The sequence below is a fragment of the Ranitomeya imitator genome, chromosome 7, assembly GCF_032444005.1.
Source record: "Ranitomeya imitator isolate aRanImi1 chromosome 7, aRanImi1.pri, whole genome shotgun sequence".
Taxonomy (NCBI): domain Eukaryota; kingdom Metazoa; phylum Chordata; class Amphibia; order Anura; family Dendrobatidae; genus Ranitomeya; species Ranitomeya imitator.
The window spans coordinates 72,845,628-72,917,716 of NC_091288.1; the positions used below are offsets into that span (position 1 = coordinate 72,845,628).

General features: G+C 46.7%; 1 protein-coding gene across 2 annotated transcripts; it reads left to right on the forward strand.

Annotated features, from left to right (window-relative positions):
- The first annotated feature begins 19,610 nt into the window (after window positions 1–19,610).
- Window positions 19,611–52,767, forward strand: POFUT2 (protein O-fucosyltransferase 2). 2 transcript variants are annotated; one of them, XM_069733509.1, is made up of 9 exons: window positions 19,611–19,936; window positions 28,850–29,100; window positions 33,626–33,770; window positions 34,522–34,632; window positions 34,722–34,788; window positions 46,917–47,042; window positions 47,193–47,373; window positions 49,568–49,691; window positions 51,593–52,767. In XM_069733509.1, the coding sequence occupies exons 1-9, from the start codon at window positions 19,785–19,787 to the stop codon at window positions 51,744–51,746; spliced, it is 1,311 nt and encodes a 436-aa protein (XP_069589610.1). In that variant the 5' UTR covers window positions 19,611–19,784; the 3' UTR covers window positions 51,747–52,767. The 2 variants fall into 2 exon arrangements, with proteins under 2 accessions (XP_069589610.1, XP_069589611.1); XM_069733510.1 differs by having other exon boundaries at window positions 19,663–19,936; window positions 47,196–47,373.
- The last annotated feature ends 19,322 nt before the right edge of the window (window positions 52,768–72,089 follow it).

Sequence of the window (72,089 nt, forward strand, 5' to 3'; positions counted from 1 at the left end):
CCCCTCATACAGAAATGCTCTGTACAGAAACACCAGCCCCTCATACAGAACTGCTCCTGTACAGAAACACCAGCTCCTCATACAGAACTGCCCCCTGTACAGAATCACCAGCCCCTCATACAGAACTGCTCCGTACAGAAACACCAGCTCCTCATACAGAACTGCTCTGTACAGAAACACCAGCCCCTCATACAGAACTGCCCACTGTACAGAAACACCAGCCCCTCATACAGAACTGCTCCTGTACAGAAACACCAGCCCCTCATACAGAACTGCCCACTGTACAGAAACACCAGCCCCTCATACAGAACTGACCCAAAAACATCAGCCCTTCATACAGAACTGCCCACTGTACAGAAACACCAGCCCCTCATACAGAACTGCTCCGTACAGAAACACCAGCCCCTCATACAGAACTGCTCTGTACAGAAACACCAGCCCCTCATACAGAACTGCTCCGTACAGAAACACCAGCTCCTCATACAGAACTGCTCCCTGTACAGAAACACCAGCCCCTCATACAGAAATGCTCTGTACAGAAACACCAGCCCCTCATACAGAACTGCTCCTGTACAGAAACACCAGCTGCTCATACAGAACTGCCCCCTGTACAGAATCACCAGCCCCTCATACAGAACTGCTCCGTACAGAAACACCAGCTCCTCATACAGAACTGCTCTGTACAGAAACACCAGCCCCTCATACAGAACTGCCCACTGTACAGAAACACCAGCCCCTCATACAGAACTGCTCCTGTACAGAAACACCAGCCCCTCATACAGATCTGCCCACTGTACAGAAACACCAGCCCCTCATACAGAACTGCCCACTGTACAGAAACACCAGCCCCTCATACAGAACTGCTCCGTACAGAAACACCAGCTCCTCATACAGAACTGCTCCCTGTACAGAAACACCAGCCCCTCATACAGAACTGCTCTGTACAGAAACACCAGCCCCTCATACAGAACTGCTCCTGTACAGAAACACCAGCTCCTCATACAGAACTGCTCTGTACAGAAACACCAGCCCCTCATACAGAACTGCCCCCTGTACAGAATCACCAGCCCCTCATACAGAACTGCTCCGTACAGAAACACCAGCTCCTCATACAGAACTGCTCTGTACAGAAACACCAGCCCCTCATACAGAACTGCTCTGTACAGAAACACCAGCCCCTCATACAGAACTGCTCTGTACAGAAACACCAGCCCCTCATACAGAACTGCCCACTGTACAGAAACACCAGCCCCTCGTACAGAACTGCCCCCTGTACAGAAACACCAGCCCCTCATACAGAACTGCCCACTGTACAGAAACACCAGCCCCTCATACAGAACTGCCCACTGTACAGAAACACCAGCCCCTCATACAGAACTGCTCCTGTACAGAAACACCAGCCCCTCATACAGATCTGCCCACTGTACAGAAACACCAGCCCCTCATACAGAACTGCTCCGTATAGAAACACCAGCCCCTCATACAGAACTGCCCACTGTACAGAAACACCAGCCCCTCATACAGAAATGACCCAAAAACATCAGCCCTTCATACAGAACTGCCCACTGTACAGAAACACCAGCCCCTCATACAGAACTGCTCCGTACAGAAACACCAGCCCCTCATACAGAACTGCTCTGTACAGAAACACCAGCCCCTCATACAGAACTGCTCCGTACAGAAACACCAGCTCCTCATACAGAACTGCTCCCTGTACAGAAACACCAGCCCCTCATACAGAATTGCTCTGTACAGAAACACCAGCCCCTCATACAGAACTGCTCCTGTACAGAAACACCAGCTCCTCATACAGAACTGCCCCCTGTACAGAATCACCAGCCCCTCATACAGAACTGCTCCGTACAGAAACACCAGCTCCTCATACAGAACTGCTCCGTACAGAAACACCAGCCCCTCATACAGAACTGCCCACTGTACAGAAACACCAGCCCCTCATACAGAACTGCTCCTGTACAGAAACACCAGCCCCTCATACAGATCTGCCCACTGTACAGAAACACCAGCCCCTCATACAGAACTGCTCCGTATAGAAACACCAGCCCCTCATACAGAACTGCCCACTGTACAGAAACACCAGCCCCTCATACAGAAATGACCCAAAAACATCAGCCCTTCATACAGAACTGCCCACTGTACAGAAACACCAGCCCCTCATACAGAACTGCTCCGTACAGAAACACCAGCCCCTCATACAGAACTGCTCTGTACAGAAACACCAGCCCCTCATACAGAACTGCTCCGTACAGAAACACCAGCTCCTCATACAGAACTGCCCCCTGTACAGAATCACCAGCCCCTCATACAGAACTGCTCCGTACAGAAACACCAGCTCCTCATACAGAACTGCTCTGTACAGAAACACCAGCCCCTCATACAGAACTGCCCACTGTACAGAAACACCAGTCCCTCATACAGAACTGCTCCTGTACAGAAACACCAGCCCCTCATACAGATCTGCCCACTGTACAGAAACACCAGCCCCTCATACAGAACTGCCCACTGTACAGAAACACCAGCCCCTCATACAGAACTGACCCAAAAACATCAGCCCTTCATACAGAACTGCCCACTGTACAGAAACACCAGCCCCTCATACAGAACTGCTCCGTACAGAAACACCAGCCCCTCATACAGAACTGCTCTGTACAGAAACACCAGCCCCTCATACAGAACTGCTCCGTACAGAAACACCAGCTCCTCATACAGAACTGCTCCCTGTACAGAAACACCAGCCCCTCATACAGAACTGCTCTGTACAGAAACACCAGCCCCTCATACAGAACTGCTCCTGTACAGAAACACCAGCTGCTCATACAGAACTGCCCCCTGTACAGAATCAACAGCCCCTCATACAGAACTGCTCCGTACAGAAACACCAGCTCCTCATACAGAACTGCTCTGTACAGAAACACCAGCCCCTCATACAGAACTGCTCTGTACAGAAACACCAGCCCCTCATACAGAACTGCTCTGTACAGAAACACCAGCCCCTCATACAGAACTGCCCACTGTACAGAAACACCAGCCCCTCGTACAGAACTGCCCCCTGTACAGAAACACCAGCCCCTCATACAGAACTGCCCACTGTACAGAAACACCAGCCCCTCATACAGAACTGCCCACTGTACAGAAACACCAGCCCCTCATACAGAACTGCTCCTGTACAGAAACACCAGCCCCTCATACAGATCTGCCCACTGTACAGAAACACCAGCCCCTCATACAGAACTGCTCCGTACAGAAACACCAGCCCCTCATACAGAACTGCCCACTGTACAGAAACACCAGCCCCTCATACAGAACTGACCCAAAAACATCAGCCCTTCATACAGAACTGCCCACTGTACAGAAACACCAGCCCCTCATACAGAACTGCTCCGTACAGAAACACCAGCCCCTCATACAGAACTGCTCTGTACAGAAACACCAGCCCCTCATACAGAACTGCTCCGTACAGAAACACCAGCTCCTCATACAGAACTGCTCCCTGTACAGAAACACCAGCCCCTCATACAGAACTGCTCTGTACAGAAACACCAGCCCCTCATACAGAACTGCTCCTGTACAGAAACACCAGCTCCTCATACAGAACTGCCCCCTGTACAGAATCACCAGCCCCTCATACAGAACTGCTCCGTACAGAAACACCAGCTCCTCATACAGAACTGCTCTGTACAGAAACACCAGCCCCTCATACAGAACTGCCCACTGTACAGAAACACCAGCCCCTCGTACAGAACTGCCCCCTGTACAGAAACACCAGCCCCTCATACAGAACTGCTCCTGTACAGAAACACCAGCCCGTCATACAGAACTGCCCACTGTACAGAAACACCAGCCCCTCATACAGAACTGCCCACTGTACAGAAACACCAGCCCCTCATACAGAACTGCCCCCTGTACAGAAACATGAGCCTCTCATACAGAACTGCTCCGTACAGAAACATCAGCCCCTCATACAGAACTGCCCCCTGTACAGAAACACCAGCCCCTCATACAGAACTGCCCACTGTACAGAAACACCAGCCCCTCATACAGAACTGCCCCCTGTACAGAAACATGAGCCTCTCATACAGAACTGCCCACTGTACAGAATCACCAGCCCTTCATACGGAACTGCCCACTGTACAGAAACACCAGCCCCTCATACAGAACTGACCCAAAAACATCAGCCCTTCATACAGAACTGACCACTGTACAGAAACACCAGCCCCTCATACAGAACTGCTCCGTACAGAAACACCAGCCCCTCATACAGAACTGCTCCGTACAGAAACACCAGCTCCTCATACAGAACTGTCCACTGTACAGAAACACCAGCCCCTCATACAGAACTGACCCAAAAACATCAGCCCTTCATACAGAACTGCCCACTGTACAGAAACACCAGCCCCTCATACAGAACTGCTCCTGTACAGAAACACCAGCCCCTCATACAGATCTGCCCACTGTACAGAAACACCAGCCCCTCATACAGAACTGCCCACTGTACAGAAACACCAGCCCCTCATACAGAACTGACCCAAAAACATCAGCCCTTCATACAGAACTGCCCACTGTACAGGAACACCAGCCCCTCATACAGAACTGCTCCGTACAGAAACACCAGCCCCTCATACAGAACTGCTCTGTACAGAAACACCAGCCCCTCATACAGAACTGCTCCGTACAGAAACACCAGCTCCTCATACAGAACTGCTCCCTGTACAGAAACACCAGCCCCTCATACAGAACTGCTCCTGTACAGAAACACCAGCTCCTCATACAGAACTGCCCCCTGTACAGAATCACCAGCCCCTCATACAGAACTGCTCCGTACAGAAACACCAGCTCCTCATACAGAACTGCTCTGTACAGAAACACCAGCCCCTCATACAGAACTGCTCTGTACAGAAACACCAGCCCCTCATACAGAACTGCTCTGTACAGAAACACCAGCCCCTCATACAGAACTGCCCACTGTACAGAAACACCAGCCCCTCGTACAGAACTGCCCCCTGTACAGAAACACCAGCCCCTCATACAGAACTGCTCCTGTACAGAAACACCAGCCCCTCATACAGAACTGCCCACTGTACAGAAACACCAGCCCCTCATACAGAACTGCCCACTGTACAGAAACACCAGCCCCTCATACAGAACTGCCCCCTGTACAGAAACATGAGCCTCTCATACAGAACTGCTCCGTACAGAAACATCAGCCCCTCATACAGAACTGCCCCCTGTACAGAAACACCAGCCCCTCATACAGAACTGCCCACTGTACAGAAACGCCAGCCCCTCATGCAGAACTGCCCCCTGTACAGAAACATGAGCCTCTCGTACAGAACTGCCCACTGTACAGAATCACCAGCCCCTCATACAGAACTGCCCACTGTACAGAAACACCAGCCCCTCATACAGAACTGACCCAAAAACATCAGCCCTTCATACAGAACTGACCACTGTACAGAAACACCAGCCCCTCATACATTACTGCTCCGTACAGAAACACCAGCCCCTCATACAGAACTGCTCCGTACAGAAACACCAGCTCCTCATACAGAACTGCTCCCTGTACAGAAACACCAGCCCCTCATACAGAATTGCTCTGTACAGAAACACCAGCCCCTCATACAGAACTGCTCCTGTACAGAAACACCAGCCCCTCATACAGAACTGCTCCTGTACAGAAACACCAGCTCCTCATACAGAACTGCCCCCTGTACAGAATCACCAGCCCCTCATACAGAACTGCTCCGTACAGAAACACCAGCTCCTCATACAGAACTGCTCTGTACAGAAACACCAGCCCCTCATACAGAACTGCTCTGTACAGAAACACCAGCCCCTCATACAGAACTGCCCACTGTACAGAAACACCAGCCCCTCGTACAGAACTGCCCCCTGTACAGAAACACCAGCCCCTCATACAGAACTGCCCACTGTACAGAAACACCAGCCCCTCATACAGAACTGCCCACTGTACAGAAACACCAGCCCTTCATACAGAACTGCTCCTGTACAGAAACACCAGCCCCTCATACAGATCTGCCCACTGTACAGAAACACCAGCCCCTCATACAGAACTGCTCCGTACAGAAACACCAGCCCCTCATACAGAACTGCCCACTGTACAGAAACACCAGCCCCTCATACAGAACTGACCCAAAAACATCAGCCCTTCATACAGAACTGCCCACTGTACAGAAACACCAGCCCCTCATACAGAACTGCTCCGTACAGAAACACCAGCCCCTCATACAGAACTGCTCTGTACAGAAACACCAGCCCCTCATACAGAACTGCTCCGTACAGAAACACCAGCTCCTCATACAGAACTGCTCCCTGTACAGAAACACCAGCCCCTCATACAGAACTGCTCTGTACAGAAACACCAGCCCCTCATACAGAACTGCTCCTGTACAGAAACACCAGCTCCTCATACAGAACTGCCCCCTGTACAGAATCACCAGCCCCTCATACAGAACTGCTCCGTACAGAAACACCAGCCCCTCATACAGAACTGCTCTGTACAGAAACACCAGCCCCTCATACAGAACTGCTCCGTACAGAAACACCAGCCCCTCATACAGAACTGCCCACTGTACAGAAACACCAGCCCCTCATACAGAACTGCCCCCTGTACAGAAACATGAGCCCCTCATACAGAACTGCTCCGTACAGAAACACCAGCCCCTCATACAGAACTGCTCCGTACAGAAACACCAGCTCCTCATACAGAACTGCTCCCTGTACAGAAACACCAGCCCCTCATACAGAACTGCTCTGTACAGAAACACCAGCCCCTCATACAGAACTGCTCCTGTACAGAAACACCAGCTCCTCATACAGAACTGCCCCCTGTACAGAATCACCAGCCCCTCATACAGAACTGCTCCGTACAGAAACACCAGCTCCTCATACAGAACTGCTCTGTACAGAAACACCAGCCCCTCATACAGAACTGCTCTGTACAGAAACACCAGCCCCTCATACAGAACTGCTCTGTACAGAAACACCAGCCCCTCATACAGAACTGCCCACTGTACAGAAACACCAGCCCCTCGTACAGAACTGCCCCCTGTACAGAAACACCAGCCCCTCATACAGAACTGCCCACTGTACAGAAACACCAGCCCCTCATACAGAACTGCCCACTGTACAGAAACACCAGCCCCTCATACAGAACTGCTCCTGTACAGAAACACCAGCCCCTCATACAGATCTGCCCACTGTACAGAAACACCAGCCCCTCATACAGAACTGCTCCGTACAGAAACACCAGCCCCTCATACAGAACTGCCCACTGTACAGAAACACCAGCCCCTCATACAGAACTGACCCAAAAACATCAGCCCTTCATACAGAACTGCCCACTGTACAGAAACACCAGCCCCTCATACAGAACTGCTCCGTACAGAAACACCAGCCCCTCATACAGAACTGCTCTGTACAGAAACACCAGCCCCTCATACAGAACTGCTCCGTACAGAAACACCAGCTCCTCATACAGAACTGCTCCCTGTACAGAAACACCAGCCCCTCATACAGAACTGCTCCTGTACAGAAACACCAGCCCCTCATACAGAACTGCCCACTGTACAGAAACACCAGCCCCTCATACAGAACTGCCCACTGTACAGAAACACCAGCCCCTCATACAGAACTGCCCCCTGTACAGAAACATGAGCCTCTCATACAGAACTGCTCCGTACAGAAACATCAGCCCCTCATACAGAACTGCCCCCTGTACAGAAACACCAGCCCCTCATACAGAACTGCCCACTGTACAGAAACACCAGCCCCTCATACAGAACTGCCCCCTGTACAGAAACATGAGCCTCTCATACAGAACTGCCCACTGTACAGAATCACCAGCCCCTCATACAGAACTGCCCACTGTACAGAAACACCAGCCCCTCATACAGTACTGACCCAAAAACATCAGCCCTTCATACAGAACTGACCACTGTACAGAAACACCAGCCCCTCATACAGAACTGCTCCGTACAGAAACACCAGCCCCTCATACAGAACTGCTCCGTACAGAAACACCAGCTCCTCATACAGAACTGCTCCCTGTACAGAAACACCAGCCCCTCATACAGAACTGCTCTGTACAGAAACACCAGCCCCTCATACAGAACTGCTCCTGTACAGAAACACCAGCTCCTCATACAGAACTGCCCCCTGTACAGAATCACCAGCCCCTCATACAGAACTGCTCCGTACAGAAACACCAGCTCCTCATACAGAACTGCTCTGTACAGAAACACCAGCCCCTCATACAGAACTGCCCACTGTACAGAAACACCAGCCCCTCATACTGAACTGCTCTGTACAGAAACACCAGCCCCTCATACAGAACTGCCCACTGTACAGAAACACCAGCCCCTCGTACAGAACTGCCCCCTGTACAGAAACACCAGCCCCTCATACAGAACTGCCCACTGTACAGAAACACCAGCCCCTCATACAGAACTGCCCACTGTACAGAAACACCAGCCCCTCATACAGAACTGCTCCTGTACAGAAACACCAGCCCCTCATACAGATCTGCCCACTGTACAGAAACACCAGCCCCTCATACAGAACTGCTCCGTACAGAAACACCAGCCCCTCATACAGAACTGCCCACTGTACAGAAACACCAGCCCCTCATACAGAACTGCTCCGTACAGAAACACCAGCTCCTCATACAGAACTGCTCTGTACAGAAACACCAGCCCCTCATACAGAACTGCTCTGTACAGAAACACCAGCCCCTCATACAGAACTGCTCTGTACAGAAACACCAGCCCCTCATACAGAACTGCCCACTGTACAGAAACACCAGCCCCTCGTACAGAACTGCCCCCTGTACAGAAACACCAGCCCCTCATACAGAACTGCCCACTGTACAGAAACACCAGCCCCTCATACAGAACTGCCCACTGTACAGAAACACCAGCCCCTCATACAGAACTGCTCCTGTACAGAAACACCAGCCCCTCATACAGATCTGCCCACTGTACAGAAACACCAGCCCCTCATACAGAACTGCTCCGTACAGAAACACCAGCCCCTCATACAGAACTGCCCACTGTACAGAAACACCAGCCCCTCATACAGAACTGACCCAAAAACATCAGCCCTTCATACAGAACTGCCCACTGTACAGAAACACCAGCCCCTCATACAGAACTGCTCCGTACAGAAACACCAGCCCCTCATACAGAACTGCTCTGTACAGAAACACCAGCCCCTCATACAGAACTGCTCCGTACAGAAACACCAGCTCCTCATACAGAACTGCTCCCTGTACAGAAACACCAGCCCCTCATACAGAACTGCTCTGTACAGAAACACCAGCCCCTCATACAGAACTGCTCCTGTACAGAAACACCAGCTCCTCATACAGAACTGCCCCCTGTACAGAATCACCAGCCCCTCATACAGAACTGCTCCGTACAGAAACAGCAGCTCCTTATACAGAACTGCTCTGTACAGAAACACCAGCCCCTCATACAGAACTGCTCTGTACAGAAACACCAGCCCCTCATACAGAACTGCTCTGTACAGAAACACCAGCCCCTCATACAGAACTGCTCCTGTACAGAAACACCAGCCCCTCATACAGAACTGCTCTGTACAGAAACACCAGCCCCTCATACAGAACTGCCCACTGTACAGAAACACCAGCCCCTCGTACAGAACTGCCCCCTGTACAGAAACACCAGCCCCTCATACAGAACTGCTCCTGTACAGAAACACCAGCCCCTCATACAGAACTGCCCCCTGTACAGAAACACCAGCCCCTCATACAGAACTGCCCCCTGTACAGAAACATGAGCCTCTCATACAGAACTGCTCCGTACAGAAACATCAGCCCCTCATACAGAACTGCCCCCTGTACAGAAACACCAGCCCCTCATACAGAACTGCCCACTGTACAGAAACACCAGCCCCTCATACAGAACTGCCCCCTGTACAGAAACATGAGCCTCTCATACAGAACTGCCCACTGTACAGAATCACCAGCCCCTCATACAGAACTGCCCACTGTACAGAAACACCAGCCCCTCATACAGAACTGACCCAAAAACATCAGCCCTTCATACAGAACTGCCCACTGTACAGAAACACCAGCCCCTCATACAGAACTGCTCCGTACAAAAACACCAGCCCCTCATACAGAACTGCTCTGTACAGAAACACCAGCCCCTCATACAGAACTGCTCCGTACAGAAACACCAGCTCCTCATACAGAACTGCTCCCTGTACAGAAACACCAGCCCCTCATACAGAACTGCTCTGTACAGAAACACCAGCCCCTCATACAGAACTGCTCCTGTACAGAAACACCAGCTCCTCATACAGAACTGCCCCCTGTACAGAATCACCAGCCCCTCATACAGAACTGCTCCGTACAGAAACACCAGCTCCTCATACAGAACTGCTCTGTACAGAAACACCAGCCCCTCATACAGAACTGCTCTGTATAGAAACACCAGCCCCTCATACAGAACTGCTCTGTACAGAAACACCAGCCCCTCATACAGAACTGCCCACTGTACAGAAACACCAGCCCCTCGTACAGAACTGCCCCCTGTACAGAAACACCAGCCCCTCATACAGAACTGCTCCTGTACAGAAACACCAGCCCCTCATACAGAACTGCCCACTGTACAGAAACACCAGCCCCTCATACAGAACTGCCCACTGTACAGAAACACCAGCCCCTCATACAGAACTGCTCCTGTACAGAAACACCAGCCCCTCATACAGATCTGCCCACTGTACAGAAACACCAGCCCCTCATACAGAACTGCTCCGTACAGAAACACCAGCCCCTCATACAGAACTGCCCACTGTACAGAAACACCAGCCCCTCATACAGAACTGACCCAAAAACATCAGCCCTTCATACAGAACTGCCCACTGTACAGAAACACCAGCCCCTCATACAGAACTGCTCCGTACAGAAACACCAGCCCCTCATACAGAACTGCTCCGTACAGAAACACCAGCCCCTCATACAGAACTGCTCCGTACAGAAACACCAGCTCCTCATACAGAACTGCTCCCTGTACAGAAACACCAGCCCCTCATACAGAACTGCTCTGTACAGAAACACCAGCCCCTCATACAGAACTGCTCCTGTACAGAAACACCAGCTCCTCATACAGAACTGCCCCCTGTACAGAATCACCAGCCCCTCATACAGAACTGCTCCGTACAGAAACAGCAGCTCCTTATACAGAACTGCTCTGTACAGAAACACCAGCCCCTCATACAGAACTGCTCTGTACAGAAACACCAGCCCCTCATACAGAACTGCTCTGTACAGAAACACCAGCCCCTCATACAGAACTGCTCCTGTACAGAAACACCAGCCCCTCATACAGAACTGCTCTGTACAGAAACACCAGCCCCTCATACAGAACTGCCCACTGTACAGAAACACCAGCCCCTCGTACAGAACTGCCCCCTGTACAGAAACACCAGCCCCTCATACAGAACTGCTCCTGTACAGAAACACCAGCCCCTCATACAGAACTGCCCCCTGTACAGAAACACCAGCCCCTCATACAGAACTGCCCCCTGTACAGAAACATGAGCCTCTCATACAGAACTGCTCCGTACAGAAACATCAGCCCCTCATACAGAACTGCCCCCTGTACAGAAACACCAGCCCCTCATACAGAACTGCCCACTGTACAGAAACACCAGCCCCTCATACAGAACTGCCCCCTGTACAGAAACATGAGCCTCTCATACAGAACTGCCCACTGTACAGAATCACCAGCCCCTCATACAGAACTGCCCACTGTACAGAAACACCAGCCCCTCATACAGAACTGACCCAAAAACATCAGCCCTTCATACAGAACTGCCCACTGTACAGAAACACCAGCCCCTCATACAGAACTGCTCCGTACAAAAACACCAGCCCCTCATACAGAACTGCTCTGTACAGAAACACCAGCCCCTCATACAGAACTGCTCCGTACAGAAACACCAGCTCCTCATACAGAACTGCTCCCTGTACAGAAACACCAGCCCCTCATACAGAACTGCTCTGTACAGAAACACCAGCCCCTCATACAGAACTGCTCCTGTACAGAAACACCAGCCCCTCATACAGAACTGCTCCTGTACAGAAACACCAGCCCCTCATACAGAACTGCTCCTGTACAGAAACACCAGCTCCTCATACAGAACTGCCCCCTGTACAGAATCACCAGCCCCTCATACAGAACTGCTCCGTACAGAAACACCAGCTCCTCATACAGAACTGCTCTGTACAGAAACACCAGCCCCTCATACAGAACTGCTCTGTATAGAAACACCAGCCCCTCATACAGAACTGCTCTGTACAGAAACACCAGCCCCTCATACAGAACTGCCCACTGTACAGAAACACCAGCCCCTCGTACAGAACTGCCCCCTGTACAGAAACACCAGCCCCTCATACAGAACTGCTCCTGTACAGAAACACCAGCCCCTCATACAGAACTGCCCACTGTACAGAAACACCAGCCCCTCATACAGAACTGCCCACTGTACAGAAACACCAGCCCCTCATACAGAACTGCCCCCTGTACAGAAACATGAGCCTCTCATACAGAACTGCCCACTGTACAGAATCACCAGGCCCTCATACAGAACTGCCCACTGTACAGAATCACCAGCCCCTCATACAGAACTGCCCACTGTACAGAAACACCAGCCCCTCATACAGAACTGTCTACTGTACAGAAACACCAGCCCCTCATACAGAACTGCCCCCTGTACAGAAACACCAGCCCCTCATACAGAACTGCTCCGTACAGAAACACCAGCCCCTCATACAGAACTGCCCACTGTACAGAAACACCAGCCCCTCATACAGAACTGCCCACTGTACAGAAACACCAGCCCCTCATACAGAACTGCCCACTGTACAGAAACACCAGCCCCTCATACAGAACTGCTCCTGTACAGAAACACCAGCCCCTCATACAGATCTGCCCACTGTACAGAAACACCAGCCCCTCATACAGAACTGCTCCGTACAGAAACACCAGCCCCTCATACAGAACTGCCCACTGTACAGAAACACCAGCCCCTCATACAGAACTGACCCAAAAACATCAGCCCTTCATACAGAACTGCCCACTGTACAGAAACACCAGCCCCTCATACAGAACTGCTCCGTACAGAAACACCAGCCCCTCATACAGAACTGCTCTGTACAGAAACACCAGCCCCTCATACAGAACTGCTCCGTACAGAAACACCAGCTCCTCATACAGAACTGCTCCCTGTACAGAAACACCAGCCCCTCATACAGAACTGCTCCTGTACAGAAACACCAGCCCCTCATACAGAACTGCCCACTGTACAGAAACACCAGCCCCTCATACAGAACTGCCCACTGTACAGAAACACCAGCCCCTCATACAGAACTGCCCCCTGTACAGAAACATGAGCCTCTCATACAGAACTGCTCCGTACAGAAACATCAGCCCCTCATACAGAACTGCCCCCTGTACAGAAACACCAGCCCCTCATACAGAACTGCCCACTGTACAGAAACACCAGCCCCTCATACAGAACTGCCCCCTGTACAGAAACATGAGCCTCTCATACAGAACTGCCCACTGTACAGAATCACCAGCCCCTCATACAGAACTGCCCACTGTACAGAAACACCAGCCCCTCATACAGAACTGACCCAAAAACATCAGCCCTTCATACAGAACTGACCACTGTACAGAAACACCAGCCCCTCATACAGAACTGCTCCGTACAGAAACACCAGCCCCTCATACAGAACTGCTCCGTACAGAAACACCAGCTCCTCATACAGAACTGCTCCCTGTACAGAAACACCAGCCCCTCATACAGAACTGCTCTGTACAGAAACACCAGCCCCTCATACAGAACTGCTCCTGTACAGAAACACCAGCTCCTCATACAGAACTGCCCCCTGTACAGAATCACCAGCCCCTCATACAGAACTGCTCCGTACAGAAACACCAGCTCCTCATACAGAACTGCTCTGTACAGAAACACCAGCCCCTCATACAGAACTGCCCACTGTACAGAAACACCAGCCCCTCATACTGAACTGCTCTGTACAGAAACACCAGCCCCTCATACAGAACTGCCCACTGTACAGAAACACCAGCCCCTCGTACAGAACTGCCCCCTGTACAGAAACACCAGCCCCTCATACAGAACTGCCCACTGTACAGAAACACCAGCCCCTCATACAGAACTGCCCACTGTACAGAAACACCAGCCCCTCATACAGAACTGCTCCTGTACAGAAACACCAGCCCCTCATACAGATCTGCCCACTGTACAGAAACACCAGCCCCTCATACAGAACTGCTCCGTACAGAAACACCAGCCCCTCATACAGAACTGCCCACTGTACAGAAACACCAGCCCCTCATACAGAACTGCTCCGTACAGAAACACCAGCTCCTCATACAGAACTGCTCTGTACAGAAACACCAGCCCCTCATACAGAACTGCTCTGTACAGAAACACCAGCCCCTCATACAGAACTGCTCTGTACAGAAACACCAGCCCCTCATACAGAACTGCCCACTGTACAGAAACACCAGCCCCTCGTACAGAACTGCCCCCTGTACAGAAACACCAGCCCCTCATACAGAACTGCCCACTGTACAGAAACACCAGCCCCTCATACAGAACTGCCCACTGTACAGAAACACCAGCCCCTCATACAGAACTGCTCCTGTACAGAAACACCAGCCCCTCATACAGATCTGCCCACTGTACAGAAACACCAGCCCCTCATACAGAACTGCTCCGTACAGAAACACCAGCCCCTCATACAGAACTGCCCACTGTACAGAAACACCAGCCCCTCATACAGAACTGACCCAAAAACATCAGCCCTTCATACAGAACTGCCCACTGTACAGAAACACCAGCCCCTCATACAGAACTGCTCCGTACAGAAACACCAGCCCCTCATACAGAACTGCTCTGTACAGAAACACCAGCCCCTCATACAGAACTGCTCCGTACAGAAACACCAGCTCCTCATACAGAACTGCTCCCTGTACAGAAACACCAGCCCCTCATACAGAACTGCTCTGTACAGAAACACCAGCCCCTCATACAGAACTGCTCCTGTACAGAAACACCAGCTCCTCATACAGAACTGCCCCCTGTACAGAATCACCAGCCCCTCATACAGAACTGCTCCGTACAGAAACAGCAGCTCCTTATACAGAACTGCTCTGTACAGAAACACCAGCCCCTCATACAGAACTGCTCTGTACAGAAACACCAGCCCCTCATACAGAACTGCTCTGTACAGAAACACCAGCCCCTCATACAGAACTGCTCCTGTACAGAAACACCAGCCCCTCATACAGAACTGCTCTGTACAGAAACACCAGCCCCTCATACAGAACTGCCCACTGTACAGAAACACCAGCCCCTCGTACAGAACTGCCCCCTGTACAGAAACACCAGCCCCTCATACAGAACTGCTCCTGTACAGAAACACCAGCCCCTCATACAGAACTGCCCCCTGTACAGAAACACCAGCCCCTCATACAGAACTGCCCCCTGTACAGAAACATGAGCCTCTCATACAGAACTGCTCCGTACAGAAACATCAGCCCCTCATACAGAACTGCCCCCTGTACAGAAACACCAGCCCCTCATACAGAACTGCCCACTGTACAGAAACACCAGCCCCTCATACAGAACTGCCCCCTGTACAGAAACATGAGCCTCTCATACAGAACTGCCCACTGTACAGAATCACCAGCCCCTCATACAGAACTGCCCACTGTACAGAAACACCAGCCCCTCATACAGAACTGACCCAAAAACATCAGCCCTTCATACAGAACTGCCCACTGTACAGAAACACCAGCCCCTCATACAGAACTGCTCCGTACAAAAACACCAGCCCCTCATACAGAACTGCTCTGTACAGAAACACCAGCCCCTCATACAGAACTGCTCCGTACAGAAACACCAGCTCCTCATACAGAACTGCTCCCTGTACAGAAACACCAGCCCCTCATACAGAACTGCTCTGTACAGAAACACCAGCCCCTCATACAGAACTGCTCCTGTACAGAAACACCAGCTCCTCATACAGAACTGCCCCCTGTACAGAATCACCAGCCCCTCATACAGAACTGCTCCGTACAGAAACACCAGCTCCTCATACAGAACTGCTCTGTACAGAAACACCAGCCCCTCATACAGAACTGCTCTGTATAGAAACACCAGCCCCTCATACAGAACTGCTCTGTACAGAAACACCAGCCCCTCATACAGAACTGCCCACTGTACAGAAACACCAGCCCCTCGTACAGAACTGCCCCCTGTACAGAAACACCAGCCCCTCATACAGAACTGCTCCTGTACAGAAACACCAGCCCCTCATACAGAACTGCCCACTGTACAGAAACACCAGCCCCTCATACAGAACTGCCCACTGTACAGAAACACCAGCCCCTCATACAGAACTGCTCCTGTACAGAAACACCAGCCCCTCATACAGATCTGCCCACTGTACAGAAACACCAGCCCCTCATACAGAACTGCTCCGTACAGAAACACCAGCCCCTCATACAGAACTGCCCACTGTACAGAAACACCAGCCCCTCATACAGAACTGACCCAAAAACATCAGCCCTTCATACAGAACTGCCCACTGTACAGAAACACCAGCCCCTCATACAGAACTGCTCCGTACAGAAACACCAGCCCCTCATACAGAACTGCTCCGTACAGAAACACCAGCCCCTCATACAGAACTGCTCCGTACAGAAACACCAGCTCCTCATACAGAACTGCTCCCTGTACAGAAACACCAGCCCCTCATACAGAACTGCTCTGTACAGAAACACCAGCCCCTCATACAGAACTGCTCCTGTACAGAAACACCAGCTCCTCATACAGAACTGCCCCCTGTACAGAATCACCAGCCCCTCATACAGAACTGCTCCGTACAGAAACAGCAGCTCCTTATACAGAACTGCTCTGTACAGAAACACCAGCCCCTCATACAGAACTGCTCTGTACAGAAACACCAGCCCCTCATACAGAACTGCTCTGTACAGAAACACCAGCCCCTCATACAGAACTGCTCCTGTACAGAAACACCAGCCCCTCATACAGAACTGCTCTGTACAGAAACACCAGCCCCTCATACAGAACTGCCCACTGTACAGAAACACCAGCCCCTCGTACAGAACTGCCCCCTGTACAGAAACACCAGCCCCTCATACAGAACTGCTCCTGTACAGAAACACCAGCCCCTCATACAGAACTGCCCCCTGTACAGAAACACCAGCCCCTCATACAGAACTGCCCCCTGTACAGAAACATGAGCCTCTCATACAGAACTGCTCCGTACAGAAACATCAGCCCCTCATACAGAACTGCCCCCTGTACAGAAACACCAGCCCCTCATACAGAACTGCCCACTGTACAGAAACACCAGCCCCTCATACAGAACTGCCCCCTGTACAGAAACATGAGCCTCTCATACAGAACTGCCCACTGTACAGAATCACCAGCCCCTCATACAGAACTGCCCACTGTACAGAAACACCAGCCCCTCATACAGAACTGACCCAAAAACATCAGCCCTTCATACAGAACTGCCCACTGTACAGAAACACCAGCCCCTCATACAGAACTGCTCCGTACAAAAACACCAGCCCCTCATACAGAACTGCTCTGTACAGAAACACCAGCCCCTCATACAGAACTGCTCCGTACAGAAACACCAGCTCCTCATACAGAACTGCTCCCTGTACAGAAACACCAGCCCCTCATACAGAACTGCTCTGTACAGAAACACCAGCCCCTCATACAGAACTGCTCCTGTACAGAAACACCAGCCCCTCATACAGAACTGCTCCTGTACAGAAACACCAGCCCCTCATACAGAACTGCTCCTGTACAGAAACACCAGCTCCTCATACAGAACTGCCCCCTGTACAGAATCACCAGCCCCTCATACAGAACTGCTCCGTACAGAAACACCAGCTCCTCATACAGAACTGCTCTGTACAGAAACACCAGCCCCTCATACAGAACTGCTCTGTATAGAAACACCAGCCCCTCATACAGAACTGCTCTGTACAGAAACACCAGCCCCTCATACAGAACTGCCCACTGTACAGAAACACCAGCCCCTCGTACAGAACTGCCCCCTGTACAGAAACACCAGCCCCTCATACAGAACTGCTCCTGTACAGAAACACCAGCCCCTCATACAGAACTGCCCACTGTACAGAAACACCAGCCCCTCATACAGAACTGCCCACTGTACAGAAACACCAGCCCCTCATACAGAACTGCCCCCTGTACAGAAACATGAGCCTCTCATACAGAACTGCCCACTGTACAGAATCACCAGGCCCTCATACAGAACTGCCCACTGTACAGAATCACCAGCCCCTCATACAGAACTGCCCACTGTACAGAAACACCAGCCCCTCATACAGAACTGTCTACTGTACAGAAACACCAGCCCCTCATACAGAACTGCCCCCTGTACAGAAACACCAGCCCCTCATACAGAACTGCTCCGTACAGAAACACCAGCCCCTCATACAGAACTGCCCACTGTACAGAAACACCAGCCCCTCATACAGAACTGCCCACTGTACAGAAACACCAGCCCCTCATACAGAACTGCCCCCTGTACAGAAACACCAGCCCCTCATACAGAACTGCTCCGTACAGAAACACCAGCCCCTCATACAGAACTGCCCCCTGTACAGAAACATGAGCCTCTCATACAGAACTGCTCCGTACAGAAACACCAGCCCCTCATACAGAACTGCCCACTGTACAGAATCACCAGCCCCTCATACAGAACTGCCCACTGTACAGAAACACCAGCCCCTCATACAGAACTGCCCACTGTACAGAATCACCAGCCCCTCATACAGAACTGCTCCTGTACAGAAACACCAGCCCCTCATACAGAACTGCCCACTGTACAGAAACACCAGCCCCTCATACAGAACTGCTCCTGTACAGAAACACCAGCCCCTCATACAGATCTGCCCACTGTACAGAAACACCAGCCCCTCATACAGAACTGCTCCGTACAGAAACACCAGCCCCTCATACAGAACTGCCCACTGTACAGAAACACCAGCCCCTCATACAGAACTGACCCAAAAACATCAGCCCTTCATACAGAACTGCCCACTGTACAGAAACACCAGCCCCTCATACAGAACTGCTCCGTACAGAAACTCCAGCCCCTCATACAGAACTGCCCACTGTACAGAATCACCAGCCCCTCATACAGAACTGTCTACTGTACAGAAACACCAGCCCCTCATACAGAACTGTCTACTGTACAGAAACACCAGCCCCTCATACAGAACTGCCCCCTGTACAGAAACACCAGCCCCTCATACAGAACTGCTCTTCATATAGAAGTGCCCCCTTTGTAAAGCCTCTACCTTTTCTATACACACATCAGCCTCAGACTGACTCCCCTACCAATTGCCCCCTCACACATATCCGCCTTTTATAGAGACCTGCCCTCCCAGGGCCAAGCGCAGCCCCCCATACAGAGCACAGCTCCACTATCCCGCCTTCTCAGTACACAGCGCTGCAGTAACGGCCGCTCTCAGTCCCCCCCACTCTTCCTCCTCCTCCGCCTGGTCACGTGACCTCTCTACAATAACAGCTATGAGCTGTAACGCAGCCTGATTTTGGGGGTCGTCATAGTAACGAAATGCCGAGGTCCCGGCAGCGGAAGTTCGGTCTGGCTGGATATGGCGGCCGGTAGGGATCAGGCCGGGCTCCAGGTTTTCAGACTTTGGTTGCTCTTCATTCTGTTATCCAAGGTCCGGGGCCACCAGGTGGAGTTCAGTCCTGGACACTCCGTGCGCTCCCTGCCTGTCGTGACTGCCGCAGCTGACCGCAGGTATTGGCATTGAGAAGTGCAGTGTATATATTTGCGCTTCTGTGAGGGTCCATAGAGGAACAGAGAAGCAGTGCGGGGCTGTGGTGACCAGGGGGCCGTAGTGACCAGGGGTTCGCAGGTGGCTCAGTGACTGGGGGGCCCGCAGGTGGTCGTGGTGACCAGGGGGGGGGGGTCGTAGGTGGCTGTGGTGACCAGGGGGTGCAGTGACCAGGGGGGTCGTAGGTGGCCGTGGTGACCAGGGGGGTCGTAGGTGGCTGTGGTGACGAGGGGGGGTTGCAGGTGGCCATGGTGACCAGGGGGGGTTGTAGGTGGCCGTGGTGACCAGGGGGGTGCAGTGACCAGGAGGGTCGTAGGTGGCTGTGGTGACGAGGGGGGGTTGCAGGTGGCCATGGTGACTAGGGGGGGTTGTAGGTGGCGTGGTGACCATGGGGGTGCAGTGACCAGGAGGGTCGTAGGTGACTGTGGTGACGAGGGGGGGTTGCAGGTGGCCATGGTGACCAGGGGGGTCGTAGGTGGCCGTGGTGACCGGGGGGGGGGGGGAAGGGGGTTGTAGGTGGCCGTGGTGACCACCAGGGGGGGGGGGGTTGCTGGTGGCCACCGGGGGGGGGGTTGCTTGGCGGCCGTGGTGAATGGGGGGGGGTTGCTGGTGATCGAGGGGGTTGCTTGGCGGCCATGGTGACAGGGGGGGGGGGGTTGCTGGCAGCCATGGTGACCAGGGGACTACTTCTAACCCCACAGGATGTGTGTGGAAGGACAGAAATTGCTTTACACTTTAATGACGCTGACTACTTTCATGTTTTCATCCCCGTCTTCCAGGTGCCATGACTTTTTGTTGAGTTGAGGACATGTAGGTTGGACGGCCCCATTTATTCTACCGTATAACGCACTGGAGAATGAGAAACAAAAACCTCCAAGAGGATTGCGTGGTGGGAAATCCACAGTTCCGCCATTGTTTTGTGGGATCTGTTTTCACAGGAATTATAGTGTAGTGAAAAGGAGCTGATGAGGCGATTCCCTGGGACAGTGCAATTTCTGGAACATTGTGTATAGTTTTGTTGTGGATTTTTTTTCTCATTATTTTAATGACAAAAGAAAATTCCTAAGAATATTTAAAGGGAACCTGACAGGTCCCCCCTCCATGACCATGAGTCGCCAGCATTTTTCTTCCTTTATAAATAACCTGCCTAACAAGCCCTTTATAGTGTTTGGCACATTAGCAGATCTTTGGAAAAAGTATTTCTAAAGTCCATTCTTAATATGCAGAGTAACATTTTGACTAGTCGATGGGGTGTTGGTTTCCCCAGACTACTGGTCCCACTCAGCATTACCATGTCCCTGAGATTTACAACAGCCGGAGTCATCGCTTGCGGTGTGCACGACTTTCTTCCATACATGAGACCCCTTTTCTGAAGCCGGGTGTTCGCTTCCAGGCCCCGGAGGGGCACCACACATGTCTGCAAGCAGCGAACAAGCTTGGTCTTCAGCCCCATCTATTAGTCAAAACATTGATTTGCATATTAAGAATGGACTTCAGAAATACTTTTTCTAAACATCCATTAAAGTGTCAAACACAGCCTCATGGTGGCTCAGTGGTTAGCACTGGAGTCCTGGGATCAAATCCCATCAAGGACAACATCTGCAAAGAGTTTGTATGTTCTCCCCGTGTTTGTGTGGGTTTCCTCCGGATTCTCCAGTTTCCTCCCGTACTCCACAGACACACTGATAGGGAATATAGATTGTGAGCCCCAATGGGTACAGTGATAACAATTCTATAATGTAAAGTGCTGCAGAATATGTTGTCGCTATATAAATAAAATATTATCTGTAAAGCGCTGTGGAATTAATGGCGATATATAAGTGACTAAAATAAATAAACCCTATAAAGGGCTTATTAGGTTGGGTGTTTATGAAGGAATCCACAAATGCTGGTAGTTGAGGACATGGGCGACCTGTCGGGTTCCCTTTAAAAGGTTAAGTAGGAGCTAGCTCCATTCGCTGCAGTTAGGGGCAGCTGTATGACACAGCTAGCACCTGTCCTGTGTGGAGCATGCACAGCTTGTCAGCCTGATTCACACCTCTTGATCCACCCCATGATATGTATGTATACGTTATGGAAGGTTAAAAGGGTTGTCCAGGTTTGGGACAAAGGTCTGCAGTCCCTCTATGGCTATGTGCCCCCGTTGCAGATTTGTGTGCAGATTTTTCCGCACCGTTTTTGAAACATCTGCAGGTAAAACGCCCTGTGTATTACCTGCTGATTACCCACAGATTTCCTGCGTTTTTTGTGCGGATTTCATATCTACGGATTCCTATTGAGGAGCAGGTGTAAAACGCTGCAGAATCCGCACAAAGAATTGACATGCTGCAGAAAATACAACGCTGCGTTTCTGCGTGGTATTTTCCGCACCATGGGCACAGCGGATTTGGTTTTTCATAGGTTTACATGGTACTGTAAACCTGATGGAAAACTGCTGCGAATCCGCAGGCAAATCCGCAACGTGTGCACATAGCCTAAGGCTATGTGCGCACGTTGCGGATTGGGGTGCAGAATTTTTCGCACAAAATCTGCATCTCCTAGCAGAATACGCAGATGCAGATTTGCCGCGGATTTTCTGCAGTTTTGTTGCGGAACTGATACTAATTTTGTGCGGATTTTCTGCATTTTTTACCTCTGCGGATTTCTACTATAATGGAAGGAGTCAGAAACGCTGCAGTTCCGCACAAAAGAAGTAGCATGCTACTTCTTTTGATCCACAGCGGTTTTCATGCGGATTTTTCCGCACCATTAGCACAGCATTTTTTTTCCTATTAATTTATATTTTACTGTAAATCACTTTGCGGAACTGCAGCGTTTCTGCGTGGAAGAATCTGCTGCGGATCAGCACTAATTCCGCATCGTGTGCACACAGCCTTAGGCCGGCGTCACACTAGGAGTAGGGAAATACGGTCTGTATTTTACATGCGCAATACGCAGAAATGATCCCAAAACAGTGTTCCGTATGTCATCCGTAGGTAGGGTGTGGCTGCGTATTTTGCGCATGTAAACCTCCGTATGTAATCCGTATGACATCTGTACTGCGTTTTTTTCTTGTAACCTTGCAAAATGGACATAGAATGGATCCATGGGCTCAAATATATGTGAAAACATATATACAGTCATATATATATATATATTTAATACAGCGCTAGATAGCAGAAAAGCCGGTAATTCAATTGCCGGCTTGTGCTATCCCCTTCCTTAACCCGACAGAATATGACACATGGTTTACATACAGTAAACCATTTCATATCCCTTTTTTTGCATATTCCTCACTAATAATGTTAGTAGAGTGTGTGTGCAAAATTTGGGGGCTCTAGCTGTTAAAATAAAGGGTTAAATCGCGGAAAAAATTGGCGTGGGCTCCCGCACAATTTTCTCCGCCAGAATGGTAAAGCCATTGACTGAGGGCAGATATAATAGCCTAGAGAGGGACCATGGTTATTGCCCCTCCCCCCCGGCTAAAAACACCTGCCCCCAGCCACCCCAGAAAAGGCACATCTGGAAGATGCGCCTATTCTGGCGCTTAGCCTTATCTTCCCACTCCCGAGTAGCGGTGGGATATGGGGTAATAAAGGGTTAATGCCACCTTGCTATTGTAAGGTGACATTAAGCCTCGTTAATAATGGAAAGGTGTCAATAAGACACCTATCCATTATTAATCCAATACTAGTAAATGGTTAATAAAACACACACACATTAGGAAAAAAGTATTTTATTGAAATAGATACACAGGGTGTTGTAATAGTTTATTATACTCTCAATCCAAATGACGACCCTCGTTCTGAAAAAAAGGAAAACTAAAAAAACAACAATATCCCATACCTTTCCGCCGTTAGTCATGTCCCACGCTGTAAATCCATCTGAAGGGGTTAAATAATTTTACAAGCAGGAGCCTGCTAATGCAGCTGTGCTCCTGGCTGTAAAAACTGGGGAATGAATGGGAAGCAGGGGAACGTAGCTACCTAGACTTGCGGTGCTGCGTCCCCTGCTGGAATAACCTCATATGAACTCGAGCGTGAGAAAATATTAAGAAAAATTCCCACGCTATAGTTCATATGAGGTTCTGCCAGCAGGGGGCGCAGCACCTCAATTCTAGGTAGCTACCTTCCCCTGCTTTCCATTCATTCCCCAGATTTTACAGGCAGGGGCAGCTGCATTAGCAGGCTCCTGCTTGTAAAATTATTTAACCCCTTCAGATGGATTTACAGCGTGAGACTTGACTGTAGCGGCGGAAAGGTATGGGATATTGTTCTTTTTTTAGTTTTCCTTTTTTACAGAATGAGGGTCGTCCTTTGGATTGAGAGTATAATAAACTATTACAACACCCTGTGTATTTATTTCAATAAAATACTTTTTTCCTAATGTGTGTGTCTGTGTGTTTTTAATTAACCATTTACTAGTATTGGATTAATAATGGATAGGTGTCTTATTGACACCTCTCCATTATTAACCAGGCTTAATGTCACCTTACAATAGCAAGGTGGCATTAACCCTTTATTACCCCATATCCCACCACTACAGGGAGTGGGAAGAGAGTGGCCAAGTGCCAGAATAGGCGCATCTTACAGATGTGCCTTTTCTGGGATGGCTGGGGGCAGATGTTTTTAGCCAGGGGGGGGCAATATCCGTGGTCCCTCTCCAGGCTATTAATATCTGCCCTCAGTCACTGGCTTTACCACTCTGGCGGAGAAAATTGCGTGGGAGCCCATGCCAGTTTTTTCCGCGATTTAACCCTTTATTTTAACAGCTAGAGCCCCCAAATTTTGCACACACACTCTACTAACATTATTAGTGAGGAACATGCAAAAAAAGGGATATGAAATGGTTTACTGTATGTAACCATGTCTCATATCCTGTCGGGTTTGATAAAGAGATAGGAAAAGCCAGCAATTGAATTACCGGCTTTTATGCTATCTAGCGCTGTATGATATATATATAAATTTGACATTACATTTTCATACATGGTCACAAATGGGGAAATGTAGCATTATCCGGAGGCCACTGAAATCACTGCACTCAGTGTAACTCAAAGATGTCAGGTTCCCCTTAGCAAGAGGTGTTCTCCAAAGCAGATCCCTGGTGTAATAGATGATCATAAATGATGATCCTGAAGGACTAATAAACCTGCTGCCATGTAGTCGTCCATATTCCTGAGCTCTATATAACCCTGCCTTCACCACTGATTGACAGTTTTCTGCCTATGCACAGTGTACACAGAAAGCTGCCAATCTTTGGATTGGGTGGGGCTGTACAGAGCTCAGCATTCAGAGAACTGCTAGATCGGTTTGAGAAAACAGAGATTTTATCAAAACTGCAGCAAGCAGCCTGGTAAGTGACACATCTCTGGAATCGGGGTCGCTGTCCCTACATAATTCTGCCATCAAATGAGGTGGCAAAAGCATGGTGTTAGGTTCCATTAACCCCTTTCTGACATATGACGTACTATCCCGTCGAGGTGGGGTGGGCCCGTATGCCCACCGACGGGATAGTATGTCATACGCGATCGGCCGCACTCACGGGGGGAGCGCGGCCGGGTGTCAGCTGCCTATCGCAGCTGACATCCGGCACTATGTGCCAGGAGCGGTCACGGACCGCCCCCGGCACACTGCGATCAAACATGATCGCGGTGTGCCAGCGGTATAGGTAAGCATCGCGCAGGGAGGGGGCTCATTGCGAGCTTCCCTGAGACCCCCGCAGCAACACGATGTGATCTCGTTGCTGCGAGGGTCTCTTACCTCTCCTCCCTGCTGCAGGCCCGGATCCAAAATGGCCGCGGCATCCGGGTCCTGCAGGGAGGGAGGTGGCTTACCAAGTGCCTGCTCAGAGCAGGCGCTTGGTAAGCCTGCAGTGCTGTAAGTCAGATCGCTGATCTGACAGAGTGCTGTGCAAACTGTCAGATCAGCGATCTGTGATGTCCCCCCCTGGGACAAAGTAAAAAAAGTTAAAAAAAAAAAATTTCCACATGTGCAAAACAAACACAAAAAAAAAACAAAAAAAAAAATTCCTAAATAAAGAAAAAAAAATATTCCCATAAATACATTTCTTTATCTAAATAAAAAAAACAAACAATAAAAGTACACATGTTTAGTATCGCCGTGTCCGTAACGACCCAACCTATAAAACTGTCCCACTAGTTAACCCCTTCAAAACGAGGCAAAAAACAACGCTTTATTATCATACCGCCGAACAAAAAGTGGAATAACACGCGATCAAAAAGACAGATATAAATAACCATGGTACCGCTGAAAACGTCATCTTGTACCACAAAAAACGAGCCGCCATACAGCATCATCAGCAAAAAAATAAAAAAGTTATAGTCCTTAGAGTAAAGCGATGCCAAAATAATTATTTTTTCTATAAAATAGTTTTTATCGTATAAAAGCGCCAAAACATAAAAAAATGATATAAATGAGGTATCGCTGTAATCGTACTGACCCGAAGAATAAAACTGCTTTATCAATTTTACCAAACGCGGAACGGTATAAACGCCTCCCCCAAAAGAAATTCATGAATAGCTGGTTTTTGGTCATTCTGCCTCACAAAAATCGGAATAAAAAGCGATAAAACAATGTCACGTGCCCGAAAATGTTACCAATAAAAACGTCAACTCGTCCCGCAAAAAACAAGACCTCACATGACTCTGTGGACTCAAATATGGAAAAATTATAGCTCTCAAAATGTGGTAACGCAAAAAATATTTTTTGCAATAAAAAGCGTCTTTCAGTGTGTGACGGCTGCCAATCATAAAAATCCGCTAAAAAACCCCGCTATAAAAGTAAATCAAACCCTCCTTCATCACCCCCTTAGTTAGGGAAACATTAAAAAAATGTATTTATTTCCATTTTCCCATTAGGGTTAAGGCTAGGGCTAGGGTTAGGGCTAGGGTTGGGGCTAGGGTTAAGACTAGAGTTAGGGTTGGGGCTAAAGTTAGGGTTAGGGTTTGGATTACGTTTACAGTTGGGAATAGGGTTGGGATTAGGGTTAGGGGTGTGTCTGGGTTAGAGGTGTGGTTAGGGTTACTGTTGGGATTAGGGTTAGGGGTGTGCTTGGATTAGGGTTTCAGTTATAATTGAGGGGTTTCCACTGTTTCGGCACATCAGGGGCTCTCCAAACGCGACATGGCGTCCAATCTCATTTCCAGCCAATTCTGCATTGAAAAAGTAAAACAGTGCTCCTTCCCTTCCGAGCTCTCCCGTGTGCCCAAACAGGGGTTTACCCCAACATATGGAGTATCAGCGTACTCAGGACAAATTGGACAACAACATTTAGGATCCAATTTCTCCTGTTACCCTTGGAAAAATACAAAACTGGGGGCTAAAAAATAATTTTTGTGGAAAAAAATTATTTTTTATTTTCACGGCTCTGCGTTATAAACTGTAGTGAAACACTTGTTGGTTCAAAGCTCTCACAACACATCTAGATAAGTTCCTTGGGGGGTCTAGTTTCCAATATGGGGTCACTTGTGGGGGGTTTCTACTGTTTAGGTACATTAGGGGCTCTGCAAACACAGTGTGACGCCTGCAGACCATTCCATCTAAGTCTGCATTCCAAATGGCGCTCCTGCCCTTCCGAGCCCTCCCATGCGCCCAAACAGTGGTTCCCCCCCACATATGGGGTATCAGCGTACTCAGGACAAATTGGACAACAACATTTGCGGTCCAATTTCTCCTGTTACCCTTGGGAAAATAAAAAATTGGGGGCGATAAGATAATTTTTGTGAAAAAATATGATTTTTTATTTTTACGGTTCTGCATTATAAACTTCTGTGAAGCACTTGGTGGGTCAAAGTGCTCACCACATCTCTAGATAAGTTCCTTAGGGGGTCTACTTTCCAAAATGGTGTCACTTGTGGGGGGTTTCAATATTTAGGCACATCAGGGGCTCTCCAAACGCAACATGGCGTCCCATCTCAATTCCTGTCAATTTTGCATTGAAAAGTCAAATGGCGCTCCTTCCCTTTCGAGCTCTGTCATGCGCCCAAACAGTGGTTTACCCCCACATATGGGGTATCAGCATACTCAGGACAAATTGCACAACAACTTTTGGGGTCCATTTTCTCCTGTTACCCTTGGTAAAATAAAACAAATTGGAGCTGAAGTAAATTTTTTGTGAAAAAAAGTTAAATGTTCATTTTTATTTAAACATTCCAAAATTCCTGTGAAACACCTGAAGGGTTAATAAACTTCTTGAATGTGGTTTTGAGCACCTTGAGGGGTGCAGTTTTTAGAATGGTGTCACACTTGGATATTTTCTATCATATAGACCCCTCAAAATGACTTCAAATGAGATGTGGTCCCTAAAAAAAATGGTGTTGTAAAAATGAGAAATTGCTGGTCAACTTTTAACCCTTATGATACTGATGTAAAGTAGACATGTGGGAAATGTTACTTATTAAGTATTTTGTGTGACATATCTCTGTGATTAAATTGCATAAAAATTAAAAAGTTTGAAAATTGCAAAATTTTCTAAATTTTCGCCAAATTTCCGTTTTTTTCACAAATAAACGCAGGTAATATCAAAGAAATTTTACCACTGTCATGAAGTACAATATGTCACGAGAAAACAGTGTCAGAATCACTGGGATCCGTTGAAGCGTTCCAGAGTTATAACCTCATAAAGGGACAGTGGTCAGAATTGTAAAAATTGGCCCCGTCATTAACGTGCAAACCACCCTTGGGGGTAAAGGGGTTAAAGCCTTAGCAGAGGTGCAATGAATTGCTCAGTTTTCTCTTCACTTTGGAGTCACACTATGAATGATATATTCCATCATGGCCATTTACGATGCAGACAAGTAATAGCCTGACATTTTCTTAGTGTTTCAGTTGGTTATTTTATACCTAAGCTGTAAAGTAACATGATTGCTCTTCTCTTAGATACCTGCTGTACGACGTGAACCCCCCAGAAGGATTTAACCTGCGCAGAGATGTGTATATTCGCCTGGCTTCCCTCCTTAAGACTTTACAGAGGAGCTCAGACTGGGTCCTGGTGTTACCCCCATGGGGTCGTCTCTATCACTGGCAGAGTCCTGACATACATCAAGTGCGGATTCCTTGGGCTGAATTCTTCGATATGGACAGTCTGAGCCAAAATATCCCCGTGATTGAATATGAAGAATTCTTGGCGGGTATATCGAAACATCAAATGTATATTTAGAAATGTAATAATACTTTTTTATTGCAAAGTTTACCATCTACAAAGTATGTCTATAATATATAATACAGACCAAAACTTTGGACACACCTTCTCATTTAAAGATTTTTCTGTGTTTTCGTGGCTATGAAAATTGTACACTCACACTGAAAGCATTGAAACTATGAATTAACACATGTGGAATTATATACTTAATAAAAAAATGTGAAACAGCTGAAATTATGTCTTATATTCTAGGTTCTTCAAAGTAGCCACCTTTTGCTTTGATGACTGCTTTGCACTCTCTTGGCATTCTCTTGATGAGCTTCAAGAGGTAGTCACCGGGAATGGTCTTCCAACAATCTTGAAGGAGTTCCCAGAGATGCTTAGCACTTGTTGGCCCTTATGCCTTCACTCTGCGGTCAAGCTCACCCCAAACCATCTCGATTGGGTTCAGGTCTGGTGACTGTGGAGGCCAGGTCATCTGGCATAGCACCCCATCACTCTCCTTCTTGGTCAAATAGCCCTTACACAGCCTGGAGGTGTGTTTGTGGTCATTGTCCTGTTGAAAAATAAATGATGGTCCAACTAAACGCCAACCGGATGGAGTAGCATGCTGCTGCAAGATGCTGTGGTAGCCATGCTGGTTCAGTATGCCTTCAATTTTGAATAAATCCCCAACAGTGTCACCAGCTAAGCGCCCCCACACCATCACAACTCCTCCTCCTTCACAGTGGGAACCAGGCATGTAGAGTCTATCCGTTCACCTTTTCTGCGTCGCACAAAGACACGGTAGTTGGAACCAAAGATCTCAAATTTTGACTCATCAGACCAAAGCACAGATTTCCACTGGTCTAATGTCCTTTCCTTGTGTTCTTTAGCCCAAACAAGTCTCTTCTGCTTGTTACCTGTCGTTAGCAGTGGTTTCATAGCAGCTATTTTACCATGAAGGCCTGCTGCACAAAGTCTCCTCTTAACAGTTGATGTAGAGATGTGTCTGCTGCTAGAACTCTGTGTGGCATTGACCTGGTCTCTAATCTGAGCTGCTGTTAACCTGCGATTTCTGAGGCTGGTGACTCGGATAAACTTATCCTCAGAAGCAGAGGTGACTCTTGGTCTTCCTTTCCTGGGGCGGCCCTCATGGGAGCCAACTTCTTTGTAGCGCTTGATGGTTTTTGCCATTGCACTTGGGGACACTTTCAAAGTTTTCCCAATTTTTCGGACTGACTGACCTTCATTTCTTAAAGTAATGATGGCCACTCGTTTTTCTTTACTTAGCTGCTTTTTTCTTGCCATAATACAAATTCTAACAGTCTATTCAGTATGACTATCAGCTGTGTATCCACCAGACTTCTGCACAACACAACTGATGGTCCCAATCCCAATTACAAGGCAAGAAATCCCACTTACTAACCTGACAGGGCACGCCTGTGAAGTGAAAACCATTTCCAGTGACTACCTCTTGAAGCTCATCAAGAGAATGCCAAGAGTGTGCAAAGCAGTCATCAAAGCAAAAGGTGGCTACTTTGAAGAACCTAGAATATAAGACAAAATTTCAGTTGTTTCACACTTTTTTGTTAAGTATATAATTCCACATGTGTTAATTCATAGTTTTGATGCCTTCAGTGTGAATGTACAATTTTCATAGTCCTGAAAATACAGAAAAATCTTTAAATGAGAAGGTGTGTCCAAAGTTTTGGTCTGTACTGTATATATACCGTGTAAGCTGAGACCCCTCATTTTGCCACAAAAAAACTGTGAAAACTTAATGACTCGAGTATAAGCCTAGGGTGGGAAATGCAGCAGCTACTGGTAAATTTCAAAAATAAAAATAGATACCAATAAAAGTAAAATTAATTGAGACATCCGTAGGTAAAGTGTCTTTGAATATCCATATTGAATCAGGAGCCCCATATAATGCTCCATACAGTTTATGATGGGCCCCATAAGATGCTCCATACAAAAATATGCCCCATATAATGCTGCACAAAGGTAATGATGGCCCTATAAGATGCTCCATAGAATATTATGCCCCATATGCTGCCGCAGCAATTAAAAAAAAAAAAGACATACTCGCCTCTCGTTGCTCAGGCCCCCGGCACTTGAGATATTCATCTGTCCCCGTTCCACCGCCACAGGTCGCTCTGTCTTCCGGCTCTCTGACTGTTCAGGCAGAGGGCGGCACGCACACTAAACACGTCATCGCGCCCTCTGACCTGAACTTCACAGCCAGAGGACACGGAAGACGGAGCCCGGCGGTGGAACGGGGACAGGTGAATATCACAATGCTCACCCTCCCCATTATACTCACCTGCTCCCGACGCGGTCTCCTGCTTTTCTCCTGCTGGTCTCCGGGCGCCGGCAGCTTGTTCCTGTGTTCAGCGATCACATGGTACCGCTCATTCAAGTAATGAATATGCGCTTCACCCCTATGGGAGTGGAGTCGCGTCCATATTCATTACTGTAATGAGCGGTACCACGTGATCGCTGAACACAGGAAGAACTGCTGGAGACCATCGGAGAAGCAGGGACCGTGCCGGGAGCAGGTGAGTATGATGTGACAGCTGCCGCTCCCCCTCCACACCGACCCCATGGGACAATAACTCGAGTATAAGCCGAGAGGGTCACATTAAGCCTAAAAAAATGGGCTGAAATTTTCGGCTTATACTCGAGTATATACGGTATATATATTTTAGTTGGGCTTCCAAATCTCATTAGACTTGTTCTGGGATTATGTTGACTCATGCAAGACCCTCAAAACCTCACTAGAAAAACGAATACCATAAAACTTTAAATTTTATTTCTAATTACAATCTAAAAAAACAAACAAAACACAAATTTCATAAATGTAACACCAGGTCACTCAAAAAATTGACCTACTAATGACAGACCAGACAGTGAGGTAGGCTAGGGTGTGGGTATAGCTACTTCACCCTATTCGCCCCTATTTTAGCCCTACCTGTCTGCGGAGATTGGCACCCTCTTGAGTGCAATATGGAGCCCCTGCTCCTTGGTGGCTCACCCTCCTGGCCCTAGAAATCCCTTAATAAATCATAGAGTTGAATTTCAAGATAATAGGCCTGCAAAACAGCACCTCCATCAGCTAGGTAGCTGGTAGCCCTGCAGATCCCCTAATACCCAAGTCATAAATGGTATACAACCGGGATACCAGGAACTGGGAGAGTGTAGAATACCATCAGTTCAGAAATTTATTGCCAGTCTCAGCCACCAACAACCTCTGTTGCCACATGTAGATGATCACTATCAATAATCCAATACTCTTAGGAATACTCTTAGGAATTTCCAAGTTTTGACCAGAATAAATTATATTAAAGGATCATAGTGCAACATGCTCAAAGAAAAAGTGATTATCTCAAAAGGGTCTCCAATTGTGAGCCCCAAAAACAGAGTACAATCAATTGAAGGTTTTTTTCCCTTTTTCCCAGCATTCCTATATAATTGCAACCCTATTAAAGCACATTCAAGATGGAAAAATATTGCAACATGCCCTCAGCATGCCCTATCAAAGCACATTCGAGATAAATAAGTATTGCAACATGCCCTTTAGCAGAGAAGTTATCCTATATCCATACATAATAAGCAGCATTGCACTATGCCCAAAAGTAGGTCAGAAAAATAAGATGGTGGAGCCAGTCAGTACTGGCAAACTTATCTGAACTCCGATCTCGCCTCAACGTGTTTCCCTCCCATGACCCAGTTCCTCGGGAGGCATATGGGATAATCTGGGTATCTATAACATCAGAGACAGATGCAACACCTGGTTGCACCCTCAAAAACCCCCATATATTGCATTTGCAATAAAGTTTACATATTCCTCTGTGTAGTCCATGCAGACAATGCAGGAAGGAATTGGACATCGCCAGCATGGCCACCTCTCCACCCCAGGGGGTATTTTTAATACTAAAAACAATGAATATTACAACGCTGAAAAAAGATGAAAGTTCAATTCACAAAACTAAACTGCAGGACAGCTGAGGTTTGCGGATACTATCTGACCGGACCACCAGAGCCTTACTCTAAAGTGGTTGTCTCATGATCAACATTTGTCCAAGATTAGAAATGAATGGTTGGTGGGCGCCCAACCGCTGAGGCTCCAATGGACCCAAAAAACAGGTCCCGTGTGAATGGAGAAGTGACCATCCCTCCGGTAAACAGTGAACGGAGTGGTGGTCGATGTGCGCAGTACCACTTTGTTCACTTGTTCTTATGAATAGTGTGGGCCAATCAGTGTAACCCATATTCATCATAAATGTATCACTTGTTGTGTGGGTTTTACCCCTTTAAACACTTTGAGTTGTTTTTCTTTCTTTCTTTCTTTATTTCTTTCTTTCTTTTTTTTTTTTTTAAGGAGAACTAAATCTGGGCAAAATAGCAAATTTTCCTTTCTTGTCCAAGTCTGTCAGTTTTTTGTGCTAATTCAAGTTTACAATTCTGAACTTTTTGTTCTAGCACAAACCCTTTTTTTGAGCCTTATAATCTTCATTTTTGTTAATTTCTAGAATCTGGAGGCCCATTCATTGAGCAGGTGTATGTTCTACAAGGTTACTCTGAGGGCTGGAAGGAAGGCACATGGGAGGAGAAGGTGGACCCGAGACCATGTATCGATCAGCTCATGTACTCGGAGGACAAGCATGGATACTACAGGTCTGTACCTGAGAGTCCTACGTCATGAGAGACTATTGCAAGCCGCTAATGGCCATAGACAAGTTAGTAGTTAGTGCATTGCATACCGGGCATATGCAGGACGATAAAACCATTGATTCTCCATTCTCTAGATTTTCTGGTCTTCTCAGGTTGACGTTCACATATGTTTCCAGCTTTCTGGTCTAGTGATGTACGCCAATTCTATGCATGCCTGTGAAACAGAGACTATGCTTAAAATGGCAAGCAAGGAATATCCTCCTATTTGACTGAGCCTCTGCCAATATATAATGTATTACATAGGTTTATAGATAGTGATGAGCCACCATTCTCTGATAAGATGTTATCCGAGCATGCTCATGTGCTAATAGTTTTTGAACACAAGAAGATACTCTATGTTCGAGTCCCCGCACCTGCATGTCTCGGGGCTGTTTGACAGCTGCAACACATGCAGGGATTTCCTAACAAACAGGCAATCCCCGCATGTATTGCGGCTGTCGAAAAGCCACTAGACATGCAGCTACGGGGACATGAACAGAGATCGGCAGCAGAGTGAGTGTGGGTTTAAATGTGGTAGTATAGGTTACTTCTTTATTTTATCCCATTTCCTTTTCATGGGCAATCGTCCAAAAATACTGGGAAGTCCAACATTCGTATTTAAAGACATTTAGATGGCACATTTGTTATGGCCAGCATTGATTTCAGGTCATGGCAGGACTGCTATAGTGGTACTACTACATGTGTTTATTTGCAGGGGATGGTTCTGGGGCTATGAAGAGACCAGAGGGCTTAATGTCAGCTGTCTCTCTATACAAGGCTCTGCCTCTATCATGGCTCCAGTACTACTGAAGAACACCACTGCAAGGTGAGCAGACAAACGGCCATTCACCCAGCGCTGATCCGCAGGCCCCTGTCCCAGCAGTCCCGCTAACCGCCCTGATTTTTCATCTTTAGGTCCATAATGTTGGACAGAGCTGAAAACCTTCTACATGATCACTATGCCGGAAGGGATTACTGGAATGTATGTATATGCACCAAATTATTTACAACCTGGATATCCGTGTTGTGAGCCAATATTTAATGAGTGTGTGTTATGCCTAGTGTGTACAATGTGTGTATCTGGGACACACATCTATATATCGATTTAAATGGGCTTTCTCGAAGTCTCATGTTTTACCCTGTCCGAAAAATAAGGGATTGCTAGCTCATCGCTGGGAGTCAGACCACTGGGACCCCCAACCATTGTGAGGATGGGGCTCAGAAACCCCCAGAACAGCCTTGAATGTAGCGCAGGTGTACGTGCTCAGCCTCTGCACTATTTATGGAGCAGAAGTTGCTGTTCTTCATTTTATGTCTTTTGGACAGATGAGGAGAGCCAAGTAAAGCAGTCCGTTACCTCCATCAGGGATATGAGGAGAGTGGTAGGACGCAGAATAACCACTGTACCATTAAACATGGGACTCGGGACTCTTATCCTCACCCAGCTTTCAGGCCCCCAGCAATCACACACTTATCCCCTTTAATAACATGTATGCTGCAGGGGAGAAGTAATATTTTGCTTTATTTTTTAAATATTTTAGCTATTAATTTTTAGAAGCTGCTATATCGGAGGCGAATACTTAGGTTTTTTTTTATATGAAACCTTATCGAGCCTGCATATTTATAATAATGTGGCTAAAATAATGTAGTTTTCTTATGATTCATTCCCTTTCAGCTAAACACATGTGTTTCCTATGTAACTTAGACACAAAAACATGCAGAATAGTTACCAAAGTCCATGTTTTTAGAAGCCGTGTTCACAAGATAAGCAGATTGTGATGTCTCGCAGTGGGCTGCGATTATACATTGTGACCGGGATCCATCAAGCAGATTTCAGCTGGACTCTGAGCTAAAGGTACCTTCACACTGAACAACATTACAACGATAACGATAGCGATCCGTGACGTTGCAGCGTCCTGGATAGCGATATCGTTGTGTTTGACACGCAGCAGCGATCTGGATCCTGCTGTGACATCGCTGGTCGGAGCTAGAAGGCCAGAACTTTATTTCGTCGCTGGATCACCCGCTGACTTAGCTGGATCGGCGTGTGTGTTCACTGGTAACCAGGGTAAATATCGGGTTACTAAGCGCAGGGCCACGCTTAGTAACCCGATGTTTACCCTGGTTACCATTGTAAATGTAAAAAAAAAAACCACTACATACTTACATTCCGGTGTCTGCCACGTCTCTCGCCGTCAGCTTCCCGCACTGACTGTGAGCGCCGGCCGTAAAGAAGCACAGCGGTGACGTCACCGCTGTGCTGTGCTTTACGGCCGGCGCTCACAGTCAGTGTGGGAAGCTGACGGCGAGGGACGTGACAGACACCAGAATGTAAGTATGTAGTGTTTTTTTTTTTTTTTTTTTTTACATTTACAATGGTAACCAGGGTAAACATCGGGTTGCTAAGCGCGGCCCTGCGCTTAGTAGCCCGATGTTTACCCTGGTTACCCGGGGACTTCGGCATCGTTGGTCGTTAATTAACGGCGCTGTGGAAAAAGTAAATAGCGCCCCCCAGAGTCGGATTTTCTCCTTCGCCTCATTGGGGGACACAGGACAGTGGGGTGTATGCTTCTGCCGCCAGGAGGCTGACACTAAGTAAACTTGAAAAAAAGTTAGCTCCTCCTCCATCGTATACACCCTGACACTGGCTACCAGAGACTCCAGTTTATGCTTAGTGTCTCATGTTTCTCCACGTATCCTTCCCCGCTACGTGGGATTCTTCACCGGACTTAGCCCTGACCACCCTGGGGTAGCTAGACTCCAGGCTGTACAGGCGCCCGTAAGATGTCCGTGTGTTCCCCCCCTGATTTCTACACCCCTGCGGTGTTAGCTGGGGTGGTGGACGGTCCCTCTCCTTATCCTGGGGATAATGGAGATAGGGTTCCTGCACCGTCATTGGTTCTACCCCTCAATGAGTGCGGTATGACAAGGGGGGCTCCTGGCATTACCTGCGGCTGCGTCCTCCGGGAGTGCGGTGCCTTTTTTCAGCGCTGCTGAGGCCGGCGTCTTGGTGAGGCAGCGCTGCGGCGTGGTCCGGAGCTGTGGCGTTGGGACAGCGGCGCTGCAGCGTGATCCGGCGCTGCAGCGTTAGGACTGCGGCGCTGCAGCGTTATCCGGCGCTGCAACGTTAGGTCGGCGGCGCTGCAGCGTTGTCCGGCGCTCTTGCCTTTTGTCGGCGACGCTGCGGCGCAGCTACGCTGCAGCGTGGTCCGGCGGCGCGCGGTGTTAGGAGCGGCGCTGCGGGTTTGATCAGCGCCGCTGTCCCCCCAGAGGCTTCAGCCCTGCCTGGCTGCTTCGGGCGTTCCTGGAGCAGGGACTTCCGGCCATCGGACCGCGCTGTGAGGCTCTGCCCCCTCCGGCGCGTCACTTCCGGTTCCGGCTCTCCTCGCTCTAAGGGGGGAAAAATTGAGGCCCCGGCTTCGGGCCTGCTCCAGGCCGCAGCATCGTTTGGCGGTCCCTCCCCCCTAAGGCCTGCTGTGCATATAAGACAGCGCTTTTGGGCTCCGCATCGTGCTTTCAGGATCCATCACGGTACTCGTGGGGACACAGGACTGGGGTAAGTGCTTCTTCCTCCATCTGGCTGAAGCATTCTTTTTGTCCCAGTCTCTGGCCCTGGGTATAGCTTTACGGATCGTTATGTCTAGAAAGGTTAAGACTCACATGGTTCTTTTTACCGGTTGTGTAGCTTGTCGTGCCCCTTTTCCGCACGCCCAAAGTATTCGCCTCTGCGAGGCCTGTGACTCTGAACGCGCCCAGGAGCCCCCCCCTGCCAGTTCTCCAGTAGTCTCTCCGGCTCCGGTTCCTCAAGCAGATGCTGGGGCAGCCCCGCCAGAATGGGTCACGTCCTTGTCGCAATCCATGGCGTCCCTTACTGAAGCAATCAAATCTCTGCAGACCCCGGCAGTCAGGGACGGTAGTCCACCTGTCTCGGAGAGGGCCTCGGGGTCTCAGGAGCCTTCGGCCTGCAGGGGCCGCGCTCACTCTAGACAGACGCATGGAAAGCGGATTCGCAAAGCGTCGTCCAGGCACTCAGGTGCTTCCGCATCCTGGAGTTCCGTAACTCGTTCTCCTTCCCCTGCAGAAAGCGGGGAAGTTGAGACTGATTACGAGTCAGAAGGGTCTCTTAATTTTGAGAAACCTGGTTTTCAGGAGTCGGTAGATAGCCTGATTGAGGCTGTCAATCAGTCTTTGGGGATAGAAGACGAGCTTGCCTCATCCTCTGATCATAAAGTCTCATTTAAGCGGGCTAAACGGGCCCATAGGGTTTTTTCCTCTCACCCTGAGTTTGAGCATCTGATTCAACGCAACCGGGAGCTCCCGGACAAGCGTTTTTCAGGGCAAAGAGCTCTGAAGGCCAGGTATCCCTTTGCTGCTGAACTTTGTAGTAACTGGGCAGGAAACCCTTCTGTAGATCCTCCAGTGTTCCGTTTAGCCTCTAACACATTGCTATCTCTCCCTAATGGCTCATCGATTAAGGATCCTACGGATCGTCTTATAGAGAGCTTGGCTCATTCCGTTTTTGAGGCTTCAAGTTCAGCACTTTTTCCTTCCTTTGCAGCAACTTGGGTTGCCAGGGCTATGATTTCTTGGTCAGAGTCGTTATCTAAGGCTCTCCAAGAAGGTAATTTGTCAGCAGAATTGGCAGAAATGTCATCTCAGGTAGCAATGGCTGGTAGTTATCTGATTAACGCCTCCCTAGATGCGGCAGACTGTGCTTCTTCGGCTGCGTCTAATGCTATGGCCATCAGAAGGGCTCTTTGGTTAAGGTCCTGGCGGGCTGATTCTACCTCTAAAAAATCTCTTACATCCCTACCGTATCAGAGTGGTCGTTTGTTCGGAGAGAAGCTGGATCAGCTTATTTCTGACTCCACAGGAGGGAAGAGTAAGTTTCTTCCTCAGCAGAAGTCTAGACAGCCTTTTCGTCGCCAATTTCAGGCCCGTTTTAGAACCTTTCGCAACGTTAGATGGGCCCCAGCATCAGGCTCTCCTGCGCAGGGTCGATCCAATCAGGACCGAGACGGTCGGACCCCTTATACGGCCAGCCAGGGGGGAAGAATGCGTCCCCAATCTACTAGATCCAGAGGATCTAGGACTCAAAGATTTTCGGCTAAGTGACTGGAGGCCTCCTCTGGGTGTCTCCAACAGAGTAGGCGGACGTCTACTTTTATTTCGCCAGGTCTGGCTTCAGGTAATCCACGACCAGTGGGTTGGAGAGCTCGTATCATCAGGGTACAAAATAGAGCTGGTTCAGCCGCCTCCTCCCCGGTTCTTTCCATCCCGTCTTCCCAGGTCCAAGTCTCTTCGTCAAAGCCTGTTCAATTCCGTAGAGTCCCTTCGTATAAGCGGTGTCATTTCTCCTGTTCCAAGGGAGGAAAGGTTTCAGGGCTTTTATTCCAATCTTTTTGTAGTGCCCAAAAAGGACGGAGCAGTAAGGCCTATTCTAGATCTCAAACTCTTAAACAGGTTTGTCCGCTTTCGTCACTTTCGGATGGAGTCTCTCCGGTCAGTCATCGCCTCTTTGGAAAAGGGAGAGTTTTTGGCCTCAGTAGACATTCAGGATGCTTATCTTCATATTCCCATCTTTCCACCTCATCAAAGATTTCTCCGATTTGCCGTAAACAATCTACACTTTCAATTCACGGCATTACCCTTCGGGCTGGCCTCCGCTCCCAGGGTGTTCACAAAGGTCATGTCTACAGTGGTTTCCATTCTGCACTCCCGAGGTATAGTCGTCTTGCCTTACCTGGACGATCTGCTGATCAAGGGACCGACTTTTCAATCTTGCAGGGAAAATGTCGGCTTCACTCTGGACACCCTTTCTCGTCTAGGTTGGCTGGTGAATTTAAGGAAGTCTTCCCTACAGCCGTCCTGGAAGATCTCATTTTTAGGCATGATCTTCGACACCTCTCAAGCCCTATCAATCCTTCCCCAGGACAAGGTCCTAGCCCTTCGGCGGGAAGTGAGGAATCTTCAACAACCGGGCCCTCATACGATTCGGTCTGGCATGAGGGTGTTAGGAAAGATGGTTGCGACTATAGAGGCGGTTCCGTTTGCGCAGCTTCATCTTCGACCCCTCCAACTAGCAATCCTATCAGTGTGGAACAGAAATCCTCTTTCTCTCAACCGCAGATTTCGGTTGTCCCTCCAAGCCAGGCTGGCCCTCTCTTGGTGGCTAAACAGCTCATCTCTACTCAGGGGGAAGCCCTTTCCCCCAACCAATTGGCTAGTGGTCACAACAGATGCCAGTCTCCTGGGTTGGGGAGCAGTATTCTTTCATCACACTGCTCAGGGGCTCTGGTCTCCTCTGGAATCAGCCCTCCCCATCAATATCTTAGAGATTCGAGCAGTTCGACTAGCTTTGTTACATTTCCACCATCTTCTAACAGGTCGCCCTGTCCGAATTCAATCGGACAACGCCACAGCGGTAGCCTACATAAATCACCAGTGGGGCACCCGCAGCAAGGCAGCCATGCGGGAGGTAAAGCAAATCCTACTCTGGGCGGAGAGGAATCACTCTGTAATCTCAGCGGTCCACATTCCGGGTGAAGAAAACTGGGCGGCAGATTTCCTAAGCCGTCAGGTTCTGGCCTCCGGGGAGTGGTCTCTCCATCCCGAGGTATTTTTGCAGATTTGCCATCTTTGGGGGACTCCGGACGTGGATCTAATGGCGTCCAAGATGAATGCCAAGGTGCCCAGTTTTGTCTCTCGGTACCGAGATCCCCGGGCGATCGCCGTGGATGCGCTGGTATTGTCTTGGAACCAGTTTCATCTCTCTTATCTGTTCCCTCCTCTGGCACTGCTCCCGAGGGTAATCAAGAAAATCAAATCAGAGAGAGCCCCGGCCATCCTGATCGCTCCGGATTGGCCACGACGGACCTGGTATGCAGACCTGGTACAACTTCTCGCCGGGGTTCCTTGGCGGCTCCCCGATCAGCCGGATCTTCTATCTCAAGGGCCGATCTACCACCAGAACTCAGAGGTCCTACGTTTGACGGCCTGGCCGTTGAATCTTGGGTTTTAACCCAGGCAGGGTTTTCTCAAGAAGTGGTGGATACCATGATCAGTGCACGTAAGCCTGTCTCGGCCAAGATTTATTATCATACTTGGAAGGTGTTCCTTTCCTGGTGTAGAGAGCGCGGGCTGCCTCCTCTGCGTTTTTCCATTCCGAACATTCTAGCCTTCCTTCAAGCAGGCCTGGATTCTGGGCTTGCTCCAAGTACTCTTAAAAGGCAGATTTTGGCTTTATCAGTCCTTTTTCAGCGCAAGATTGCTACTTATCGTCAGGTCAGGACTTTTTTCCAGGGAGTTGCTCATAAGGTCCCTCCTTATAGGACTCCTTTGGAAGCTTGGGACCTTAATCTGGTTTTAAGGGCTTTACAGAATGCTCCTTTTGAGCCTCTTCAAGATATTTCTTTGATGTTTCTTTCTTGGAAAGTCGTATTTTTAGTGGCCATAACGTCCATAAGACGGGTATCGGAGCTGGCAGCCCTTTCCTGTCGTTCCCCTTTTCTGCAGTTTCATCAGGACAAGGTAGTTCTCAGACCAGCACCGTCTTTTTTGCCGAAGGTTGTTTCGTCATTCCACATCAATGAAGATATTGTTCTGCTCTCTTTTTGTCCGGCACCTACGCACCGTGTAGAAAAAGCTCTCCATACGTTGGATCTGGTAAGGGCTCTGAGGAGGTACGTTTCCCGTACGGCTCCTTTTCGCCAGACAGATGCTCTGTTTGTCCTTCCGCAGGGTCGCAGGAAGGGATGCGCTGCTTCAAAATCTACTCTGGCCAGGTGGATAAGGGCGACCATTCAGGAGGCTTATCGCACCATGGGCATGACGGTTCCGGCCGGAATCAAGGCTCATTCAACAAGGGCGGTGGGGGCTTCCTGGGCCGTTCGGCACCAGGCCTCAGCAGAACAGGTTTGCAAAGCTGCGACCTGGTCTAGTCTGCATACGTTTGTAAAACATTATAATGTCCACTCCCAGACCTCTGCAGATGCAAGTCTGGGTAGAAGGATTCTTCAAGCGGCAGTGGCGCATTTATAGACAACCATCATCTGGATGTCTTTGACTGGTGAGTTATTTTTCCCACCCAGGGACTGCTTTAGGACATCCCACAGTCCTGTGTCCCCCAATGAGGCGAAGGAGAAATAGGGATTTTTGTGTTACTCACCGTAAAATCCTTTTCTCCGAGACGCTCATTGGGGGACACAGCTCCCTCCCTGGTAGCCTTATTGCTGCTTTTACATAGTCAGTAGGATCTTTTCTAGACATAAAGTTTCTGTATTTATGCTGTTATATTATTTTTTGTGTTTTGTTCTCCTACTGCTTTTTGCACCAAACTGGAGTCTCTGGTAGCCAGTATCAGGGTGTATACGATGGAGGAGGAGCTAACTTTTTTTCAAGTTTACTTAGTGTCAGCCTCCTGGCGGCAGAAGCATACACCCCACTGTCCTGTGTCCCCCAATGAGCGTCTCGGAGAAAAGGATTTTACGGTGAGTAACACAAAAATCCCTATTTCTCCGGGGTCTCGGCTGCCGGGGGTAGCCGAGACCCCAGAGAACATGATTCGGGGGGTTTTTAACCCACCCCGCATTTGCGATCGCCGGTAATTAACCGTTTACCGGCGATCGCAAAAAAAAAAAACAAAAAAAAAACGCGATCTCTTTTTAATTTCTCTGTCCTCCGTTGTGATCGCACATCGGAGGACGGAGGACAGAGAAAAGGGGTCCCAGGTAGCCCCCCAATACTTACCTGTCTCCCCCGGTGCTCCTCGTGGCTCCCGGTGGGCGCCACCATCTTCAAAATGGCGGGCGCATGCGCGGTGCGCCCGCCGGCCCCGCGAGAATCTTTGGGGTCTCGGCTGCCGGGGGTAGCCGAGACCCCAAAGAGCATGATCGGGGTCGGTTTTACCGACCCCTGTTTTGCGATCGCCGGTAATTAACTGTTTACCGGCGACCGCAAAAAAAAAAAAAAAAAAAAGTAAAGTGTAATTCTCTGTCCTCTGATGTGATCGCACATCAGAGGACAGAGAAATAGGGGGATTCGGGGACCCTATCATACTCACCTGTGTCCCTGGATCCTCCTGCTGCTCCTCCTGGCCGCCGGCAAAAGAAAATGGCGGGCGCATGCGCAGTGCGCCCGCCATCTGTCTCCATCTGCTGGCCGGCAGGAGAACAGCAGTTGGGGTTAGGGTTAGGGCTAGGGCTAGGGTTAGGGTTGGGGCTAAATTTAGGGTTGGGGTCTAAATTTAGGGTTAGGCTTCTTTCACACTTACGTCGGTACGGGGCCGTCGCAATGCGTCGGCCCGACATACCGACGCACGTTGTGAAAATTGTGCACAATGTGGGCAGCGGCTGTAGTTTTTCAACGCATCCGCTGCCCAATCTATGTCCTGGGGAGGAGGGGGCGGAGTTACGGCCACGCATGCGGATGCGACGTACAAAAAAAGTTTCATTGAACTTTTTTTGTGCCGACGGTCCGCCAAAACACAACTGATCCAGTGCACGCCTGACGCGACGTGTGGCCATCCGTCACGATCCGTCGGCAATACAAGTCTATGGGCAAAAAACGCATCCTGCGGGCACATTTGCAGGATCCGTTTCTTGTCCAAAACGACGGATTGCGACGGAATGCCAAATGACGCAAGTGTGAAAGTAGCCTTAGGGCTAGGGTTAAGGTTGGGGCTAAAGTTAGGGCTAGGGTTGGGGCTAAAGTTAGGGTTAGAGTTGGGATTAGGGTTAGGGTTTGGATTAGGGTTGGTGTTAGGGTTGGCATTAGGGTTATGCTTGGGATTAGGGTTAAGGTTAGGGTTGTGATTAGGGATGTATTGGGATTAGGGTTAGGTTTGAGGTTAGGGTTGAGATTAGGATTAGGGGTGTGTTGGATTTAGGGTTTTGATTAGGGTTATGGTTAGGGTTGACATTAGGGTTGTTTTGGGGTAAGGGTTGTGATTATGGTTAGGGTTAGTGATTAGGATTATGGATCAGGTTGGGATTAGGGTGAGGGGTGTGTTGGGGTTAGGGTTGGAGCTAGAATTGGGGGGTTTCCACTGTTTAGGTACATCAGGGGGTCTCCAAACACGACAGCCAATTTTGCGCTCAAAAAGTCAAATGGTGCTCCCTCCCTTCTGAGCTCTGCCGTGCGCCCAAACAGTGGGTTACCCCCACATATGGGGCATCAGCGTACTCGGGATAAATTGGACAACAACTTCTGGGGTCCAATTTCTCTTGTTACCCTTGTGAAAATAAAAACTTGGGGGCTACAAAATCTTTTTTGTGGAAAAAAAAATATTTTTTATTTTCACGACTCTGCATTATAAACTTCTGTGAAGCACTTAGGCATTCAAAGTTCTCACCACACATCTAGATAAGTTCCATGGGGGGTCTAGTTTCCAAAATGGGGTCACTTGTGGGGGATTTCTACTGTTTAGGCACATCAGGGGCTCTCCAAACGCGACATGGCGTCCGATCTCAATTCCAGCCAATTCTACATTGAAAAAGTCAAACGGCACTCTTTCTCTTCCAAGCTCTGCGGTGCGCCCAAACAGTGGTTTACCCCCACATATTGGGTATCGACGTACTCAGGAGAAATTGCACAACAACTTTCGTGGTCTAATTTCTCCTGTTACCCTTGTGAAAATAAAAATTTGTGGACAAAAAGATCATTTTTGTAGAAAAAATGCAATTTTTTTTTTCACGGCTCTACGTTATAAACTTCTGTGAAGCACATGGGGGTTCAAAGTGCTCACCACACATCTAGATAAGTTCCTTAAGGGGTCTAGTTTCCAAAATGGTGTCACTTGTGGGGGGTTTCCACTGTTTAGGCACATCAGGGGCTCTCCAAACGTGACATGGCGTCCAATCTCAATTCCAGCCAATTCTACATTGAAAAAGTAAAACGGTGCTCCTTCACTTCCAAGCTCTGCGGTGCGCCCAAACAGTGGTTTACCCTCACATATGGGGTATCGACGTATTCCGGAGAAATCGCACAACAACTTTTGTGGTCTAATTTCTCCTGTTACCGTTGTGAAAATAAGAATTTGTGGGCGAAAAGATCATTTTTGTGTAAACAAAAGCGATTTTTTATTTTCACGGCTCTACGTTATAAACTTCTGTGAAGCACTTGGGGGTTCAAAGTGCTCACCACACATCTAGGTAAGTTCCTTAAGGGGTCTAGTTTCCAAAATGGTGTCACTTGTGGAGAGTTTCCACTGTTTAGGCACATCAGGGGCTCTCCAAACGCGACATGGCGTCCAATCTCAATTCCAGCCAATTCTGCATTGAAAAAGTCAAACGGCGCTCCTTCACTTCTAAGTTCTGCGGTGCGCCCAAAAAGTGGTTTACCCCCACATATGGGGTATTGGCGTATTCAGGAGAAATTGCATAACAAAATTTATGGTCACATTTCTGTTTTTACACTTGTCAAAATAAAAAAAATGGTTCTGAATTAAGATGTTTGCAAAAAAAAGTGAAATGTTCATTTTTTCCTTCCACATTGTTTCAGTTCCTGTGAAGCACGTAAAGGGTTAATAAACTTCTTGAATGTGGTTTTGAGAACCTTGAGGGGTGTAGTTTTTAGAATGGTGTCACACTTCATTATTTTCTATCATATAGACCCCTCAAAATGACTTCAAATGTGATGTGGTCCCTAAAAAAAAATGGTGTTGTAAAAATGAGAAATTGCTGGTCAACTTTTAACCGTTATAACTCCCTAACAAAAAAAAATTTTGTTTCCAAAATTGTGCAGATGTAAAGTAGACATGTGGGAAATGTTATTTATTAACTATTTTTCGTGACATATCTCTCTGATTTAAAGACATAAAAATACAAAGTTTGAAAATTGCTAAATTTTAAAAATTTTCGCCATATTTCCGTTTTTTTCATAAATAATCGCAAGTAATATCTAAGAAATGTTACCACTAACATGAAGTACAATATGTCACGAAAAAACAATCTCAGAATCAGCGGGATCCGTTGAAGCGTTCCAGAGTTATAACCTCATAAAGTGACAGTGGTCAGAATTGCAAAAATTGGCTCGGTCATTAAGTACCAAATTGGCTCTGTCACTAAGGGGTTAAAGCTGATTGAAATGACGCAAGAACATTTTGCACAACTCTAAGTTGTGCAACGTTTGCGGATTTTTATGCAAGTCTTGGTCAACTTTAATAACTTTGAGACCAGTGGGCAGAGCTCGGACAGATCGAGACCAGTGGGCAGAGCTCGGGCAGATCGAGACCAGTGGGCAGAGCTCGGGCAGATCGAGACCAGTGGGCAGAGCTCGGGCAGATCGAGACCAGTGGGCAGAGCTCGGGCAGATCGAGACCAGTGGGCAGAGCTCGGGCAGATCGAGACCAGTGGGCAGAGCTCGGGCAGATCGAGACCAGTGGGCAGAGCTCGGACTGATCGAGACCAGTGGGCAGAGCTCGGACTGATCGAGACCAGTGGGGAGAGCTCGGACAGATCGAGACCAGTCTCCTCTGACAAATTCATCATCATTTGTGTCATAAAAGTGGAATAAATCATGACCGTCACTGACTGGCATTCATTTCTGGCACTGATGCACGGAAGTTGAACCAAATTCACTAAGAGAACACCTCTTAATAAATTTGGCGCTGGTTACTCCAGCATTTCCTTCATTAAGACTTTCAAATGAACTGAGGCTTATGTGTTTTGTGTGTACTGTGTAGAAATGTGAGTGATGTATTCTGTATTTCGTGTATTGTTCAAGTAACAAAGGGATTATCCAGGGCTACATTAGTTCTTTACTATGGGCTTAAGGACTAGCAGGCAGGTAGTTGCTGACTACCTGCCTTTTCTGCCCAATGCAGACCGTTGACAGAGCAGTGGCTTCTCTTCCACTCTGCTGTGTTGATGGGTATAACTGCCTTTATGATGATTGACAGCCAGCTCCCCACTGCCGAACTGCAGGAAGCTGGCTGCTCAACATGGAGGAGCTAAATGGCTGGCAGGAACGATGAGAGAACAGGAAGGTACTTGATTGTATTTTGTTCTATGAGCCAAAAAACTAAGTTAGTCCTGGATAACTCGTTTATGATCAGAATTTTAATGTTGAAATTTATATATTTTAACCCAATGTCATACTTTCTGGCTGCAGACGCGTCGCAGTATGGTGTTTGCTCGGCATCTGAGGATAGTGGGGGATGAGTTCAGGGCCAACTTTCTGGAGTCTAATGATGAAGATGACAAAACAGTGTTCAATGAAGACTGGACCAAAGCGAAGGTAATAAATGTCTCATTAGTGCATTCTTGATAAACATTGTGGTGTTAACAGGTCACCTAATGTGACCAATCTCCTAAATATTTGGGGGCATAGCCTGAATAAGCGGCCAAGAAGGAGGCAAAGTATTCATGTCCAGTGTTTTCTGTATAGCAGAAGCCTAGTGCACCATTAGGAGGACCTTACCTTGGTGTGCATCTTAGAAGAAAAGACTTTATTTGGGGGCACAGAGATGATGTACCCAGCCTACGACGGGCAACAGAAGACATTCACAGTCTTTTGAAGAAACTGAAGCTAAAGAAGGTTTTTATTGCTACAGATGCTGACAGACAAGGCAAGTGTACAGACTTTATTAGGATTTATATTTTTCTTTACATCATATAAATGGGGTTCTCCGGTCATGTGATATTGATGTGCAGGTCATCAATAATTCATCGGTGGGATACCCAGCCCCCCCACCAGCCTGCTGTATTTGGCCTTGGCCAGATGTAATCATTGAATAAGAGCTGGTGCACCTTACCCAGCAGTTACTTCTACTTATTGAGCGGAGTTGTGCAGTGCTGCTCCATTCAGTGTTTATATCCTGCCAATAACAGCTGAACAGTGAAGGTTCCCAGTGTGGGACTAACACCAATCTTACATTGATGACTTTTCATAAGGAAGCATCCAGTGAATTAAATTACCGATGGATGCCATATAGTGGCCTGTTAGTGATGAGCGAATGTTCTGGGATAAGGTGTTATCTGAGCATGCTCATGTGCTAACCGAGTGACTTCAGTGTGCTCGAATACTATGTTCCGAGTCCCTGAGGCTACATCTCTCATGGCTATTCCACAGCCACCACACCTGCAGGGATTGTTTAACAAACGGAATGAATGAATGAATTAATTAATTAATTAATGTGTTACGGCTGTGAGATGTACAGCTGCGTGGACTGGAACATGTTATACGAGCACTCAGAAGACCCTCTATTAGCACACAACCGTGCTCGGATAATGCCTTGTCCAAGCATGTTTGCTTTACCTATGTCATGGTGAATGGTGTATTTGATAGATTTGTACTACATAGTGGCCCAATTCTAACGCATCGGGTATTCTAGAATATGTATGTAGTTTATTTATGAAGTTTTCACAATAATGCAATTTATACACAGGATTCGGCAGGCCGGGCGTGACCAATTAGCGAAGCGTGGTTCAGATTCCACGCCAATCCGTTGCCGGACTGCGCCTGTCGCTGATTGGTCATGCTCGGCCGGCCGCGAACAATCGGTGAAACCAGGCCAGCTCCAGGTTTTTGAGGGCCCCGGGCGAAAAAGTCTCAGTGGGCCCCCTCTTTAACACATACTACGATTCATGATGCACAGATACAGCAGAGAAATATAGCACAGCCAAGTAGCATATAACACAGCCAAGTAGCATATAACACAGCCAAGTAGTATATAGCACAGCCCACGTAGCATATAGCACAGGCCACATAGTATATAGCACAGGCCACATAGTATATAGCACAGGCCACTAGTATATAGCACAGCCCATGTAGCATATAGCACAGCCACGTAGCGCATAACACAGCCACGTAGTATATAACAGCCCATGTAGTATATAGCACAGCCATGTAGTATATAACACAGGCCACATAGTATATAACACATGCCACATAGTATATAGCACAGCCACATAGTATATTGCCCAGCCACGTATATTGCACAGCAACGTAGTATATAGCACAGCCCACGTAGTATATAACAGCCACATAGTATATAGCACTGCCACGTAATATATTGCACAGCCACGTAGTATATAACACAGCCCACGTAGTCTATAACACAGCCCACGCACGATGCGTTTAGCAATGCTCCTCGCGGTTCTCCGGTCCCAAGAATGCATTGCGGTGTCGCGAGATGATGACGTAGCGATCTTGCGAGACTGCTACGTCATCATCTCGCGAGACCGCAATGCATGGACCGTAGCGTTGCGAGGAGCGAGAAAGGTGCCGGAAGGTGAGAATATAATGATTTTTTATTTTTTTATTATTTTTAACATTAGATCTTTTTACTATTGATGCTGCATAAGCAGCATCAATAGTAAAAAGTTGGTCATACAGGGTTAATAGCAGCGTTAACGGACTGCGTTACACTGCGGCATAACGCGGTGTAACGCAGCCATTAACCCAGTGTGAGCGCTGACTGGAGGGGAGTAGGGAGGGGGCACTGACGGAGAGTAGGAAGGGGCGAATTCGCGGCCGGACTTTGCCCGTCGCTGATTGGTCGCAGCCTGCCAGCCTCAACCAATCAGCGACGCGGGATTTCCGTGACAGGCAGACAGACAGATGGAAGTACCCCATAGATGATTACCGGTATATAGATAGATAATAACCTTCGTCACCAGTGTTCTCAATTGTCCCTCACTATTTTTTTTCCTTATCTTTGCTGGATTATTTATCTACCTTTTGAAAAGTGTACAAAGCCCGAACACATGGAATATGGAGTAATGCCACTTTTATGAAGTGTTTTCTAAATCCTTTGTCAGACCTTGAGGAGCTGCGAAGGCTGATCCCTGAAATGGTGAGGTTTGAACCAACCTGGGAAGAGCTGGAGCTGTACAAGGACGGAGGAGTTGCAATCATAGATCAGTGGATCTGTGCCCATGCCAGGTAACACACAGGTCTTGTTCTTCCCAGTAGCATGAGTGTAAATATGGGTCCTAAGATTACATCTAGAAGGACAGATTTCTGCCCATACATGAGCCCCAATCGTCTGTGTAGAAGTTGATTGGCATCCATTCACATGGGCCGACATAACTTTACCGGAATACAACAATCATTAATAGAATTGCTGTCACGATGCAACATGCATGTCCTCTGTTTTACAAGTGGCAATGATTTAATGGCCCACGTATAATCTGCAGCATGTTACACAGGCTAATGATCAGGAACAAGCGTTCTTATGTATACTCATTTGTTGAATATTGTTTTTTGTAAATGGACCTGAAACATTTTTCCACGTGAAGGAAAGCAGACACAAAATGCTTTTATATGGCTACAATAATACACAGCAGGTACGCGCCCTTCCCTCCTTCTGCCGCTGATCAGATCTGTGTTTTGGCTGTAGCGGTGACATGATGTAGACAGTGCACATTGCCACTGCAGTCAATAACTGATCTCAGCGGCTTGTGTCGTCTACTTCAGCCAAGTTGCCATGTTTGGGGTCCACTCCCCATAAAGTGGAAAATCCCATTAAAAGGAATCTGTCACCAGGTTTTTCCAACCTAATCTGAGAGCAACGTAACGTAAGAGACAGAGACCCTGATTCCAGTGATGTCACCTTCTAGGCTGCTTACTATAGTTTTAATAACATCACTGTTTTATCAGCAGGAGATTATCACTAGAGGACTAGTAAACCTGCAGCCATGTAGTTCAGCTACTCCCCCAACAGTGATTGCAGCTTTCTGCCTGTTAAATATACTTTATATTTATTCAGGACTTCTTACCAGATGCAATTCTCCAATGAAAATATCACAATAATTCTTATAAAAAAATGTAGTGGTTTATATTGGATTATCCCCCAAAAGTAATAGGTGAAGTAGTTACAAAGAAATTGTCAATTTGTCCATAATTAGCTTATTTAAAAAGTTTAAGTTTTTTTTCCTCCTCTTTCCTGGGTTCTGAATAGAAATTTGTGTGTGTCCATGTGAAGGTTATAGCTCAAAATGTTGCAGGAACTGGAGCACGCGGGTCAGGCCTTTTAGAAGTACATGTCAGCGGCTCAGGATACAGACCCTCGAATGAGGAGTCAAATGAAGAGACCACCCTCCTCCGTGTGTCACATGGTTTGTATATGTCACATGGCACCTGTTTTTATGTATGGCGCTACCATCTACCCTGAGCTAAGTGTACAGAGATAACCTACATGTCATGTCCGCAAATATACTTAGTACAGAGCTAAGAGTAAAAATGAATAACCTTAAATAATATTTAACACCGCCTATGCCCAGTGTACACAGAAATCTGCCAATCAGAGCTCATGAATTACAGAGGACTAAATGGCAACAGGTTTACTAGTCCTATAATGATAATCTCCTGGTGATAAAACTGATTTTACAAAAACTACAGCAAACAGCCCAGTAACATGGGGTAGCAAAAACTTGATGACAGATTCCCTTTGTCTACAAGTTTTTGTATCATCATGTTACAGAATCCTTGCATTGTATAAAGCGGTGGTCTTCAGCCTTTGGCTCGCTAGCAGTTGCAAAACTGTTTCCCCAACTTTCTTTGACAGCAACAAGCTTTTCTTTTTTTTTTTCTTCTTGTACTAGATAGATCTGGCAAGTGGTAGAAGGTGGATAGTGTAGTCCTTCTAGGTCCCAAAGTAGTGGAAACGCTTATGCCTTCTTGGGTCCCACACGCACCAATAGGGATCCCGCTGATACTAAAGTAGGCTTAATTTCTAACCCCAGCACTTGGTTCACTGTCTGGAGTTTGGTTTTTCATATTGGGCAGTTTTTATATCATTGTATGTAAACCTATTTCATTATCTCGCTTCTGGTCCTTGACAGATACTTCATCGGTACCTCCGTCTCCACCTTCTCATTCCGTATTCATGAAGAGCGAGAGATTTTAGGCTTCGATCCAAAGACGACCTACAACCGGTTCTGTGGAGACAAAGAAAAGAACTGTGAGCAGCCCACGCACTGGAAAATCGTGTACTGACCTCCACAAACCCCCTGCCCTGGGAGGCCACGGATCCCATGCTAGGGTTTAAAGGGAACACCTCTGTGTGCTGTCTAACTCTCTGGCACTCTCACGTGGGATGTCTTTCCTTAGAGCCTCAGAGGGCGTACCTCTGGTGCTGTCTCTTGTGAACACGGTATTAACACGGGTTACGTGAACAACAGCGAATAGTAGTTTGAGATAAGAAAAAATATATAAAAAAGAATTGAAAAGACTGGTGCGAAGAATAAATATATCAATTGATGGACAACTGGGTTGTGAAGAAGCTCATAATGCACAAAATATGTGTTCATTATTTGTTTTTTTTTCCTGTTCCAATATGACGATACGTTGTGTGATATTCATATACTTCTGTCTCCTATAGGTCTCCATCTTCCCTACCCTACTCAGGCTTTGACTGTAGACATCTTTAGTACTAAGATAAATGTGCCATATGCTTTGCTGAACAGGTTTTCCCATAATTGAAACTTATCCCCCACAAATCAGATGGGTAGTAAGAGCCTGATTGGGGTCTGACCCCTGGAATCAAGAAAAAGGGGGACCCCAGTGGATGGAGTGGTTGTGCGCTCGTATGAAGGCCGTTCAGTTCATTGTCTAGGAGACTGCTGGAAATAGCGGAGTACATCGCTTGGCTCGCTCTCGGTCCCATAGCCTTTGTATGGATCGGCAGTGCACATCCTTTATACACACAGGAAAATCGGACCCCCAATTATGAGAAATCACCTTTAGGTATTGCAGGTTCTTCACTGTGGAAGTACATTTTAATTTTTTTGTGAGCGGTCTGTGAAATTAATATTTTGATATGCATAAGTCACTGGTTTTCTATAAGTGATTTTTCCTTTTTTAAAAAAAAAAGAAAAAAGAAAATATATATATATTACACCGTTCCACTGTAGAGAAAAATTACACTTGTTTTTAAGTGGGACTTTAGAGCAGTGAATCTGTTCTGTCTATACCTCAACTGTTTTTATAGGTCAATAAAGGTCTTCTAATAACTGTGTCTGTCTGTAGTTTGATAACTGATATGGCAAAACCACTTGTATGGCCACACTAGGGAAACAGAATTGCAACTATAAAAAAAACCGTAAAATAATATTTGCCTAAAATCTTGGCGTTTGCCCCTATTTTTATCACTTTAAGGACTTTTTGAGTGTTGTTAATGAGATGTTCAATAGTGATTGTTGTTATGCCGTCATAATCTGGATCACTTTGTTTTAATGATTAGTTACTAGGTCTCAGGCTACCGTTTAAAGGCGCTTTTTGACAGTAGTATACAGTTGTGCTCAAAAGTTTACATACCCCAGCTGAATTTTTGCTTTCTTTGCCTTTTTTCAGAGAATATGAACGATAACACCAAAACTTTTTCTCCACTCATGGTTAGTGGTTGGGTGAAGCCATTTGTTGTCAAACTACTATGTTTTCTCTTTTTAAATCACAATGACAACCCAAAACATCCAAATGACCCTGATCAAAAGATCACATACCCTGGTGATTTTGGTCTCATACCATACACAGAAGTTGACACAAATGGGTTTGACTGGCTACTAAAGGTAACATGCTCACCTGTGACCTGTTTGCTTGTAATCAGTGTGTGTGCATAAAAGCTGAGTGCGTTTCTGGGATCCAGACAGACTCTGGCATCTTTCATCCAGCCACTGACATTTCTGGATTGTGAGTCATGGGGAAAGCAAAAGAATTGTCAACAGATCAATGGGATAAGGTAGTTGAACTGTATAAAACAGGAAAGGGATACAAAAAGATATCCAAGGAATTGATAATGCCAGCCAGCAGTGTTCAAACTTTGATTAACAAATGGAAAAATCAGGGGCTCTGTAAAAACAAAACCACGGTCAGGTAGACAAACAAAAATGTCGTCCAGAACTACCAGGAAAATTGTTCGGGTGCAAAGAAAAATCCACAAATAACATCAGCTGAAATACAGGAATCTCTGAAAACTAGCGGTGTGGCTGTTTCAAGATGCACAATAAGGAGGCACTTGAAGAAAAATGGGCTGCATGGTCGAGTCGGCAGAAGAAAGCCATTACTGCGCAAATGCCACAAAGTATCTTGCAGAACAATATACAAACAGCACAGAGACAAGCCTCAAAACTTCTAGTCCAGTCAAAATACGAAAAAAAAAAAAACTTTACCCTGAACAAATTCCAAGAAAGTGTTTTATTGTTTTTTTGCTAGTATGACATGTAGGGAAAAACATACTAAAAGTTTACCAAGATAGGGTTACCACAAAGGGTCCAAATGTGACGTCAAACAATAGGCCGCCAAAGCTGTAAAATGTTAAATGCGACTCGCCTTTCAGTGTCTATCAAATTGTCCACCTCTTGTCCACCAAAAGAAACGGATTATCCGCTCACTCTCGCACCAGTAAACTATGGCTGAATTACCAACAGATGGTTGGAATTGCAAGGGACCTTATCGAGGACGATCGTACAGGATCCTGGCTGATGTACCTTTATGCTGCAGCCGAATGTTTGCCCATTCTTGCAGCTGCTGGGCATGGGAACTATGTGAAGACCGCCTACCTTTACCTCCAGTCTATGACCACTCTGGAAGATGATATTCCATCAGTCTTCCATAGATTTATGAATGGCTTACATGTTGTAAGGCGGACTGATCAGTACTGGGCAGGCCTGGGTTGCGACCTAGTCATCGAGCAAGCTCTGATGTACTCCCTAAAAACTGCAGGAGGACTCACCAGAGGAAGTGGAATGTCCGAACATCAGAGGGCCTTGTGGACTCGGTCTGTGCCAGTGTCCTCTTCCTACAGTGATGCAATGCAGGGTTTCACTCACCAGAGCTTTGTCACCAGTGAACAACACAAGGAGGCAAGAATGTCAAGGATGAGAAGAGATCATGAAGACCTGGAGAAAATTGCAAATAAACTCAAGATCTTTTCACCTTTCTCTGAAGTGTCTCTTCGCAACATTATCACTGGTGTCAATGCAAATAAGGATGTGAATGCCCATAACCTGTTCACCATTGGCAGAGAAATAGTGGCAACAATGGAGGGTCAATCACTGTTTTCAGTTAAAGGGACTCAGTCACCTGAATTTGGAGGGAACAATCTTCAGCCATAGGGGCGGGGTTTTCGGGTGTTTGATTCACCCTTTCCTTACCCGGTGGCTGCATGCTGGCTGCAATATTGGATTGAAGTTCATTCTTAGTAGTACATGCCTGCACAAGTCAATCTTGCCTTGCGCAGGCGTGTACTATGGAGGACAGAGAATGAACTTCAATCCAATATTGCAGCCAGCGGGTAAGGAAAGGGTGAATCAAACACCCGAAAACCCCGCCCCTATGGCTGAAGATTGTTCCCTCCAAATTCAGGTGACAGAGTCCCTTTAAGTACAAGCGGTCAATGAAAGCCAATGAAAGGACAAAACAATAGACCCCGCTCTTTTGTTCCAAACGTTTCTTGTGGTGTCTCAAACTGCTGATCTTTCCCTTGATGAGGTGATGGCCTATGAACTTTCACCATACCCACCATCCCTTTTTGAGGCAAAACATCTCTTACGCAAACCAAACAAAGCACAACTGATGGCTGCTATAAAATTACAGAGTTCAGATGATGCAGTACTCAAGGATGTACCAGAAGTGGAACATTATGTTCTTGACGGAGGTTCTCTTCTCCATCGACTGAAGTGGTCAGAAGGAAAGACATATTGTTCAATCGCTGAAGACTGCATCTTTCAAGCTAAAGCACTATGGTAAGGCTACGATAGTATTTCATGGTTACATTGGAGGACCAAACACTAAGGACATTACCCATCAGCGACAGCGCAAAAAACTAACAAGTAACAAAATGAACATTGCTGAAGGAACGAAATTTGTCGGGAAAAAGGAGGACTTCCTTTCGAATGTGGAGAACAAACAGTCTCATCAATCTCGTTTCACAGCGCATGAATGACAGAGGTTGCCACATAATACAATCAGAGGGGGATGCAGATGTGGAGATTGCTAAGGCAGCAGTGTCAATGTCATTCAACAAAAGTACTAGTCTCATTGGCGAAGATACAGAACTTTTGGTGTTGTTACTTCATCACGCGTCAACCAGCGATGGCAATAAGCTTTATTTCTACTCGGATAAAGGGAGTCCTGCAACAGTATACGACATTAAGGTTATGAGGAAGTTGCTGGGAAACCATGTCTGCAGCAGTCTTCTGTTCCTTCATGCATTCACAGGTTGCGATACTGTTACACCACTCAATACTTACCTCTCCGGCCGGTGCGCTCCCGACGCTCCTCCTCGCTCCTCTCCGTCTGGATTCCCTGGTGTTCGTCCCTTCAGCGGTCCGCGCATGCACAGACGTGCTCCTCTCACCGCCGGGGCTTCTGGGAGGTCATGACCTGCTGGCTCCGCCCCCAATATGGCGGCGCCCGTCGGGTATTTCTCTCCTGCATCTGACCGGGTAAGACGCCTTTGCGTCTATTGCGTTTGCTGGTTATTACCAACATCACCTTAGGTTCCTAGGCTCCGTTCATCTCTTGCTTTGTCTCTGGTTGCTGTGCCTTCCAGTCCCGCGTTCCTGCTGTGCCTTCCAGTTCCGTATTCCTGCTGTGCCTTCCAGTTCCATGTTCCTGCTGTGCCTTCCAGTCCCGTGTTCCTGCTGTGCCTTCCAGTTCCGTGTTCCTGCCATGCCTTCCAGTTCCGTGTTCTTGCTGTGCCTGCTAGTTCTAAGTCTTTGTTGTTTTCGTCTACGTGTGCCTTCATCCTTCCAGTCAGTACTTTGTCGTTTACTGCCTCTATCTGTCCAGTGCCTTCGCCATTCTAGCCTCTTCAGTAGCTCCATCTTCCCTCCGTCCTCCTTTCTCTCTGTTCTATCTTCAGTCGTTCCTTTGGCTCCGGCAGTTGGGGCTTCACCCTCCTTGGGCCTGTCCCTAACACTCCCTGTACAGGGGGTGGCACCATCTGGTTCACTCACCCTCGGGGAATCTGAAGTCGTGACCCAGAGGGTCCACTTCCTAGTCCTGATAGATACCACTCCGCGGTTTTTGGAATCGGAAAAAACTCGGTCTACACAAAGTTTTGAAGGGAGACTCGGTCTTAAATAGCTGTGCTAAAATCTTTTCCACACCTAACAAAAACAGAGCTGAGATTGAAGACGCTGGGTGTAAAGCGATGGTGGCATTGTTCGGGGGCAAACCTGGAGACAATCTGTCTGCAATGAGGTATTCTATTCTCTGCAAAAAAAAGTGGGTTCAGCCAAAATCTTTTACACCTGAACGACTGCCACCGACCTCCTCTGCAACAAAGTATCATGCCCTTCGGAGTTACCTCCAAGTGATGCTTTGGATGGACAATGGTGAGGCCATGGACACTACTGAATGGGGATGGGAATTGCAGAACAACAGTCTAGCTCCAGTGATGATGGATACTTCACCCGTGCCAGAAACACTTCTGAAAATAATTCACTGCAATTGTTCTCGTGGTTGTAGTACACTTCGGTGCACTTGCAAAAGACACGGACTTACCTGTTCCCGGGTGTGCGGACCATGTCAAGAAGGGCATTGTGACAATATGAGTGAGGAAGCAGTGTCTGATGATGAAAATAGTGACTATTAACCTGACACGCTTATTCAGTGATGAAGTAGGTCTTAAAATACACTGTGTATTCTATAATTTCTAGAAATGTACATATACTGTATGTCATGATGTCATTGATGACGTCATGACCTTTCCTGTCCATGTAGTTAGTATAAAACTTTGTATAAAAATTGTTATATGAAAATATATAGTATACAAAATGCAAACTCTTCTGTAACCTAAAGCTACAGCTTTGAAATAGGGAAATATTCGTTATTTTTAGTGCGATGGCTGTCATCGTCTTATGACGTCGTAGTTAGGACCTTTGTGGTGATCAATTTTTGGAAAGCTTTTAACATGTTGTTCCGCACATATAATAGTAATAAAAAAAATCATAAGACGCTTTCTTGGAATTTGTTCCGGGTCAAAACGTATTTTGACTGGACTATTCTGGAACAAGGTAATTTGCAGTGATGAGACCAAAATTGAACTTTTTGGCCACAACCATAAACATTGCATTTGGAGAGACATCAACAAGGCCTATGATGAAAGGAACACCATTCCTACTGTAAAGCAAGGAGGTGGATCACTGTTGTTTTGGGCATGTGTGCGCTACAAAGGCACAGGAAACTTTGTCAAAGTTGAAGGAAAGATGAATGCAGCACGTTATCAGCAAATACTGGAGGCAGATTTGCACTCATCAGCCTGTAAGCTGCGCATGGGACGTACTTGGACTTTCTAACGTGACAACAATCCAAAACACAAGGCCGAGTCGACCTGTCTTTGGTTACAGCAGAACAAACTGAAGGTTCTGGAGTGGCCATCTCAGTCTCCTGACCTCAATATCATTGAGCCACTCTGGGCAGATCTCAAGCACGCAGTTCATGCTAGACACCCCAGGAAATTACAGGAACTGGAGGCTTTTTGCCAAGAAGAGTGAGCGGCTTTACCATCTGAGAAAATAAAGAACCTCTTCCACAATTACCACAAAATACTTAAAGCTGTCATTGATGTTAGAGGGGGCAATACACAGTATTAGGAAATGGGGTATGTGATCTTTTGATCAGGGTCATTTGGATGTTTTGGGTTGTCATTATGATTTAAAAAGAGAAAACACAGTAGTTTGATAATAAATGGCTTCACCCAACCACTAACCGTGAGTGGAGAAAAAGTTTTGGTGTTATCATTCATATTCTCTGAAAAAAGGCCAAGAAAGCAGAAACTCTGCCGGGGTATGTAAGCTTTTGAGTACAACTGTAAATCGGACGGAGATTGAAATGCAGTGTATGGATGGCTGGCGGCTCTCTTGACCTGAGCATGACAGCTTTATGTATTTCTCAGGTGGAGAGAGCCACCTGCCAGTCCGTGCCCTGCTTTCTGGTCTCCATCCGATTTATACAGATGTCTGAGTGTGCCCTCATAGTTGAGTCCTGCTGTTGGGAATCCCCCATGCTCAGCTATAAAAGAGCTTATCCAAGTTTTTAAAAAATGTTTTAAAGGCACCTGTGGGATGCTCTGACGTTCCTATGCATGTACTACTGGCACCACCCCTCAGCGATGGGTGCCATAGTGCCAGTAGTGCGGTATGTGACCCCTGAGACCACTTATTGGCTGCAGTACGGATTACTTGTAAAGAAAGATCAGAACGACCTTTGGCGGAGCAGCCCTGGATCACCAGGGAAATAATAATAATCTTTATTTTTATATAGCGCTAACATATTCCGCAGCGCTTTACAGTTCGCACACATTATCATCGCTGTCACCGATGGGGCTCGCAATCTACATTCCCTATCAGTATGTCTTTGGATTGTGGGAGGAAACCAGAGAACCCCAGAGAAAACCCACACAAGCACGGGGAGAACATACAAACAAGGAAGAGGTGAGGACATTTTAGTATTTTATAGCTGTGTTTTGTTTTTTACTTTTGATGAATCCGTTTAGTGGTCATGGAGTTTACCAAAAATCATAAAATGCTTCCCATGAGTAATTCCAGTTAGGAAAAAGTATCTAATACTTTACACAGTAAGTAGGAGCTAATGTCTGTGCACACTGAGTCTTTTTCAAGAGGATTCTGCATAAGAAATAACCCGAAAAGAGTGCCCCAGTAAATGAACATAGTCCAAACGACACCACATCCGTGTGCACACGTTCTGTCTGATGTCACATCTTTTCACTTTTTCTTTTCAACTGTTTTGATAACTGTAGGCGCATAGATTTACTGAGAATAGCCATGCAACGCCTGCGGTTCAATACAATCACCAGTAGGTGGCATTGTCTAGCTACAGATACAGGTAGAAGTCGAGGCCTTGGTCAACATGTTTTAGTATTTTTCACCAGTTCCGCTCTACAAACTGATCGTTGTGTTAATGCTTTATCACACTCGCCTCACCAAGTATGTAGGTTGCATTTCAATTAGGTAATCTATTGCTTCTGAAACATCAATATTAATGTGTCCATTGACAAATCCACAGTCTAATACACTAGCAGCAGTGTAGACAAGATGCAACAAAGCTTAGGTATTAGTGATGGTTGAACGTGTACAGATAAGGTGTTATCTGAGCATGCTCGGGTGCTAACAGAGTGACTTCGGCATGCTCAAAAAATATGTTCGAGTCCCGGCTCCTGTAAGTGTCATAGCTGTTCGACAGCTGCAACACATGCAGAGATGACCTAACAAACGGGCAATCCATGCATGTGTTGTGGAAGAACCCCCGGGGACTCAAAGATATTTTTCAAGCATGCTGAAGTCACTCTTGGCACCCGAGCATGCTCAGATAACACCTTATCCGAGTACGTTCACTCGTAATAATGCATATAAATAACATAGGGCACTTGGTTAACACTGTTTCTATCTGTCTGGCCCTTCCTGCTCTGCCCTTATTGACATTGACCTTGTTTGATAAGGTTCTAGAGACAAGTTAGGACTGTCCCATGGGTGCACCTTCTCGTGGTGGGATGGCTTTCATGCATTTTTGATGAAAATAGTGTTACCGAGGTACCCCATGTTATTTACATGTGCTATTACCGCTCATTTACTTGCTGTAGAATATATCCTTTTTTTTTTTCTTGGGTTTTGTCTATGAAGTGGTCACGGTGTGAACATGCTCTTACACTTTGCACATATACCGCATTATAGTCAAGATCAGTTTTTTTTATTTTGCATTTAAATTCCTCTGTGAATTACTGAAGATCCCCGTCTCTGCCACCTGCGTTCTCCTATGGCGAACGTGAAGCAGAATTATTAGGCAATTTGTATTTTTCGTGATTTTGTTATTGGAATAACTACAGTTTCTGTCGGTCACTCCAAAAGATTAATAACCCTGATTATTTAAATAAAAGTGAGATTTTGTATTTCTTAGGAGAATATCAATGTGTGATGAATTATGCAACTAAATGAAAAACATACATCTTCCATCTCCATTGTTTGTTTTTTTTCCATCTGTTACACTTAAAACAACTTAAAATGTACCATACAGTAACAGACATAAGCCTTCTATCCATGGAGTCTGTCAGTTTCTTAATCTGCTGACGATTACCTTTTTGGGCAGCACCAACCACAGCCTCGCAGACACTGATCAGAGAGGGACTGTTCTCCTTCACCGTAAATCTCCCATTTGGGACGGGACCACAAGTTCTCAATAAGGTTAAGGTCGGTGGAGACTTCAATGCTGTGATAGTGCATTGTCCTGCACCAAAATCAGGGTTTTCTGGAAAGATGCAGACTCTTTCCTGTACCACTGCTTAGGAAAGTGTCTTCTACAATCTAGCAGTAGGTTTGGGAGATGATTTTGAGTCCATCTTCAACCCAAAAAGGTCCGACTAGCTCATCATTAATAATACCAGACCATAGCAGTGCCCACCTCCAACTTGCTAGTGTCTGAGTTAATTTGTCTGTGCCCGGAACTGATTCAGTCTCGGGCCCATAAATCTGGTCCTCAAGAGTAACTCTCATCTCATCAGTCCATAAACCCTTTGATAAATCTGTCTTCAGATATTTCTTGGCCGAGACTTGAAATTTCAGTTCGTGTATCTTGCTCAGTGGTGGTCAGGTTTTCCGCCTCCTCACCTCGGCCGTGTCTCTGAGCACTGAACACCTTGCACCTCTGGGTCTCCAGGGAGGTTGCAGTTCTGGAACATGACTGGGGGAAAATGGCTTCCTGGTGGCTTCATTTCTTATTCTATTAAAAGCTTTAGAAGTCAATGTGCGCCTTTTTTTTTTCTCAACACGTTTCTTGCAACCCTGGTTAATGGATCTGTGATTACACGGCACCACAATATAGTAATTTCAAGAGTTCAGAATCCTGTAAGACTTTTAGGCTACGTTCCCACATTGAGCTTTTGTTAACTTTTGATGTTGCAGAACTTCTGCACCTATTATTTAAATTAGGCTACTTGCGGGGTTTTTTGTGTGCACATTTTTTTTTTACCGTGTGTGTGTGTGTGTGTGTGTGTGTGTGTGTGTGTATATATATATATATATATATATATATATATATATATATATATATATATATTTTGGTTTGCCATTTTCATACTGATTTGTGGAATCATCTAGCCAGGTCATTTTTACCAATCAATGATGGAATTGCATGGGGTTTTTTTTTTTCACCATTTCACTGAACCTGGAATCTTGGATGGAAAAATGAATATTTCACTTCATTGCTTTCCTGACCCATTATCCCCTATAATGTAAAAAACCCCTAATAAAAAGAATTTTGAAGAAAAATGAATGGTGAAACTCAAAACTGCAACTTATCTCGCGTAAAAACAAGCCCTCATCTGATTATGTAGAAAATGAAAAGAAAGGTGTGACACTTGGAAGAAGTGTACAAAAAAAATCAAAACCAAAAATTGGCTGTGGAAAGAAGGGGCTAAAGTCGCACTGACTCCCCCTGACGGCCTGGGCTGAGGGTGGAGTGTCACCGCATGTCACAGCCCAGTATCCTTTGCACGCTCTCCTTCTTTCCCCTGCTTTTTTTTTGGCTGTAAGCGATCTCTAGATACTGGACTGCGAAACACCGGCCAAGGTCGAATCGACCACGAGGGTCGACCACGAGGGTGTGTGTATTTAGGTCACGCCTCGGTGATGCAATGGAGTCCGGAAGTTGGTGTGACATCAACGGATGTCAGTGGTGGATGTAGCCGGGAGTCACATGATCAGGACTGAACGAGTAGCAATAGCGCCACTTACAGGCAAATATGGAAACAAAATATTTACAAAAATACATATTTAAAAGGTATAAATCAATGAGCGCATTATACATTGTAGTGGACCACCTCTTTATTATTTTAGTACAGCAAAATAGTAAGTTTTTCCATCTCCTCCTTAATGAAAACATGTGTGGATAAAAGGCGACACGCGTGAAGCTACACGGCCTGAAATCAGATAAAATAATAACCGTTAATGGCCAGTGACTGAGTTCTGATCATCTGCTCTGGGTCCTTAGTTTCTGAGACTTGGGGTGTGCATTTTATTTTGAAGCAGAATTTGTTCAGGGAGATGGAGCCGAAGCAATAAAAAGCATATTAAATCATACATTGGAAGCCTCGTAATTAGCAACATTAAGAGTCCTCCACTGTTGAATATCAATCAGGGGCAATGAGCATGGAAGTAAATGTGTTAGTATCCGAGCTAATTCCAAATGTGTTTCATAATGACTTAAATGAAAGCATGACAAACGGATTCATTAATATGGAATAGGAAAAGACAGTTTGTCACAGCCTTTTATTCAACCCGCAAGACATTGATGAAGAAAGCCATCTTTGTCACTCTCCTCTCCAATTCTCCTAATCATGGACGTCTCCGTTTCTGTGATGTCTTCGCGTTGCTTTTTCTTATATCCGCCAATGTATCTCAGCCTAATTTTGCATTTATGTTAGTGAGTTTAGGCAAATCACATTAATCACAATTCGCATTAATGTTTCCCTATGGGAAAGAAGTTGCAAGTCACATTCCAGCCATCAAATTAATTAAACATGGGCAGGACCACCCCTCTTGATCTGCACATGATGTAACCTCATCCTAGATCTTGGGCAGTTGTTTTTAATGAGAATGGATGGTCCTCGCCCCTCTGTACCAGTCTATCATTGCTACTTTTACTGTAAGTGATATATGTGTTTTGTATGTAACCCCTTCTCATGTACAGCACCATAGAATCATTGGTGCTATATTAATAAATAATAATAATAAAACCCCTTTAATATAAATGTCTTTGTATAAATGTTAAATAAAAGCACCAAACTTCATATGAACAGAGGATTTTCCCAGATTCTTTTGTTGATTCCACAGGCTTGCAGACATGTAAAATAAACTCAGTTATAGTAACTCCGTTCAGGTCCGGCACTGTTTCTCCGTTGCTGCTTTGGTCTTTGTTGACAGGTTCAGTAGTGACATCATGGCTACAGACAACATGAACACTGCACCCAATCTCTTAGCTCAGCTCTCAGCAATACCGCTGAGCATAGTGATTGGCTGCAGCAGTGACTTGAGCTGTAGTGTTGCAACCACTGCAGCCAGTCGGCAAAGAACTGAGCAATAGCGGGGAGGAAACACTGGACGTCGAGGAAAGGCAAATACAGCTGAAAACAACAATTGGCAGAAAAATTGAAAATCTCCGCTATGATGAATGCAAGACATGATAGAAAACAATATCACCCAACAGATCGCAGGTCTGTCATTTTAGCTGAGATACAATACAATGTTGCAAATTCTGTATATGTACAACTACTTGTATTTTGCATTACCAAAGCCACTGTCCCATACACTGATGTGCCCCCCTGTGTCTCCGATGATGGATCTCAATTAGAGTCTTTATATAATTTGTAAATTGCTGAGGCGCCATCTTTACAGATGACAATCTTTCAATTTAAGAGGTTCAGTATCTTTATATGCTACAGTCAATGAATTAAAAACCCCGTTATGAGGCTCAACTGTTACACCGACCTGTCCTCTCATTAGACGAGTGACCGCGTCCGGTTATGTATGTTTTGCACTTCTCAGCAATTTAATATTGAAAGTGTTTCCGGTTAAGCCAGTTATCCACCAATAAGCTTTATTAGCTTTCTTGTTAAATTAGAAATTATGTTTCCTGGCTTCTGTTAAAGTGATTACTAGAACATCCATTTTTATAGGGAATCTGCCACCCCCACAATGCAAAATTAACTAATTAATCATTTCTATGGGGAACTTAACCTTTACGAAAATCATACCAGCATTATACAGCTTAGTGTATTAAAAGGCTCAAATATTGATTTTTTAATCCTTATGCAAATGAGGGGTCTTTGTTGCACCACTATATCCCCAAGTTTCACTTTTTCACTCCCCCAATCCTAATTGACAGCAGACACTTCCCAAATCCGGTGCTGCCGGATCATGGTTCTTATCTGCACCCAGAAGTGTAGAGAGCAAGCGTCTTGAGAGAAGAGGAGAGGAAGGAGGACATCGCTTATGTCATTCCATCAACGAGCAGAGAGGTAGATTGAGTTCAGGCAGCGGTAAAAATGGAGGGGTAAAATGCAAATTCCCGAGCTTATGCGTGCACTAAGCCCTTTGACATGCCAAGGGGACGCCAAAGAACAACTCGCCCCTCATTTGCTGGTGAATTAAAAGCCAATTCCTCTGATACTAGAATGTAAACTGCTGGTATTATTTTAGGGGCTAAGGGTCTGTACTCAGAGGCGGATCTGGGACACTACTCGATCGCTAATCAGTTGATTGTTTGCTGATCGGCGGTTGTTCACACAGGCCTGCCTGGCTTCAGATATGCACTGAGCGATCTGTAATATATCATTCGGTGCACAATGGCTGCCAGACTGATGATCTTTTCTGCAGCACAAAAGATTATTTCACCCAACGAATGAGTGTTTTGGGTGATCGGCACCCTGCTTAGACTGCAAGATTGGGAACGCTCGTTCATGTTAGTCTTGCAGTGTAAATGCACCTTATGTCTCCTAAACTATTTAAGTAGTTTATTTTGCGTTTTGCGGGTGACAGACTCCTTTCAAGATTTAGTACTTGGACAAACTAAATATTCTTATACCGTATATATGGATATTTGTTTCTAGTGTCTTACAACAGTATTAGAACCCTTTGGCATCCCCAAAAAATGCAGATTGATTTATGCAGATTATTAATATTCCTGTGGATCAATACTCGTAAACAAAATTTGAAAATGTACCCATACCCCTTACCTTCATCCACATTTCCTCCCATCTCCTGATTAAACTTAATGGAAATATTTATTTTCAGCCAAACCAAGTATATCAGCACAACACAATCATCAGTAATTGTTAGACTACCAGTAGTGCAAAACTGATGTATTCACACACCCTCAATTCAGGAAAATGGTGACACCTTGGAGGGAGATAGCTGGTCACACACAGATGTGTCTTTTATATGGTGGTAGTAACGCCTGCATTGCACCATGCTGGCTTGTAGGCAGTTGCTCAAGTACTTACCTTTAGATCAGGCACTTAGTTTACCTAAAGGTTAATTTATCCTGCAAGATTATAGTGAATGAACATACCTAAGAATGTTCATTTCATGATAATATTTTGGTCTAAGGCTGCTGATGACAAGCAAAAGGCTGGATAGTTGGGTGAAATGATCAGTAGATGATTGTCCTGTGAAAACACGACATGCGCAGCCAAGAATATTGGCAGCCATTGCTCACTGAGTGATCTATTACAGGTTTTTCAGTACACATCTTTAGAATGGTCTGCCTGTCTAAAAAGACCTTTAAACACCGTCAATCAACAAACAAGCAGCGGATTGGTGGTCATTTAGTGCCCCATGTCCACCCATGTAACCAGGCGCACACAAACTAATTTGACCCCTTTCTGCCATGACATCACAAGGTCAGACCATATAAATAGTTGTGTGATCTGATCAGATCTTTTGGTATTATAGGATAATTATAGTATATAATCTAGAGACCTAGCAAAAGGGACCTAATTATGGTATGAAGGCGACAAGGGATCAGTAATTTATCTAAGAACCAGATAACCAACCTACGGAAACTTCCTCTGCTCCTCTACTCCCATGGTATTCCTCACTCGTACCATAACATCATTGGTTTACGCGTGTTCAGAAGAAGCAGCAGCATGAAATAAATTACACCAAAGTACTTAGCACTGTAGCTGTGAATCTGCACAATCTGCCTGTTTCTGCTGTTGCTTGTTTGCTCATTCTGCTCCTCACTTCTCAATGACACCACACTGAGCTGGCACTCCCATTTTTCTTTCACTTAGATAAATTTGAACATTTTGTCAGAGTGAATGTTGTGCAGCGCTCAGGATGTAGGTGAAAGGATGGCAAGTACCTCATAACTAGAGAAAGAAGCATATTTCTCTGATAAAATATATGACAAAGTTTCTTTTATTTGCATGTACCATTCATTTATGCAAAGTTTGAAATGACAGTCTGCATTTATCCTGTATCTGCTTTTCAGACTTAACGCTTGTCTACATTTCTGATATTGATTATGGTGTTCGACACCTATGTCTCTTCTTCATGCAGGGGGTAATGACTTGGGGTCATTATCCATTTTCTGTGCTATGTCCTCAATCCAGCCAGCACCCTTTGGTAGCATTAGGCATGACCTTGGCAAGGTTAACTCCCCGTGACTTCCCCCACCTTTCTTGAATAACCACACCACACCCGTACTTTGGGTAATAATGGCCACAGCAGCCAATTTATTATTAATAATAATAAAAGACCCTTGGTGAGGCCCTCTGTTATGCTGTGCTATCAGGCAACACAGTGTGCAGTAATCAGCGCACATACAGTGATATGGCAATAACCCAAAAACAATAGAACAAGCTCTGAGACGTGGAATCTCTGCAGACTGCAATACCTGAACCTATCCTCACACAACTAAAAGCAGCAGTGGATTGCGCCTAACACTACCTATGCAACTCGGCACTGCCTGAGGAGCTGACTAGCCTGAAGATAGAAATACAAGCCTGACTTGCCTCAGAGAAATACCCCAAAGGAATAGGCAGCCCCCCACATATAATGACTGTTAGCAAGATGAAAAGACAAAACGTAGGAATGAAATAGATTCAGCAAAGTGAGGCCCGATATTCTAGACAGAGCGAGGATAGCAAAGAGAACTATGCAGTCTACAAAAAACCCTAAAGCAGAACCACGCAAAGGGGCAAAAAGACCCACCGTGCCGAACTAACGGCACGGCGGTGCACCCTTTGCGTCTCAGAGCTTCCAGCAAAAGAGAATAGCACAGCTGGACAGAAAAAACGGAAACAAAAACAAAGTAACACTTATCTAGCAGAGCAGCAGGCCACAGGAAAGATGCAGTAGCTCAGATCCAACACTGGAACATTGACAAGGAGCAAGGAAGACAGACTCAGGTGGAGTTAAATAGCAAGGCAGCCAACGAGCTCACCAAAACACCTGAGGGAGGAAGCCCAGAGGCTGCAATACCACTTGTGACCACAGGAGTGAATTCAGCCACAGAATTCACAACAGTACCCCCCCCTTGAGGAGGGGTCACTGAACCCTCACCAGAACCCCCAGGCCGACCAGGATGAGCCACATGAAAGGCACGAACAAGATCTGGGGCATGGACATCAGAGGCAAAAACCCAGGAATTATCCTCCTGAGCATAACCCTTCCATTTGACCAGATACTGGAGTTTCCGTCTAGAGACACGAGAATCCAAAATTTTCTCCACAATATACTCCAATTCCCCCTCTACCAAAACAGGGGCAGGAGGCTCCACAGATGGAACCATAGGTGCCACGTATCTTCTCAACAACGACCTATGGAATACATTATGTATGGAAAAGGAGTCTGGGAGGGTCAGACGAAAAGACACCGGATTGAGAATCTCAGAAATCCTATACGGACCAATAAAACGAGGTTTAAATTTAGGAGAGGAAACCTTCATAGGAATATGACGAGAAGATAACCAAACCAGATCCCCAACACGAAGTCGGGGACCCACACTGCGTCTACGATTAGCGAAAAGCTGAGCCTTCTCCTGGGACAAGGTCAAATTGTCCACTACCTGAGTCCAGATCTGCTGCAACCTGTCCACCACAGAATCCACACCAGGACAGTCCGAAGACTCAACCTGTCCTGAAGAGAAACGAGGATGGAACCAAGAATTGCAGAAAAATGGAGAGACCAAGGTAGCCGAGCTGGCCCGATTATTAAGGGCGAACTCAGCCAACGGCAAAAATGACACCCAATCATCCTGGTCAGCAGAAACAAAACATCTCAGATATGTTTCCAAGGTCTGATTGGTTCGTTCGGTCTGGCCATTAGTCTGAGGATGGAAGGCCGAGGAAAAAGATAGGTCAATGCCCATCCTACCACAAAAGGCTCGCCAGAACCTCGAGACAAACTGGGAACCTCTGTCAGAAACAATATTCTCAGGAATGCCATGCAAACGAACCACATGCTGGAAGAACAAAGGCACCAAATCAAAGGAGGAAGGCAATTTAACCAAGGGCACCAGATGGACCATTTTAGAAAAGCGATCACAGACCACCCAAATGACCGACATCTTTTGAGAAACGGGAAGGTCAGAAATGAAATCCATCGAAATATGTGTCCAAGGCCTCTTCGGGACCGGCAAGGGCAAAAGCAACCCACTGGCACGTGAACAGCAGGGCTTAGCCCTAGCACAAATCCCACAGGACTGCACAAAAGCACGCACATCCCGTGACAGAGATGGCCACCAGAAGGATCTAGCCACTAACTCTCTGGTACCAAAGATTCCTGGATGACCAGCCAGCACCGAACAATGAAGTTCAGAGATAACTTTACTAGTCCACCTATCAGGGACGAACAGTTTCTCGGCCGGACAACGATCAGGTTTATTAGCCTGAAATTTCTGCAACACTCTCCGCAAATCAGGAGAGATGGCAGACACAATGACTCCTTCCTTGAGGATACTCGCCGGCTCAGATAACCCCGGAGAGTCGGGCACAAAACTCCTAGACAGAGCATCCGCCTTCACATTTTTAGAGCCCGGAAGGTACGAAATCACAAAATCAAAACGAGCAAAAAATAACGACCAACGGGCCTGTCTAGGATTCAAGCGCTTGGCAGACTCGAGATAAGTAAGATTCTTATGATCAGTCAATACCACCACGCGACGCTTAGCTCCCTCAAGCCAATGACGCCACTCCTCGAATGCCCACTTCATGGCCAGCAACTCTCGGTTGCCCACATCATAATTACGCTCAGCAGCAGAAAATTTCCTGGAAAAGAAAGCACATGGTTTCAACACTGAGCAACCAGAACCTCTCTGTGACAAAACCGCCCCTGCTCCAATCTCAGAAGCATCAACCTCGACCTGGAACGGAAGAGAAACATCTGGTTGACACAACACAGGGGCACAGCAAAAACGACGCTTCAACTCCTGAAAAGCTTCCATGGCAGCAGAAGACCAATTAACCAAATCAGCACCCTTCTTGGTCAAATCGGTCAATGGTCTGGCAATGCTAGAAAAATTACAGATGAAGCGACGATAAAAATTAGCAAAGCCCAGGAATTTCTGCAGACTTTTCAGAGATGTCGGCTGAGTCCAATCCTGGATGGCCTGGACCTAAACCGGATCCATCTCGATAGTAGAAGGGGAAAAGATGAACCCCAAAAATGAAACTTTCTGCACACCGAAGAGACACTTTGATCCCTTCACGAACAAGGAATTAGCACGCAGTACCTGGAAAACCATTCTGACTTGCTTCACATGAGACTCCCAATCATCAGAGAAGATCAAAATGTCATCCAAGTAAACAATCAGGAATTTATCCAGATACTCACGGAAAATGTCATGCATAAAAGACTGAAAAACAGATGGAGCATTGGCAAGTCCGAACGGCATCACCAGATACTCAAAATGACCCTCGGGCGTATTAAATGCCGTTTTCCATTCATCTCCCTGCCTGATTCTCACCAGATTATACGCACCACGAAGATCAATCTTAGTAAACCAACTAGCCCCCTTAATCCGAGCAAACAAGTCAGATATCAATGGCAAGGGATACTGAAACTTAACAGTGATCTTATTAAGAAGGCGGTAATCAATACACGGTCTTAGCGAACCATCCTTTTTGGCTACAAAAAAGAACCCTGCTCCCAATGGTGATGACGATGGGCGAATATGTCCCTTCTCCAGGGATTCTTTCACATAACTGCGCATAGCGGTGTGTTCAGGCACGGACAAATTAAATAAACGACCCTTAGGGAATTTACTACCAGGAATCAAATTGATAGCACAATCACAATTCCTATGCGGAGGTAGGGCATCAGACTTGGGCTCTTCAAATACATCCTGAAAGTCAGACAAGAACTCTGGGATGTCAGAAGGAATGGATGACGAAATAGACAAAAATGGAACATCACCATGTACTCCCTGACAACCCCAGCTGGTTACCGACAGAGTTCCAATCTAATACTGGATTATGGGTTTGTAGCCATGGCAACCCCAACACGACCACATCATGCAGATTATGCAGTACCAGAAAGCGAATAACTTCCTGATGTGCAGGAGCCATGCACATGGTCAGCTGGGCCCAGTACTGAGGCTTATTCTTGGCCAAAGGTGTAGCATCAATTCCTCTCAACGGAATAGGACACCGCAAAGGCTCCAAGAAAAATCCACAACGTTTAGCATAATCCAAATCCATCAGATTCAGGGCAGCGCCTGAATCCACAAACGCCATGACAGAATACGATGACAAAGAGCATATCAAGGTAATGGACAGAAGGAATTTGGACTGTACAGTACCAATGACGGCAGAGCTATCGAACCGCCTAGTGCGCTTAGGACAATTAGAAATAGCATGAGTGGAATCACCACAGTAGAAACACAGCCTGTTCAGACGTCTGTGTTCTTGCCGTTCAACTTTAGTCATAGTCCTGTCGCACTGCATAGGCTCAGGTTTACTCTCAGACAATACCGCCAGATGGTGCACAGATTTACGCTCGCGCAAGCGACGACCGATCTGAATGGCCAAGGACATAGACTCATTCAAACCAGCAGGCATAGGAAATCCCACCATGACATCCTTAAGAGCTTCAGAGAGACCCTTTCTGAACCAAGCCGCCAGTGCAGATTCATTCCACAGAGTGAGTACTGACCACTTCCTAAATTTCTGACAATATACTTCTACATCATCCTGACCCTGGCATAAAGCCAGCAAATTTTTCTCAGCCTGATCCACTGAATTAGGCTCATCGTAAAGCAATCCAAGCGCCTGGAAAAACGCATCAACATTACTCAATGCAGGGTCTCCTGGCGCAAGAGAAAACGCCCAGTCCTGTGGGTCGCCGCGCAAAAAAGAAATAATAATCAAAACCTGTTGAATAGGATTACCAGAAGAATGAGGTTTCAAGGCCAGAAATAGCTTACAATTATTTTTGAAGCTCAGGAACTTAGTTCTGTCACCAAAAAACAAATCAGGAATAGGAATTCTTGGTTCTAGCATAGATTTCTGATCAATTGTATCTTGAATCTTTTGTACATTTATAACGAGATTATCCATTGAGGAGCACAGAGCCTGAATATCCATGTCCACAGCTGTGTCCTGAAGCACTCTAATGTCTAGGGGAAAAAAAAAAAAAAACTGAAGACAGAGCTGAGGAAAAAAAAATGATGTCAGGACTTCTTTTTTCCCTCTATTGAGAATCATTGGTTTTGGCTCCTTGTACTGTTATGCTGTGCTATCAGGCAACACAGTGTGCAGTAATCAGCGCACATACAGTGATATGGCAATAACCCAAAAACAATAGAACAAGCTCTGAGACG

Coding starts and splice junctions, on each gene's coding strand:
- POFUT2 (XM_069733509.1), top strand. CDS start 19,785: ATGGCGGCCGGTAGGGATCAGGCCGGGCTCCAGGTTTTCAGACTTTGG. Junction 19,937..28,849: donor ACTGCCGCAGCTGACCGCAG/GTATTGGCATTG, acceptor CTCTTCTCTTAG/ATACCTGCTGTACGACGTGA. Junction 33,771..34,521: donor GACAAGCATGGATACTACAG/GTCTGTACCTGA, acceptor GTTTATTTGCAG/GGGATGGTTCTGGGGCTATG.